Consider the following 62,721-nt stretch of genomic DNA (forward strand, 5'->3'; position numbering starts at 1 on the left):
AAACAATGCCCTCTGCAGGTAAGAACATTATCTGTTTACACACTGGATAAAGATATGATTTATTGGAGGAGACTCTCATATAAATCCCACCTGCACACTACATATACTTCCTTTAACAGCTGTTTGCTTCATTTAACAGCTGGTTGAACCACACCCATCTTCAAAATGAGCCTTTATTTGCACACCTGTTAAGCTTCGTGACTGAATCTTGCATAGTTGTGGCATATAAACCCCTGTCAAAAACCTCAGAGCCACCAGTGTGGTTGTTCCTGCTTTAGTAAGGGGTCTCCAGAACCACACTTGCCATGATGCACACATAATGAAAGCAATACCAACTATGCCACTGCAGGCTTACTTTCCCCACTTCCCCCTTCATCAGATTTTACATCCTCAATTCTTTTCCCTTTTCTTTTCTGCTTGTGCCTTAGTCCCTCCCACCAAATATGCAGTTCTCATTTACCTCATTTGTCCATCTTTGTGTTCTGTGTCCACCATGTTTCTGCCTGCAACCCAGACATCAATCTTATTACAACATACTGAAGGATATCTCGAATTCTGAAATGCATGTCGAAGACAGACTCAGGTATATCTGAGGATGCACAGCTGTATCCTTTGTGGAAGTGTAATTGACATTCTGACATTGTCTTTGGACATGCAGACATTGCTGACAAAGACATGGTTAACTGGTACTTCTAAATTGCCGATAGATGTGAATGGTTGTCTGGCTGAGATTATAAAATACAGCTGTAGTTGAGCTCTAACAGAACAATGCTCTGTGTTAGCCCTGCGTCAGACTGGTGACCTTGTCTCTCATCGTGTGGTAGTTGGGATAGGTTCCAGTGGCCCTGATAAAGATAAGTGTAAGAAGATGTATTAAAGCAAAGATGTGTCATTAAATGCCTACTGTCTCAGCTCCTCTCTGCGTGTGTCTTGCCTCCTCTGCCTCAATCTCTGGTGAATGTGTGGAATGGAGGTAAAAAGAGGATTCAAGGATGTACAAACAGAAATAATACAGGGGGAAGGCGAGATCTTTGGGTTGGAGCGAATTAAAAGCAGTGTGAATTAAATATGAAGAGTGGCACTAATCATATTTAACTGACACTGCTTTCTGTCCATTTTATTCGTTCAGCGATGTGTGATTATTATGACAGTGTGACAACTTAAATATGTACACATCTTTCTTCAAAACTGTGTGTGCCACACCTCTTTCATACAGTCTGGGTAAATAAAATAAGTGAACCTTAAAGATTCTGTAAAGTATAAGATAAGATAAGATAAGATAACTCTTTATTGTCATTGCACAGTCATACATAGTACAGTAGTACAATTAAACTGGAAAACTGTCCTTCGTCGGCACTACATGTAACACAACACGACACGATACGACACATCACAACACATCACAACACAACACAACACAACACAACACAAACAACACAACACAGTATAATAACTTAGTAATAAAAAAGAAGAATAAGTGTATTTGTATTGCACACTGTTATTATTGCACATTAATTATTATTGCACCTTGTTATAAATATAAATATTATTATTATTACTATTTTTACCATTGTTAACCCCCCCCCCCAGGTAGCCAGTCAGGTCAGCTATTTGCATTGATCAGGGCTATTGCCCTGTTGTAAAAGCTGTCCTTGAGTCTATTTGTTCGGGACCTCAGCAGCCTGAACCTCCTGCCAGATGGCAGCAGCTTAAACACCCCGTGTCCTGGGTGTGTGCAGTCCCGTAGGATGCTGCGTGCCCTCTTGAGACAGCGAGTGATGTACAGGTCCTTCAGGGAGGGAAGAGGATGTCCAATGATTTTTTGGGCCATATTGATGACCCTCTGGTGTGCCTTTCTGTGTGCTGTGGTGCAGCTGGAGAACCAAACACCGATGCAATATGTCAGCACACTTTCAATGGAGCAGCGGTAGAAGACGTCAGCAGCTCCTTCTTCAGGTCCATTTTTCTGAGGATTCTCAGAAAGTGGACACGCGGTTGGGCCTTCTTCAAAACCGCAGAGGTGTTAGAGCTCCATTGGAGGTCTGTGTCTATGTGCACACCCAGAAACTTGAAACTGGAGACCCTTTCCACACACTCCCCGTTGATGCTGACAGGCTGCAGCTCAGACTTCCTCCTTCTGAAATCAACTACCAGTTCTTTTGTTTTGGTGGTATTGAGGTCCAGGTTGTTATCTACACACCAATCTGACAGCCTCTGAACTTCAGCTCTGTACGCCGTCTCATCTCCCCCAGAGATGAGCCCCACCACGGTGGTATCATCTGCAAACGTGATGACTGTCTGGGTGGGAACTAACACAGTCATGTGTGTACAGAGTGTACAGTAGGGGACTCAGTACACAGCCTTGTGGAGAGCCGGTGTTAAGGCTGAGGGCTGAGGAAAGATGAGGCCCCACTCTAACTCTCTGTACACAGTCTGAGAGGAAGTCTCTGATCCAGCGGCAGGTGGTAGAAGGAAGTCCAATTTCCAGCAGTTTAACTATTAGTCTGTCCGGGAGTATCGTATTGAAAGCAGAGCTAAAGTCAACAAAGAGCAGCCTGGCGTAACGGCCCTGCACTTCCAGGTGAGAGATGGTGGTGTGGAGCGTTGTAGCAATGGCATCTTCAGTTGATCTGTTAGCTCTGTATGCAAACTGGAGCGGGTCGAGGTTGGGTGGCAAGCAGGACATGATGTGACGTCGGACCAGTTTCTCAAAGCACTTCATTATAACAGGTGTTAGAGCAACTGGTCGGTAGTCGTTGAGGCTGCTAATGTTAGTACACTTTGGCAGTGGGACAATTGTGGCTGACTTTAGGCACGGCGGGATGCAGGACTGGGACAGTGAAGTGTTGAAGATCTTAGTGAAGACCCCAGCCAGCTGGTCTGCACACTCTTTAAGGACCCTTGCGGTTACCCCATCTGGTCCGGCGGCCTTCCTGGGGTTCACTGCCCTCAGTGTGCGCCTCACCTCATATTCCTGCACTATGAGGCTTGGGCTGCTGCTGCGCGATGTTTTTGCTGCTGCTGCCTCTGGTCCCTTCACCTCAAAGCGTGCGAAGAAGTGGTTCAGCTCCTCCGCAAGCGCAGCGTTACCCTCAGTCAACGTGGTATTGCAAGGTTTGTAGTTGGTTAAGTGCTGAACTCCCTGCCATATCTGTCGTGAGTTGTTGGTGTTGAAGTGGTCTTCGATCCTTCTCTTGTACGCTGCCTTGGCTTCTCTGATTGCCTCTTTTCAACTCAGATCTGGCTGCACTGTAATGCATACCATCACCGGATCTAAAAGCAGCGTCACGTTGCTTCAGCAGGACCTGGACCTCTTTAGTCATCCAGGATTTCTGGTTGGAATACACCCAGAGACGTTTGTCCACAGTGACACTGTTGACACAGAAGTTAATATATGAGAGCACTGATGTTGTGTGCTCTTCAAGGTCCTGATGTTCGAACACGCTCCAGTCCGTGTTTTCAAAACAGTCCTGCATCTGATGTGATGCACCTTCTGGCCAGGTTTTCACAGTTTTTGTGACTGGGGGGGCTCTTCTCCTAACGGGAGTGCATGCAGGGATCAGCAGCATGGACATGTGGTCTGACAAACCTAGATCTGGTAGAGGGGTTGCTCTTTAACCTTTTTGGATGTTGCTGCAGGCTTTATCCAATGTGTTTTTCCCCCTCGTTGCACATTTAATATGCTGTTCAAATCTGGGGAATACTGACCTTAAATCAGCATGGTTGAAGTCCCCAGCTATAAAGTGCACTGCGTTTGGATGGGAATTCTGCTGATTGCTTATTGTCTTGTGCAGCTCCTCCATGGCCGAGTTAGCATTAGCATCGGGTGGTACATACACGGCCGTTACCATGACAACAGTAAACTCGCGAGGTATGTAGACGGGTCTGCACTTCACAGTCAAATATTCCAAATCCGGGGAACAATGGCTGTCTGCCTGTGTATATCTGTACACTCCTGTTATGTCCTAGCTGAGACACCACAGGCAAGAGGATGGACGGCAGAGAAGACAAGGAAGTCCAGAAAAGAAAAACAAATAAATAAAAAAGAGAAAAGTGGTACCCTGCTGTGTATGTTCTTACTTGGACTCTCAATATGTATCTTGTATTGTATGAGACAGCTTCATCTTGTGGCCAAACGAAGTAACAGCACTAGTCTAACACTTAAAATAGATAATTTTTCTTTTACATTTCTGTTAGTTAGGTCAGTATTTGTGAGTGAAAAGATTTTCAAAGTTCAGAATAGGTATTACTTTTAAAGATTGGCTGTGTGACAGGCAAAAAGTGTCAAATGTAGGAGACTGCAGACAGGATTAAACTAGCAACACAGACACCTCAGTATCAGTAAAAATTCACTAGAACAAAATGTTTTTTCTGAAGTTTTTTTCCCCTTACTTCCCTTAAAAATGTTTTCCTGTTTACTTTAAATGGAATGTAGTTTAGTTTGAAAAGTACACTGTTTTGTTTCAGTTAGTCCTCATCATTCTTCTAGGTTTTTTTTAATTATTATTTTTTAAATGGATGTAAATTAGTTAGTGATGTAACACATTTTGATGATTTTCTGTGATCTCATATTGTAACATTCTAAAACTCACAGGCTCACACTTCCAACTGAAAAAAAAAAACACTTCATAGATTTATTTTACTAAGCTGACCTGGTTACCAATAGACATGTCGAAGAAGACAGAACAGGGAAAAACTTGCACAGACTTAAATTTTCACAGAAGAGAAATGGAGAAAAAGATGAGCGACTCGGTATGCACAGCCCTGAACAAATTCCATCTGGATGGAAAACTGTGTGATGTGGTGCTCGTAGTGGACAATGTTATGTTTGACGCCCACAAGATCATCCTCAGTAGCTGCAGCTCATACTTTTGGTGAGTAGGTTATCTCAGCAGGAACAAAGTATCAGCAAGAAACTCCGTGAGTAACCAAATTCAAAGGTACATAATGTCTCTGATTGTGAAAACTAATACAAAATACAGTTTAAGTCATAATTTTCAAGTCCTTCTTTCTATTTAGAAGAGGGGTCTCAAACTTAAATGAGCTGTGGGCACTGTCACCTCCCTGGATGGCTGCTTCCGTAGTGCAAAAAGTAGTGCAAAAAAACAAACAAGAAAAAACCCACAAATATTTCCAAAAATGTAGTGTTTTGTTTGTTTTTTTAAATTTGAAATATTGTGTAACAAAAAAAACACCTAAAAACGTGAACTGAAATGTTTTTCTCTCACTCTTAATTAACTAAAGTCTTTCATTAAACTACCAAATAAACAAATTGGTACTCTCTTTCTGGCCAGACATGTGGCAGGACTTCTGCAATAGTTTTGTTCGTGTTTAACAAAATAAAAATGCAGACATAAGCATTCACATTAGCTTTTAACTGCTAGTGAAGATTGTTTTCTTTACAAAAACTCTCTCACTGAACTAACACAGCCAATCCCTCAACATGTATCTATTCTCTGCTCATATTGCCTTCATATTAAATAATGATTTGCTTTTTAAAGAACTTATTTTAACATTGCACTCAACAACAAACAAATCCTCCCTAACAAAAAAAGTAACTTCAAGGGCCAAACTGCATTATATTTCTTCACATCAATATACGAACCACAAGTAGGGGTGACGTAGGCCGCAAGTGGCCCGCAGGCCACGAGGTTGAGACCCCTGATTTAGAAATTTGTTTTGGTCAGCCTTTCTTGGTTGTTTGACCTTCACTATACCGACTGTGGTATGTGTGACAACATAAGTTCCTCAAGGCTTACGATTAATGGGAGTATTTGTTGTGGTATTACAACATGTGGTATGGGAAAGAATCCTGGTCCAACAGATTACACAGTATGGCATGTTGAAACTTGAAGTCAGCACTGCAAAAAGTCTACCTTAAAACCATGATGGAGACAACTTTTGTCTTGCAGCAAAACGTCTACAAAAATTTGCATGATCATAGAAGTGTTAAATGTCCTTGTAATATCTTTTTAACCAAATTAAATTTCCATTTTATCAAGAAAAAAGTATTTATTCAAAGCATATATATATATATATATATATATATACACTCAACAAAAATATAAACGCAACACCTTTGTTACTGCTCCCATTCCCCATGGGATGGACGTAGAGACCTAAAATTCATTCCAGATACACAATATAACCATCCCTCCCAAACAGTGGTCACAAATCAGTCCAAATGTGTGGTAGTGGGCACATCTGCCATATTGAGATAATCCATCCCACCTCACAGGTGTGCCACATCAGGATGCTGATCTGACATCATGAGTAGTGCACAGGTGTACCTCAGACTGCCCACAACAAAAGGCCACCCTGGAATGTGCAGTTTTGTCTCACAGCAAAATGCCACAGATGCCACAAGCAATGAGGGAGCGTGCAATTGGCATGCTGACAGCAGGAATGTCAACCAGATCTGTCGCCCGTGCATTGAATGTTCATTTCTCAACCATAAGCCGTCTCCACAGGCGTTTCAGAGAATATGGCAGCACATCCAACCGGCCTCACAACCGCAGACCTCGTGTAACCACACCAGCCCAGGACCTCCACATCCAGCAGGTTCACCTCCAAGATCGTCTGAGACCAGCCACCCAGACAGCTGCTGGAACAATTGGTTTGCACAACCAAACAATTTCTGCACAAACTGTCAGAAACCGTCTCAGGGACGCTCAACTGCATGCCCGTCGTCCTCATCGGGGTCTTGACCTGACTCCAGCTCGTCGCCGTAACAGACTTGTGTGGGCAAATGCTCACATTTGATGGCGTCTGGCACGTTGGAGAGGTGTGCGCTTCACGGATGAATCATGGTTCACATTGTTCAGGGCAGATGGCAGCTGAGAATGTCCCAGTTCTTGCATGGCCAGCATACTCACCGGACATGTCACCCATTGAGCATGTTCGGGATGTGCTTGACCGGCGTATACCACAGCGTGTACCAGTTCCCACGAATATCCAACAACCTCGCACAGCCATTGAAGTGGAGTGGACCAACATTCCACAGGCCACAATTGACAATCTGATAGACTCCATGCGACGATGTGTTGCACTGCATGAGGCAAATGGTGGTCACACCAGATACTGACCGGTTCTGGGTGCCCAGACCCCCAATAGCGCAAAAAACTGCACATTCCAGGGTGGCCTTTTGTTGTGGGCAGTCTGAGGTACACCTGTGCACTACTCATGATGTCAGATCAGCATCCTGATGTGGCACACCTGTGAGGTGGGATGGATTATCTCAATATGGCAGATGTGCCCACTACCACACATTTGGACTGATTTGTGACCACTGTTTGGGAGGGATGGTTATATTGTGTATCTGGAATGAATTTTAGGTCTCTACGTCCATCCCATGGGGAATGGGAGCAGTAACAAAGGTGTTGCGTTTATATTTTTGTTGAGTGTATATATATATATATATATATATTTTTTTTTTTGAATATGTATCCAGGAGCACCTGAAATTTTACTCATGCAAAGCCAAAGGGCACTTTTTCCTGTTTATTTGCTTTTAACCCCCAAAACAAACTAAAACCAAACAAACTCGGTTTTTCATTTGTGAATATCTAGGGGTCCTTTGAGATTAAAAACCCCCCCAAAAAACAAAACAAAAAAACCCCACAGTCACATATACGTGTAAAAAGTCTTTTGTGCAGCCACCTTTTTTATTTGTGCACCACTTTGATGTAACCACACCTACAAGAAGAACCACCCTGGAAGTGGCGACACACTCACTGGAGGTTAATTGTGTGCAGATGCATCAGAGTGCAATACCCTAATAGTTCCCAGGATTGGTACATTTTTAACTGTCAGGACCTGTCGTGACCTTTTGCACCTTCTCCTGTTGGTAGGGTTGCAAATCTGTGTATCATTGAAGAACCAGCTAGAAATGGAGTTTGGTCAGAACAATAAATGACCATTAATATATCTGTGGGCACTTGAATTCCATCACATTTCTAAATCTGCTTTTACTCTGACTACAGGATATCTTCACATATTTAAGTAAGTGATAATTCCACTGAGTAAAGAAGAGAAACAAAAGTTTTTGTGTTCAGATATACTTAAGGTACCTAATGTGAAGGTTCTCATATTGCACAAACATAAACATTTTATTATTACACTGAATTTGTCCCTTGGATGAGTGATGAAATATTTCTCCCACTGAAAACGTTACGTCCAGATGAACAGAATCAACTTTTTTGGGATTTTCTTACTTGGATGATGCATGCATCAAGACATTATATTAGATTGCAGTTACTAATTCATTAATGTGTACATTAATATTTCAGCTGGAGAAAATGTTATTTACTTAAATGTAAGCTTTATTTTTAATACTAAAGCATAATCTAGTACTAAACTAATTTTATAAAATATACTTCCTGAAAACCTGATGTCCTCTAAATCCCACAGCACTCTCTTCACTGGAGCCTGGGCCACTCCGGAGAAGTGGATGTACACCATCCCCGGCGTGTCATCTGAGATGATGGCCGTCATCATCAATTACGCCTACACCAAATCTGTTCCTCTGACAGAGGATAATGTGGTGCCCATTTTAGCAGCTGCAGACCAGTTCTTGGTCCCGGGGATAATTCAGGCCTGCTGCTTCTTTCTGGAGGAACAGCTGTCTCCGGAGAACTGCATTGGCATCTGGAAGTTGGTGAACTTCTACTACTGCCCTGAACTGAGGAAAAAGGCCTTCTTCTACATCCTGCATCACTTTGAAGAAATCATCGGGACCACAGAGGAGCTGCTTGATTTCTCTGAGCAGCAGCTAGCCGCTGTACTTGAGAGCGATCACCTCAACGTGAAATGTGAAAACAGAGCATTTGAAGTCATCCTCTTGTGGATTGACCATATGCCTGACCAAAGACAAGGAAGTATCTCTGTGCTGCTGCCCAAGGTAACTTAACCACAAATCAACTGTAGCTGTAGTCAGCTTAATAAAACATGTAGTCCAGGCACCATAACTGGCCTGGTGACTTCATGTAATACCAGATAGTACCACATGATCGTAAAGTAAGTCAGCATAAAATGGGGTTACAGTTAAAAAGAAATGTCAAATGTTATAACAGCAGAATATTATATCTGAAAACATATCAACACATATGTTAAATTGCTCCCCACTAGTGGTTTAATTTGAATTACAATCTGTTTAGTCAGCAATTGGATCATTTTGTGTGAAAATCAGTGTGATTCCACAACGCACTTGTATTTTTTTTTACACTTAAAGGAAATTTTTTTTTAGAGGAGTGACTTTTTTTCATTGAGGTCATTATGAGATCACATTAGGCTACATGTGACTTAGTTAAAAATTAGCCTGACACCTTTGCCTTAACTCCTCATTCTTTATTTATCCAGGTACGTCTCACCTTGATGACCTCTGAATACTTCCAAAACAGCGTCATGAACAATGCCATGATAAAGAACAATGCTAAATGCATGTCCATCATCAATGAAGTAGTGGAGGTGTTTCAAGCTCGTGGTCTCAACAGACGTCCACAATTCATTTACAGTAGCTTGCTGAGCCGGCCACGTCTGCCTTCTTCCATCTTATTGGTCACTGGAGGCAAAAATCGCTCCACTGCACGATGCAGCTATGAGGCATATGATTACCGAACCAACAGCTGGGCCACTGTGGCCTGTGACATTCATCGTGCTCACCACGGAGCCGTTACGCTGGACGGCTTTGTCTACTTAATTGGTGGCTGCAACCGTGAAACTAACTTGAAAACTGTGCAAAGACTTGATCTCAGCAGCTCTACATGGCAACTTGTGACACCCATGTACAATGCCCGGTGCTATGTCAGCGTTGTTGTGCTGAATGGATGCATTTACGCCATGGGAGGCTTCAACGGACAAATTTCCCTGAGCAGTGTTGAGTGCTACAAGCCTGAGACTGACCAGTGGACCTTCGTGGCAAGAATGAATGCAAAGCGAGCTGCAGCCAGTGCCGCAGTTCTGCATGGAAAGGTAGGTGCAAGGAGACATGACTGAAAGCAGTGACCAAACTATGTTGTTTTCACTTCATTGTTCAGTCTAACAACATGTTTCTTTAAGCCAGACTATAGGAACAATTTAATGACTTTTCAGGCTCAGTGAATGGTGTAATATCATCCCAGAAGCAACCACTCCCATCAGAATAGAGATTTTTCTTTCATTTAGAGTACCATTCTATTGATTTGACACTTCTCTCCAAGGTGGACCCAAACAAAGCCACTATTAAAGAGATAACATACGCCCTTAAACTGTTTTCCAATTATTTTTCCTTGAATTTGTAACCTCTCTCTGTATGTCCTGTAAAAATGCAGTAATTGTTGATATTCCATTTCGTTTTCCGCTATTAGATAATATATCTTTATTCCTGAACCTGCCTACCAAACTCTGACTAGCTCTTCATGGATAATTAGCTACTTTCCCTTTCAGATGCTTCCTTTTACCGCAGGTTAATTTCTCTTAATCCTTTCTACAGGTTTATATCTGTGGGGGTTTCTATCAAACTTATAGCCTCCCTACAGCTGAATGCTACAATCCAGACACCAACGTGTGGACCACAATTGCTCCCATGATGTGCAGCCGAAGAGGCCTAGGAGTTATTGCTTACAAAAACCAGATATATGCAGTAAGTGTACCACAGTAATTTTATTGTACTCTAGAGTAACTTTGCAAGATTCACAGTTTAAAATAATTGTTATTTCTCTTAAACTGAGCCTCGGCACAGCTCCCAGTGCATTGCTTAGTAGTTAATGTAGATTGCATACATAAAATCATGAACTGTGCATAGCCAAACACTTACACAAGCTGAAAGAAACATACCACCATGAATCCGACTTTAGCATTATAGGGCATAGATTGCATGACATAAATCATCCACAGTCCCCCCACGGTAGTTGTCAAATCTAAAAACTATCCTGGTGCTTTGTTGTCTGTTGCATGTCTTCTTCTTCCTTTACTTCATGTTCCTTTCTCAGGAGCTTCATTTAGACTCTGGTCACTGGGGTTATGTCATTTAAAGTGCTGAAGGTTAGAACGTGAATACAGAGAAGTCATTCAGACTTACTAACAAATTTTTCCTAGTGGCCACTAGCAGCATTGCAGTGAGGAAAAAAATGTCCGAAAGAGTTGTATTTCATAGTTTTTTTTTTATTCAGTGGTACTTCTTTCTTCTGAAACTATGAACTCATGCCACTCTCCCACTCCCAGGTTGGTGGCACCATTAATGGGTACACCCCACTGCGTATTGTTGAGGCCTACAACACTATCACCAACAGATGGCGCGTCCTGCCATTTATGCATCACCCTCGCAGCCACTTTGGAATTGAAGTTGTGAATGACCAGCTCTTTGTGGTCGGAGGATATAATGGCTATCACCCTACGTGTTCTGTGGAGCGCTACGATGGGGAGGCTGGTTGGTGGTACAGGACCTCGGACTTTGCGGAGTCCCGCAGTGGCCTGAGCTGCTGCGTGCTACATGGATTCTACAGCTTGGCGGAGAATTTGTTCCCTCGTGGTCCCCTAATGCTGCCTAATGTGGATGAGGAAGGTGGAACCTTCTGACTTCAGCTTGCCTGTTATCATAGTAGCATTTTAATTAATTAATAATAAAAGTTTTTTTTTCATTATTATTACTTTATCTCTATATTTTTATGTTTTATGTGTATTGTATTATAGTATGATTTTGGTCAGATTTATATTAATATCATGGATAAGTATACATACATACAGTATATATATAAGGAGAAAGTGGGATAGTGAGGGAGCTGAAGAAAGTAGGCAGGACTACTGGGAGGCTGGTTATACAGCAAAAAGAGAAATAGCAAATGCACCTCTACCTCTAAAGCAGGGGTCTCAAACTTAAATGAGCTGTGGGCCAATGCTGGCACTGTCATCTCATTGGAGGGCCACTTTAGTACAAAAGAAACAAACAAGAAAATACCCACAAATATTTCCAAAAATGTAGTGTTTTGTTTGTTTGTTTTATATTTCAAATATTGTATAACAAGACAAAAATACAAACATGAGCAAAATTTTTTTTTCCTCACTCTTAACTAACTGAAGCCTTTCATTGAACTACCAAATAAACAAATTGCTACTCTCTTTCCTCTTTGCTATAATTTTGTTTGCATATAACAAAATAAAAATGCAGACATAAGTGTACACATTAGTTTTTGGCTACTAGTTAAAATTGTTTAACTCTCTCACTGAACTAACACAGCCAATCCCTCAACATGTTTGTACTCTCTGCTCATATTGCCTTTATATTAAATAATTATTTGCTTTCTAAATAACTTATTTTAACATGCCAATCAAAACACTAAAACAAATCCTCCCTAACAAAAAAGTTACTTCAAGGGCCAAACTGCATTATATTTCTTCACTTCAATATATGGGCTGCAAATAGAGGTGACGTGGGACACAAGTGGTGACACCCCTGCTCTAAAGGTTTATAGTAAGTGAAATCTGAGGCTGGACACTGAGGAAGGAGAAATAACTTGTATTGATTGGCTAGGAAGTGAAATCAAGCTGGAAAGGATTAATCAAGAATAGAATGGAAATGTACTACAAGTGAAGAGAATGTGTTGAGAGGATGGAAGGAGTACTCTGAGGACCTGATAAATGAAGAAAACGAGAGGGAGGAGAGGACGTGTTGGCTGAAAGTTAGTGGATCGGGAATTGCAGAGGATTAGTGAGGAGGTGAGGAGCTATGAAGAGAATGAAGAGTGCAAAGATTGGTCCAGATGACTGCTGAGGTAGCGTGATGTCTAGCTCTGAGGCCACTGATGTTTGCAATGGTGATCACAGTGGTCAACAGAAGATGTAGGTAGGAGTCTCCCTGGACTATGAGGTTTGCAGATGTCATTCTGAGAGTATGGAGAGGTTGGAAGAGAGCCTGGAGCAGTGGAGGTGTAAAAATTAAAGTCGGCAGAAACAAGACAGACTACATGAGTATGAATGAGAGGGAGAAAGGTTTAACAGTGAGGCCACAAGGACCAGAAGTAGTGAAGTTGGATAAGTCTAAATATCTGGGGTCAACTGTCCATAGTACGGAGACTGCACATAAGAGGTGAAGAAGACAAGCATGGAGTAGGTGGAGACAAGTGTCTGGGGTGATTTGTGGCAGAAAGATAGCATCAAAAGTGAATGGTTTGAAGGTAATAAGACCTGCGATGATGTACGGTTTGGAGATGGTGGCACTGACAAAAAAACAGGAGGAGGACCTGCAGGTGTTAAGATTTTCATTGGGGGTGAACAGGATGGACATGCTTAGGAATGAGTATTGTATGAGAGGGACAACGCAGAGTGTTTTGGAAACAAAGTTAGAGATGCAAGGCTAAGAGAGTTTTGATATGTGCAGCGGAGGGACAGTGGATATATTGGACAAAGGATGTTGAATACAGAGGTGCCAGGCTGGAGGAAAGGAGAAGGAGCACAGAGAAGATTCATGGATGTAGTTATGGAGGACCTGCAGAAGGTTGAAGATGTCCAGGATAGGATCAGATGGAGGCAGATGATCCACAGTAGCAACCGCTAAAAAAAAGCAGCTAAAAGAAGATTTATTATTCTGCTCATCATCATTATCATCATCATCATCATCATTTCTCAACAAACAATTATATTTGTAAACATGGTCATTTTATATGGTTTGTGGTAATAATTTTGGAAAGTTGAACATTTCAAAATTTAAATATCTGTTACAAAAATACTATTCGTAAAAAACGCGTTTTTAAAATATTGTACAAAATGTGGCGTCAGTAAATTTCTGAATAAGATTAAAAAATATTTCAACAGGAAACTCGCCGAAGTAGTTGCCATTACGGCTCTAACGTGTACGCGCTATCCCTGTATCACTGAACTGATGGTTAGAGCCAAAATGGCGAATATTCCTTTAAAAAATAAGCCAATCACATTGGCTTCATTTTCTTCTATCCAATCCAAAACCCCGTAGAGGGCGTGGCATGTGGAACCGGGAGGAGCTGTTTTGGGGTGTTGTGAATCCGTGTAGCCCAGAAATCCTGAGTGGGAGTTGTCGGACCGATTTGTTGTGTGTTTGTCTTGCGTTTCTCAGAGATTATCAACACGCCTGCAGCAGCTATGCCCGGGATAGAGAAGCTACCGATAGAGGAGACGCTGGAGGACAGCCCGCAGGTAACAGCTCTACTCCCCGAGGGCTTCAGCTAAAAGCTAATTCTAGCCACGTCTATAGCTAGGCTAACTGTCTTTGTAGACTGTTTGCCAACATCCATCGGAATGGTGCTAATCGCTAACGGCACAGCTAACCACAGCTTCTCAAGCGGGATACTTCAGCTATGCAGTGGGATCATAAACTGACTGCTTTATGGATCAGGTGATGGAAGCTTTCGCCAAGCTGCCAGATCCTAAAATGTCAGAGTTAGTGCTGGTTTGCACATAAATTAACGGTTAACCTGCAACTTCCGTAGCCACTAAGCTAATCATTCCTCCCTCTTCCCCAGTAATGGTTATCTGGTCAAACACCAGTGTTGTATTTCTGTTGGTGTCACACCGTGCCCAAAGCTTCAACCGCACTGCTGCAGATGGACAGAAAAACAACTCGAGCAGTGATGTTGTTTCCTGAAAATTTTAGGAATAACACCTGCTGTGACATCACGGATTGAGGTGTGGTCAAAGTGTATAAACTTACTTGGTTTGAAGCTGCACATACCCAGGATTTACTTACGTTAACTGTCAGAATAATCTGGGTATCAGCTCTCAAAGCACAGGGACATTCTTGCTGCTCTCAAGCACAAAAATCATTTGCAAGAGCGAAAAGAATTTGCATAACCGTTTTTTCAACCCTGAAAATGTAATGTGGCTATCTCATGTTTCTAAGAAATTATAAGAGCATTAAAATAAGGGAAACTAATTTTGACAAATGCCTGTACTCTGATGGACTGAAACTCAGACATATTCATAATACGAAGATAAAGTTTTGCATGACCTTATTAGATATGTTAAAGTTATAGAGTAGAAAAAAATCAGCTGACTCTATCAGGGTCGGGTGGGAACTTTTCAAGCTGGTATGACTCTGGAGTCTTTGCAAAATCTTTTAGTCTATATAACTAATGATTTATGCTTCATCCACTCCAGTCTCTTATTAACTCTCTCGGTGTACATTAGGCGTCAGCTCTGTTATATTTGTAATTTAACAGTGGGAGCTGGAGAGAAACCAGGTTACCGCAGCAGTAAAATCTGATTTACAGCAAGGTGAAATACATTCAGGATAATCACACAACAGGTTGCAACCATTCAGCTTTCAGGAAAACAGCCTGAGAGTGTGATTTATTTCTCACAGTGAGTAATGCCTTGAAAAAGACAGGGACCAGCAGGATGTTAAGACACACCTTGAGAGCAGCAGTAGTGCGTGCAGGTGTTTGATTTGCAGAAATGTATGCGGGTGAAGTTTTTGGCACTCGCATAGGAAATTTTCTGGGGGCAAGTAAGCTGAGTATGGTTTCACAAACGGATCATGTAGTTAAATCAGCTGCATGATGTTTGTTTGTTTTTGATGGTTTTTGTTTGCAGACACGGTCTCTGCTGGGAGTTTTTGAGGAGGACACTGCAGCCATCTCCAACTACTGCACACAACTGTATCAGGCCATGCAGAGGATTTATGATGCACAGGTACACACACATACACTCACTCACAAAAACACAAAATCAATAATGTGCTGCTGTTTGGATAGTGTGTGTCCAGCTCTTAGTGCTGCGGATTTGTCTTCCAGAATGAGCTGAGTGCTGCAACACACCTGACCTCCAGACTGCTGAAAGAATATGACAAACAGGTAGGAAATGCCATATTTGTCCCAACCACAGCACAAGTGTACACACTCAAACACTAGATTATTTTATTATTTTTATTATTATTACAAAGAAGTGCTGGACACTAAATATCTGAAAGCTTCACAAATGAATCACCCTTGAACCAACTGAGATCTCTCTGTGGACATTAAGCTTAGGATCAGGATTTTTTCATAGCCAGCCGGCAATATATAAATGACTAACTTTGTGTTGTGCATGGATTGTTTCACACATTCCCTTGGGGGAAGTTTGACTTGGCTGAGATACCTCACTATTAACTTCTAACTTGGCTAAACTTCATCAATCCTGTTTTATAATAATACATTTTATTTGTGAGCGCCTTTTTAAAACCCAAACTCACCATACAAAGCATAGAAGACAACTGGTAGTAAGGATAAAAATCAGCATTAGACAATAATTGGAGTTAGGGCTGTTCGATATAACGATATATATCGGATGACGATAAAAAAACGTCTATCGTTTCATTTCGTGGTGTCACAAAATAAACTGTTTAAGGCAATATTTTTTCATCGTTTTGATGGTCACTGTAGTGGCAATATTAATTTCTTAAAGTTCTCTCTTTCTCTTATATTTAATATAACCACACTACGGACGGACAAGCGCCTGTTTTTATGCGTTGTCGTTAGCAACAATGACGGTAACAGCATCGCGTGTCCGCTTGTTTATGTTCCACATAAACCTTTCACAATAAAGCTCAAGATCCTGTTGAGACTTTTCAAAATAAACTGAATCACGTGAAAGAGCAGATTATTTACGGATGAGAAGTAAAAAAGAGCCACCAGGTGCTAAAAAATAAACCTTAGACTCAAACGTCAGAACAGGCTTTTCCCCGCAGCACGCCGTGTAATAAATACTCACAAAGAAAACGGCGGCCTTTACAACTTATGTCTAAAAATGTATCGTTTCATGCATCGGTTAAAACACTCGACTCCAGCTACATGATGCGCAGCTGGAAACACTTCCCGCAAGACGAGCTGCCCGAGATTCACAGAATTTACAGAAAATGTTACATTTTTGTGATTTATATCGTTATCGGGACGATAGAATTCTTATTTCGGGATATGAGATTTTGGTCACATTGCACAGCCCTAATTGGAGTCACTTCTCTGGAGAATCGTTTGGGAGTTGAAAGAATTTGGACTGTTTTTAGTTCCCAGCGGTGCCTCACTATTTGACTGATTTTTGGAAATTAAGGAGGATTCATGCAATTCAAAATACTCCAGAAGCTGTCTGGCCCACTGCTACAGGCCATTCGATCCTTATACAACCGTTGCAAGAGCTTGGTCCGCATAGCCAGCAATAAGTCAGACTCATTCCTGGTGGGCGTTGGACTCTGCCAGGGCTACCCTTTGTCACTGATTCTTTTCATAATTTTTATGGACAGAATTTCTAGGTTGTAGGCAAGTGGCGAAAGGCTTCCACTTGGGCGGTCTCAGAATCTCGTCTCTTGAGTTGAGTTGAGTTTTCTAAAAGTTTTCTTAATTCTGCCATAGTTTCACTTGTGAGATTTCTTTTAAGCTACCCCCATTTCCCTAAGAATGCTCTGCTTTTTTGGAAGTCACTGTTCTGAAAAACATTTTTGGAGCCAGCTTTAAGTGGTCAATTGGGAGAACTGCAGGTTTTGGCACTGCTTGGTGTGGCTTCCCAGTCTTATCACACAAGCCACAGGCCTTGCTGTTATAACAGCCTATCTTCGTTATACCAATAGACCCTTAAAAAAGGGCAATAAAATACTAAATGTCAGCCTTGTAATACCATCCATTATACTTATCACCCTAACCGTAATACTGTAACAACGAGCCTCTTATCTGTTACTTCACACACATCTGCCTTTACCACACCTCTGTGAAATTTAGTCTGGCCATTCCTGTCTTCTAGAAACAGCTTTGGATCAGCATTATTCAGATTTTTTCTTTACCATAATAGAAAATATTAGCGGTTTTAATAACATCCAGAAATCTATGTGTTAATCTCAGCTGTGTAATGTTTCCTTATTGTTGCTGTTGTTTGCAGCGTTTTCCTCTCGGGGGTGATGATGAGGTGATGAGTTCTACTCTGCAACAGTTTGCAAAAGTCATAGATGAAGTGAGTTAGGTTTGCATGTTTTGATGTCCCAAACAGGCAAATTTGGTGCAAAATAAAAAGAATAAGAAAAACTTGTGTTATATTTGTGTTTGTTCATCTGATTCATGGTTAGGATTTTAACTTCCTCCTTCTCTTCCTCTTTCTAGCTCAGCTCCTGTCATGCTGTCTTGTCCACACAACTTGCTGATGCCATGATGTTCCCCATCACTCAGTTTAAAGAGCGAGACCTGAAGGGTAGAAAACACTTTAAGCTCTTTCACCCAGTTTTGAAACTGTTTTAGAGACGTTAATAATGTATAATGACAATTTTCAGTTTACTAGTTTGCCATCAACAGTGACACATAATGTAAACTAGAAAAATTTGCATTTCCTGCGAAAATGCAGTGTGGATGCTTAAAGCTGAAGCTGTATGCAAAAAGTAGCTGAAAAAGCTGAAAAGTTGCAGAAATTGTAAAAACTTTGCAGAAGCAAAAGAAGTTTGCTAAAATGGAATAACTTAGCAGAACTGCAATATCTTAGAGGAAACATAATACTTGGCAGAAATACAATAGCATAGCAGAATTTAGCAGAAATATTGTAACTTACCAGAAACATGATAACTTCTCAAAAATACAAGAATTTAGGAGAAATAGTATAAGATAACAGAAAGAATATATTTAGCCAAAAATACTTAAACATTACAGAAACACTATGATTTACAAAAATAGTACAACAGAGCAGAAATATTGTGATTTACCAGAGACACTGTGATGAACTATGAATATTGTAATTTTAAATTGAGACTATGTTTTAGCACAAATATTATAATTTGGCAGAAATACTATAATTTAGCAGAAATACTATATTAAGCACAAATCCTATAAAAAGCAGAAATGGTATGATTAAGCACAAATACTACATTTAGTAGAAATACTTTGTTTTAGCACAAATCCCATAAAAAGCAGAAATACTGTACTATGATTTAGTAGAAAAACTATAATTAATCAGAAATACTAAATTTAGCAGAAATACTATATTAAGCACAAATACTATAAAAAGCAGAAATAGTATGATTAAGCATAAATACTACATTTAGCAGAAATACTATATTAAGCACAAATCCTATAAAAGCAGAAATAGTATATTAAGCACAAATCTTATAAAATAGCAGAAATAGTATGATTTAGCACAATAGTAATAAGTTAAACAGAAAAATTGGAAAAGCAAAATGGACAGCTGAAAAAATGCTGAACATGCTGAGAGTCCCTCAAATATACTTGTTAAATGACAAAAATCTGCAAAAAAATTTATTACAGCCACACAATCACAAATATGTACACATGAGGAAACACACATGCACAGAGAGACCCACACACAAGATCCAATTCAGTCAACCAGTCTAAATATATTGAATTTAAATCTTAGAATGAGATCATCCCATTAAAAGCCTTTCTCTCTCTCTCTCTCTCTCTCTCTCTCTGACACACACACACACACACACACACACACACACACACACACACACACACACACACACACACACACAGGGAGAGAGAAGTAAGTTTCTAGGTCAGCCTGGGAGCTGGTGAATTTGAATCCACCAATCAGAGAGGCTGTGCACTTTTCCCCACCAAAACAGGTGCATCTGTTTACACACGCAGCAGCACAGAGAGACACAGGATTTTTGCAGTCTATTTCTCATAGTGACGACTCCCCTCAAACAAATGACCGTAATTTCCTAACCGTAGGGGCTAGAACGGTCATTCTTACACCGTTTTGTTCAGAAGAGATGGGGGAATCTTCAAGTGTTGACAATTTAATATTAAAATATGAATTTTTAGAGATATATGACATGGATGACTTGTTGACTTAGAAGCCACGAATTCCCCAATATGCAAATTTGAATGCCTGAGACCACATATGTGATTGGCTGGCTGGGAAGCCGTGCAGGCCCTGATTTGTGGATTTGAATTCCTCAGCCCTCAGATATGATTGGCTGGCTTAGAAGCCACGAAGGCCCCAATATGCAAATTTGAATGCCTCAGGACACTTATTTGATTGGCTGGGAAACTGTGCAGGCCCTGATTTGAAAATTTGAATGTCTCAGTCCTCACAGAGGATTGGCTGCCTGGGGACCTGGCAGAAATATATAGAAATACTATTATTAAGCATAAATATTACATTTAGTAGAAATACTATGTTTTAGCACAAATACTATAAAAAGAAGAAAAACTATAATTTAGCAGAAATACTATATTAAGCACAAATCCTATAAAAAGCAGGAATACTATAATTTAGAACAAATAGTATAAAAAGCAGAAATACTATAATTTAGCAGAAATACTATGTTAGGCACAAATCCTATAAAAAGCAGAAATACTATAATTTAGCAGAAATACTATGTTAGGCACAAATCCTATAAAAAGCAGAAATACTATAATTTAGCAGAAATACTATATTAGGCATAAATCCTATGAAAAGCAGAAATAGTATGATTTAGCAGAAATACTGTATTTAGCACAAGTACCGAAAAGTACCAGAAATACTATGATTTAGCAGAATAGTAATAACTTATTGAAACACAAATGCACAGAGGGACACACAAACACAGGCTCTAATCCAGTCAACCAGTCTAACTATGTTCAATTTAAATCCTACAATGACATGCTGCCAAATAAGGGCAGGGTCCTCTCTCTCCCACTAAACACACACACACACACACACACACACACACACACACACACACACACAGAGGGAGAGAGCTGCCGAATTTAAATCCACCAATCAGAGTGGCTGTTTACGTTTTCCCGCCAAAACAGGTGCATCTTTTTACACACGCAGCAGCACAGAGAGGCACAGGATTATTGCAGCCTATTTCTCATAGTGAGGACTCCCCTCAAACAAATGACCATAATTTCCTAACCGTAGGGGCTAGAGCGGTCATTCTTACACCGTTTTGTTCAGAAGAGATGGGGGAATCTTCCAGTGTTAACAATTTATCATTAAAATGTGAATTTTTAGAGATATACGACATGGATGACTTGTTGACTTAGAAGCCACGAATTCCCCCAATATGCAAATTTGAATGCCTGGGGCCACATATATGATTGGCTGCCTGGGAAGCCGTGCAGGCCCTGATTTGTGGATTTGAATTCCTCAGCCCTCAGATATGATTGGCTGGCTTAGAAGCCATGAAGGCCCCAATATGCAAATTTGAATGCCTCAGGACACATATATGATTGGCTGGGAAACCGTGCAGGCCCTGATTTGAAAATTTGAATGTCTAAGTCCTCACAGAGGATTGGCTGCCTGGGGACCTGGCAGAAATATATAGAAATACTATGATTAAGCATAAATACTACATTTAGTAGAAATACTATGTTTTAGCACAAATACTATAAAAAGCAGAAATACTATAATTTAGCAGAAATACTATATTAAGCACAAATCCTATAAAAAGCAGAAATAGGATGATTAAGCATAAACACTACATTTAGTAGAAATACTATGTTTGAGCAAAAATCCTATAAAAAGCAGAAATACTATATTAGGCACAAATCCCATAAAAAGCAGAAATAGTATGATTAAGCATAAATACTACATTTAGTAGAAATACTATGTTTTAGCACAAATAGTATAAAAAGCAGAAATATTGTAATTTAGCAGAAATACTATATTAGGCACAAATCTTATAAAATAGCAGAAATAGTATTATTTAGCACAATAGTAATAAGTTAAACAGAAAAATTGGAAAAGCAAAATGGACAGCTGAAAAAATGCTGAACATGCTGAGGGTCCCTCAAATATACTTGTTAAATGAAAAAATCAGCAAAAAAATGCACAGGGAGAGAGAAGTAAGTTTCTAGGTCAGCCTGGGAGCTGCTGAATTTGAATCCACCAATCAGAGAGCCTGTGTACTTTTTCCCGCCAAAACATGTGCCTCTTTTTACACACGCAGCACAGAGAGGCGCAGGATTGTTGCAGCCTATTTCTCATAGTGAGGACTCCCCTCAAACAAATGACCATAATTTCCAAACCGTAGGGGCTAGAGCGGTCATTCTTACACCGTTTTGTTCAGAAGAGATGGGGGAATCTTCCAGTGTTTACAATTTATCATTAAAATATGAATTATTAAAGATATTTGACTTGTAATGCACCATAACTGAGTAGAGCGAAGCAAAAACTGCCTTGACTTGCCCTCAAACAACGCTTTCTAACTCGAAATCTATTTGGAGTATCGATATCATTCTTTCACCGTAAGAGACAGCAGGCTTTGGTGAACAATCATGGAAATTTTCAGGTCTCTGTGGAAATCCAACAAAAAGTTATGACGAGAGAAAAAAGTGGTTCATTTCCACAGTTTGAAATCTGAAGAAATCTGAGCGAAGGACGAATTTCCTACCCTCAAACAAGTCCAACTCATTTCAGAACGGTAATAGGTGAGAAAGAAATTCTTGAATTGTGAGCGTCAGGGGTGTCTGAAGATATTCGGGGACAAGCCTCATGTCTTAACTTTGCTTCGTTAAGGAGATATGACGATTCAAATATGCCTCTCATTACAGAAATCCAGCGATGATTTTGAACAAGCTCTCCATTGACTTTCTATGCAGAGTTTTGAGAGTTTGTGTTGGTCTGAGGAGATTTGCCAAAATTCTATAAATCCCACAACAATGATAGTGACATTTCCTGAAAGCCAGCAAAAATACCTACGTTTTGATGTATAATTTGTGGAAGTTGAGTGAAAATTGAGCAAGTAGCAAACAGTTGTTCGGACATGAAGAGAAGACTGCAAAAGCTTCAGTGGCACACTGGAAGCCAAGAGCATAGCAACCATAACAACGCATGTATTTTGTGAAAAATCACAATTGTGCAACTCAAAACTTTAAGAGGCATAAAAGTAAAACGGTAAAAGATTTGAAAAAGCTGAATCACACATGAATAGCCCAATAATTTGTGAACATTTTAAAGTTTGAATGGTTGTTCTACGTGAAAATATGAGGAAGTAGTTAAGTTTCAGAAACAAGCAAATTTTAGCAGAATTGCAGAAGTTTCCCATTCATTTCAATGGGACAAATTAAGCTTAATATTTTAAAAAGTATAATAGTGAAAAATACCAAAAGACATAGCACACATTAGTAGAAATAGCAGAATAGTTTAAAATTTGAACGGTGAAAATCGGCTGAAAATTGCGGAAGTAGTTAAGTGCCAAAAAGTGTACGGAAGTCCCAAGAGGAACTCAATAGTGTGGATGCTTAAAGCATCCACACAATAAAGAGAAACAGGAAAACAATAGTGTGGATGCTTAAAGCATCCACACAACTAGAAAAATTTGCATTTCCTGCGAAAATGCAGTGTGGATGCTTAAAGCTGAAGCTGTATGCAAAAAGTAGCTGAAAAAGCTGAAAAGTTGCAGAAATTGTAAAAACTTTGCAGAAGCAAAACAACTTTGCTAAAATGGAATAACTTAGCAGAACTGCAATATCTTAGAGGAAACATAATACTTGGCAGAAATACAATAGCATAGCAGAATTTAGCAGAAATATTGTAACTTACCAGAAACATGATAACTTCTCAAAAATACAAGAATTTAGGAGAAATAGTATAAGATAACAGAAAGAATATATTTAGCCAAAAATACTTAAACATTACAGAAACACTATGATTTAGAAAAATAGTACAACAGAGCAGAAATATTGTGATTTACCAGAGACACTGTGATGAACTATGAATATTGTAATTTTAAATTGAGACTATGTTTTAGCACAAATATTATAATTTGGCAGAAATACTATAATTTAGCAGAAATACTATATTAAGCACAAATCCTATAAAAAGCAGAAATGGTATGATTAAGCACAAATACTACATTTAGTAGAAATACTTTGTTTTAGCACAAATCCCATAAAAAGCAGAAATACTGTACTATGATTTAGTAGAAAAACTATAATTAATCAGAAATACTAAATTTAGCAGAAATACTATATTAAGCACAAATACTATAAAAAGCAGAAATAGTATGATTAAGCATAAATACTACATTTAGCAGAAATACTATATTAAGCACAAATCCTATAAAAGCAGAAATAGTATATTAAGCACAAATCTTATAAAATAGCAGAAATAGTATGATTTAGCACAATAGTAATAAGTTAAACAGAAAAATTGGAAAAGCAAAATGGACAGCTGAAAAAATGCTGAACATGCTGAGGGTCCCTCAAATATACTTGTTAAATGACAAAAATCTGCAAAAAAATTTATTACAGCCACACAATCACAAATATGTACACATGAGGAAACACACATGCACAGAGAGACCCACACACAAGATCCAATTCAGTCAACCAGTCTAAATATATTGAATTTAAATCTTAGAATGAGATCATCCCATTAAAAGCCTCTCTCTCTCTCTCTCTCTCTCTCTGTCACACACACACACACACACACACACACACACACACACACACACACACACAGGGAGAGAGAAGTAAGTTTCTAGGTCAGCCTGGGAGCTGGTGAATTTGAATCCACCAATCAGAGAGGCTGTGCACTTTTCCCCACCAAAACAGGTGCAGCAGCACAGAGAGACACAGGATTTTTGCAGTCTATTTCTCATAGTGACGACTCCCCTCAAACAAATGACCGTAATTTCCTAACCGTAGGGGCTAGAACGGTCATTCTTACACCGTTTTGTTCAGAAGAGATGGGGGAATCTTCAAGTGTTGACAATTTAATATTAAAATATGAATTTTTAGAGATATATGACATGGATGACTTGTTGACTTAGAAGCCACGAATTCCCCAATATGCAAATTTGAATGCCTGAGACCACATATGTGATTGGCTGGCTGGGAAGCCGTGCAGGCCCTGATTTGTGGATTTGAATTCCTCAGCCCTCAGATATGATTGGCTGGCTTAGAAGCCACGAAGGCCCCAATATGCAAATTTGAATGCCTCAGGACACTTATTTGATTGGCTGGGAAACTGTGCAGGCCCTGATTTGAAAATTTGAATGTCTCAGTCCTCACAGAGGATTGGCTGCCTGGGGACCTGGCAGAAATATATAGAAATACTATTATTAAGCATAAATACTACATTTAGTAGAAATACTATGTTTTAGCACAAATACTATAAAAAGCAGAAATACTATATTAAGCACAAATCCTATAAAAAGCAGAAATACTATATTAAGCACAAATTCTATAAAAAGCAGAAATACTATATTAAGCACAAATTCTATAAAAAGCAGAAATACTATATTAAGCACAAATCCTATTAAAAGCAGAAATACTATATTAAGCACAAATCTTATAAAATAGCAGAAACAGTATGATTTAGCACAATAGTAATAAGTTAAACAGAAAAATTGGAAAAGCAAAATGGACAGCTGAAAAAATGCTGAACATGCTGAGGGTCCCTCAAATATACTTGTTAAATGAAAAAATCAGCAAAAAAATGCACAGGGAGAGAGAAGTAAGTTTCTAGGTCAGCCTGGGAGCTGCTGAATTTGAATCCACCAATCAGAGAGCCTGTGTACTTTTTCCCGCCAAAACATGTGCCTCTTTTTACACACGCAGCACAGAGAGGCACAGGATTATTGCAGCCTATTTCTCATAGTGAGGACTCCCCTCAAACAAATGACCATAATTTCCAAACCGTAGGGGCTAGAGCGGTCATTCTTACACCGTTTTGTTCAGAAGAGATGGGGGAATCTTCCAGTGTTTACAATTTATCATTAAAATATGAATTATTAAAGATATTTGACTTCTAATGCACCATAACTGAGTAGAGCGAAGCAAAAACTGCCTTGACTTGCCCTCAAACAACGCTTTGTGACTTGAAATCTATTTGGAGTATCGATATCATTCTTTCACCGTAAGAGACAGCAGGCTTTGGTGAACAATCATGGAAATTTTCAGGTCTCTGTGGAAATCCAACAAAAAGTTATGACGAGAGAAAAAAGTGGTTCATTTCCACAGTTTGAAATCTGAAGAAATCTGAGCGAAGGACGAATTTCCTACCCTCAAACAAGTCCAACTCATTTCAGAACGGTAATAGGTGAGAAAGAAATTCTTGAATTGTGAGCGTCAGGGGTGTCTGAAGATATTCGGGGACAAGCCTCATGTCTTAACTTTGCTTCGTTAAGGAGATATGACGATTCGAATATGCCTCTCATTACAGAAATCCAGCGGTGATTTTGAACAAGCTCTCCATTCACTTTATATGGAGAGTTTTCTGACATTGTGTTGGTCTGAGGAGATTTGCGAAAATTCTATAAATCCCACAACAATGATGGTGACATTTTCTGAAAGCCAGCAAAAATACCTACGTTTTGATGTATAATTTGTGGAAGTTGAGTGAAAATTGAGCAAGTAGCAGGAAGTTGTTCGGACATGAAGAGAAGACTGCAAAACCTTCAGTGACACACTGGAAGCCAAGAGCATAGCAACCATAACAACGCATGTATTTTGTGAAAAATCACAATTTTGCAACTCAAAACTTTAAGAGGCATAAAAGTAAAACAGTAAAAGATTTCAAAAAGCTGAATCATACCTGAATAGCCCAATAATTTGTGAACATTTTAAAATTTGAATGGTTGTTCTAGGTGAAAATATGAGGAAGTAGTTAAGTTTCAAAAACAAGCAAATTTTAGCAGAATTGCAGAAGTTTCCCATTCATTTCAATGGGACAAATTAAAGGAAAAAAGCTTAATATTTTAAAAAGTATAATAGTTAAAAATAGCAAAAATCATAGCAGGAATTAGCAAAAATAGCTGAATAGTTTAAAATTTGAATGGTGAAAATCGGCTGAAAATTGTGGAAGTAGTTTAACGGCGAAAAGTGTACGGAAGCAACTAGAATAATAACTAGAAAAATTTGCATTTCCTGCGAAAATGCATTGTGGATGCTTAAAGCTGAAGCTGTATGCAAAAACTAGCTGAAAAAGCTGAAAAGTTGCAGAAATTGTAAAAACTTTGCAGAAGCAAAAGAAGTTTGCTAAAATGGAATAACTTAGCAGAACTGCAATATCTTAGAGGAAACATAATACTTGGCAGAGATACAATAGCATAGCAGAATTTAGCAGAAATATTGTAACTTACCAGAAACATGATAACTTCTCAAAAATACAAGAATTTAGGAGAAATAGTATAAGATAACAGAAAGAATATATTTAGCCAAAAATACTTAAACATTACAGAAACACTATGATTTAGAAAAATAGTACAACAGAGCAGAAATATTGTGATTTACCAGAGACACTGTGATGAACTATGAATATTGTAATTTTAAATTAAGACTATGTTTTAGCACAAATATTATAATTTGGCAGAAATACTATAATTTAGCAGAAATACTATATTAAGCACAAATCCTATAAAAAGCAGAAATGGTATGATTAAGCATAAATACTACATTTAGTAGAAATACTTTGTTTTAGCACAAATCCCATAAAAAGCAGAAATACTGTACTATGATTTAGTAGAAAAACTATAATTAATCAGAAATACTAAATTTAGCAGAAATACTATATTAAGCACAAATCCTATGAAAAGCAGAAATAATATGATTAAGCATAAATACTACATTTAGCAGAAATACTATATTAAGCACAAATCTTATAAAAAGCAGAAATACTATATTAAGCACAAATCCTATAAAAGCAGAAATAGTATATTAAGCACAAATCTTATAAAATAGCAGAAATAGTATGATTTAGCACAATAGTAATAAGTTAAACAGAAAAATTGGAAAAGCAAAATGGACAGCTGAAAAAATGCTGAACATGCTGAGGGTCCCTCAAATATACTTGTTAAATGACAAAAATCTGAAAAAAAATTTATGACAGCCACACAATTACAAATATGTACACATGAGGAAACACACATGCACAGAGAGACACACACACAAGATCCAATTCAGTCAACCAGTCTAACTATATTCAATTTAAATCCTACAATGACATGCTGCTAAATAAGGGCAGGGTCCTCTCTCTCCCACTAAACACACACACACACACACGCACACACAAACACACAGAGGGAGAGAGCTGCTGAATTTGAATCCACCAATCAGAGTGGCTGTGTACTTTTTCCTGCCAAAACAGGTGCATCTTTTTACACACGCAGCACAGAGAGACACAGGATTATTGCAGTCTATTTCTCATAGTGACGACTCCCCTCAAACAAATGACCATAATTTCCTAACTGTAGGGGCTAGAGCGGTCATTCTTACACCGTTTTGTTCAGAAGTGATTGGGGAATCTTCAAGTGTTGACAAGTTATCATTAAAATATGAATTTTTAGAGATATATGACATGGATGACTTATTGACTTAGAAGCCACGAATTCCCCAATATGCAAATTTGAATGGCTGAGGCCACATATATGATTGGCTGGCTGGGAAGCCGTGCAGGCCCTGATTTGTGGATTTGAATTCCTCAGCCCTGATATGATTGGCTGGCTTAGAAGCCATGAAGGCCCCAATATGCAAATTTGAATGCCTCAGGACACATATATGATTGGCTGGGAAGCCGTGCAGGCCCTGATTTGAAAATTTGAATGTCTCAGTCCTCAGAGAGGATTGGCTGCCTGGGGACCTGGCAGATATATATATAGAAATACTATGATTAAGCATAAATACTACATTTAGTAGAAATACTATGTTTTCGCACAAATACTATAAAAAGCAGAAATACTATAATTTAGCAGAAATACTATATTAGGCACAAATAGTATAAAAAGCAGAAATACTATATTAGGTACAAATCCTATAAAAAGCAGAAATACTATATTAGGCACAAATCCTATAAAAAGCAGAAATGCTATATTAGGCACAAATAGTATAAAAAGCAGAAATACTATAATTTAGCAGAATAGTAATAACTTACAAAATTACAAATATGGAGGCATATTGAAACACAAATGCACAGAGGGACACACAAACACAGGCTCTAATCCAGTCAACCAGTCTAACTATATTCAATTTAAATCCTACAATGACATGCTGCCAAATAAGGGCAGGGTCCTCTCTCTCCCACTAAACACACACACACACACACACACACACACACACACACACACACACACACACACACACACACACACACACACACACACAGACAGACACACACAGACAGACACAGAGGGAGAGAGCTGCCGAATTTGAATCCACCAATCAGAGATCCTGTGCACTTTTTCCCGCCAAAACAGGTGCATCTATTTACACACGCAGCACAGAGAGGCAGAGGATTATTGCAGCCTATTTCTCATAGTGAGGACTCCCCTCAAACAAATGACCATAATTTCCTAACCGTAGGGGCTAGAGCGGTCATTCTTACACCGTTTTGTTCAGAAGAGATGGGGGAATCTTCCAGTGTTAACAATTTATCATTAAAATATGAATTATTAAAGATATTTGACTTCTAATGCACCATAACTGAGTAGAGCGAAGCAAAAACTGCCTTGACTTGCCCTCAAACAACGCTTTGTAACTCTAAATCTATTTGGAGTATCGATATCATTCTTTCACCGTAAGAGACAGCAGGCTTTGGTGAACAGTCATGGAAATTTTCAGGTCTCTGTGGAAATCCAACAAAAAGTTATGACGAGAGAAAAAGGTGGTTCATTTCCACAGTTTGAAATCTGAAGAAATCTGAGCGAAGGACAAATTTCCTACCCTCAAACAAGTCCAACTCATTTCAGAACGGTAATAGGTGAGAAAGAAATTCTTGAATTGTGAGCGTCACGAGTGTCTGAAGATATACCGGGACAAGCCTCATGTCTTAAAGTCGCTTCGTTAAGGAGATATGACGATTCGAATATGCCTCTCATTACAGAAATCCAGCGATGATTTTGAACAAGCTCTCCATTGACTTTATATGGAGAGTTTTGAGACCTTGTGTTGGTCTGAGGAGATTTGCAAAAATTCTATAAATCCCACAACAATGATGGTGACATTTTCTGAAAGCCAGCAAAAATACCTACGTTTTGATGTATAATTTGTGGAAGTTGAGTGAAAATTGAGCAAGTAGCAAACAGTTGTTCGGACATGAAGCGAAAATTGCAAAACCTTCAGTGGCACACTGGAAGCCAAGAGCATAGCAACCATAACAACACATGTATTTTGTGAAAAATCACAATTTTGCAACTCAAAACTTTAAGAGGCATAAAAGTAAAACAGTAAAAGATTTGAAAAAGCTGAATCATACCTGAATAGCCCAATAATTTGTGAACATTTTAAAATTTGAATGGTTGTTCTAGGTGAAAGTATGAGGAAGTAGTTAAGTTTCAAAAACAAGCAAATTTTAGCAGAATTGCTGAAGTTTCCCATTCATTTCAATGGGACAAATTAAAGGAAAAAAGTGGAATATTTTAAAAAGTATAATAGTTAAAAATACCAAAAGTCATAGCCGGCATTAGCAAAAATAGTTGAATAGTTTAAAATTTGAACGGTGAAAATCGGCTGAAAATTGTGGAAGTAGTTCTACGGCGAAAAGTGTACGGAAACACCCGGAATAATAATAATAAAGAATAAAGAGAAACAGGAACTCAATAGTGTGGATGCTTAAGCATCCACACAACTAGAAAAATTTGCATTTCCTGCGAAAATGCAGTGTGGATGCTTAAAGCTGAAGCTGTATGCAAAAAGTAGCTGAAAAAGCTGAAAAGTTGCAGAAATTGTAAAAACTTTGCAGAAGCAAAAGAAGTTTGCTAAAATGGAATAACTTAGCAGAACTGCAATATCTTAGAGGAAACATAATACTTGGCAGAAATACAATAGCATAGCAGAATTTAGCAGAAATATTGTAACTTACCAGAAACATGATAACTTCTCAAAAATACAAGAATTTAGGAGAAATAGTATAAGATAACAGAAAGAATATATTTAGCCAAAAATACTTAAACATTACAGAAACACTATGATTTAGAAAAATAGTACAACAGAGCAGAAATATTGTGATTTACCAGAGACACTGTGATGAACTATGAATATTGTAATTTTAAATTAAGACTATGTTTTAGCACAAATATTTTAATTTGGCAGAAATACTATAATTTAGCAGAAATACTATATTAAGCACAAATCCTATAAAAAGCAGAAATGGTATGATTAAGCACAAATACTACATTTAGTAGAAATACTTTGTTTTAGCACAAATCCCATAAAAAGCAGAAATACTGTACTATGATTTAGTAGAAAAACTATAATTAATCAGAAATACTAAATTTAGCAGAAATACTATATTAAGCACAAATACTATGAAAAGCAGAAATAGTATGATTAAGCATAAATACTACATTTAGCAGAAATACTATATTAAGCACAAATCTTATAAAATAGCAGAAATAGTATGATTTAGCACAATAGTAATAAGTTAAACAGAAAAATTGGAAAAGCAAAATGGACAGCTGAAAAAATGCTGAACATGCTGAGGGTCCCTCAAATATACTTGTTAAATGACAAAAATCTGCAAAAAAATTTATTACAGCCACACAATCACAAATATGTACACATGAGGAAACACACATGCACAGAGAGACCCACACACAAGATCCAATTCAGTCAACCAGTCTAAATATATTGAATTTAAATCTTAGAATGAGATCATCCCATAAAAAGCCTTTCTCTCTCTCTCTCTCTCTCTCTCTCTCTCTCTCTCTGTCACACACACACACACACACACACACACACACACACACAGGGAGAGAGAAGTAAGTTTCTAGGTCAGCCTGGGAGCTGGTGAATTTGAATCCACCAATCAGAGAGGCTGTGCACTTTTCCCCACCAAAACAGGTGCATCTGTTTACACACGCAGCAGCACAGAGAGACACAGGATTTTTGCAGTCTATTTCTCATAGTGACGACTCCCCTCAAACAAATGACCGTAATTTCCTAACCGTAGGGGCTAGAACGGTCATTCTTACACCGTTTTGTTCAGAAGAGATGGGGGAATCTTCAAGTGTTGACAGTTTAATATTAAAATATGAATTTTTAGAGATATATGACATGGATGACTTGTTGACTTAGAAGCCACGAATTCCCCAATATGCAAATTTGAATGCCTGAGACCACATATGTGATTGGCTGGCTGGGAAGCCGTGCAGGCCCTGATTTGTGGATTTGAATTCCTCAGCCCTCAGATATGATTGGCTGGCTTAGAAGCCACGAAGGCCCCAATATGCAAATTTGAATGCCTCAGGACACTTATTTGATTGGCTGGGAAACTGTGCAGGCCCTGATTTGAAAATTTGAATGTCTCAGTCCTCACAGAGGATTGGCTGCCTGGGGACCTGGCAGAAATATATAGAAATACTATTATTAAGCATAAATACTACATTTAGTAGAAATACTATGTTTTAGCACAAATATTATAAAAAGAAGAAAAACTATAATTTAGCAGAAATACTATATTAAGCACAAATCCTATAAAAAGCAGAAATATTATAATTTAGCAGAAATACTATGTTAGGCACAAATCCTATAAAAAGCAGAAATACTATAATTTAGCAGAAATACTATATTAGGCATAAATCCTATGAAAAGCAGAAATAGTATGATTTAGTAGAAATACTGTATTTAGCACAAGTACCGAAAAGTACCAGAAATACTATGATTTAGCAGAATAGTAATAACTTATTGAAACACAAATGCACAGAGGGACACACAAACACAGGCTCTAATCCAGTCAACCAGTCTAACTATGTTCAATTTAAATCCTACAATGACATGCTGTCAAATAAGGGCAGGGTCCTCTCTCTCCCACTAAACACACACACACACACACACACACACACACACACACACACACACACACACACACACACACACACACACACACACACACACACACAGGGAGAGAGGACTAAGTTTCTAGGTCAGCCTGGGAGCTGCTGAATTTGAATCCACCAATCAGAGAGGCTGTTTACGTTTTCCCGCCAAAACAGGTGCATCTTTTTACACACGCAGCACAGAGACATAGACCTGCTTCTTTCAGTTTATTTCACATAGTGAGGATTCCCCTCAAACAAATGACCATAATTTCCTAACCATAGGGGCTAGAGCGGTCATTCTTACACCGTTTTGTTCAGAAGAGATGGGGGAATCTTCAAGTGTTGACAATTTATCATTAAAATATGAATTTTTAGAGATATATGACATGGATGACTTGTTGACTTAGAAGCCACGAATTCCCCAATATGCAAATTTGAATACCTGGAGCCCACATACATGATTGGCTGGCTGGGAAGCTGTGCAGGCCCTGATTTGTGGATTTGAATTCCTCAGCCCTCAGATATGATTGGCTGGCTTAGAAGCCATGAAGGCCCCAATATGCAAATTTGAATGCCTCAGGACACATATATGATTGGCTGGGAAGCCGTGCAGGCCCTGATTTGAAAATTTGAATTTCTCAGTCCTCAAAGAGGATTGGCTGCCTGGGGACCTGGCAGAAATATATAGAAATACTATGATTAAGCATAAATACTACATTTAGTAGAAATACTATGTTTTAGCACAAATACTATAAAAAGCAGAAATACTATAATTTAGCAGAAATACTATATTAAGCACAAATCCTATAAAAAGCAGAAATAGGATGATTAAGCATAAACACTACATTTAGTAGAAATACTATGTTTGAGCAAAAATCCTATAAAAAGCAGAAATACTATATTAGGCACAAATCCCATAAAAAGCAGAAATAGTATGATTAAGCATAAATACTACATTTAGTAGAAATACTATGTTTTAGCACAAATAGTATAAAAAGCAGAAATATTGTAATTTAGCAGAAATACTATATTAGGCACAAATCTTATAAAATAGCAGAAATAGTATTATTTAGCACAATAGTAATAAGTTAAACAGAAAAATTGGAAAAGCAAAATGGACAGCTGAAAAAATGCTGAACATGCTGAGGGTCCCTCAAATATACTTGTTAAATGAAAAAATCAGCAAAAAAATGCACAGGGAGAGAGAAGTAAGTTTCTAGGTCAGCCTGGGAGCTGCTGAATTTGAATCCACCAATCAGAGAGCCTGTGTACTTTTTCCCGCCAAAACATGTGCCTCTTTTTACACACGCAGCACAGAGAGGCACAGGATTATTGCAGCCTATTTCTCATAGTGAGGACTCCCCTCAAACAAATGACCATAATTTCCAAACCGTAGGGGCTAGAGCGGTCATTCTTACACCGTTTTGTTCAGAAGAGATGGGGGAATCTTCCAGTGTTTACAATTTATCATTAAAATATGAATTATTAAAGATATTTGACTTGTAATGCACCATAACTGAGTAGAGCGAAGCAAAAACTGCCTTGACTTGCCCTCAAACAACGCTTTCTAACTCGAAATCTATTTGGAGTATCGATATCATTCTTTCACCGTAAGAGACAGCAGGCTTTGGTGAACAATCATGGAAATTTTCAGGTCTCTGTGGAAATCCAACAAAAAGTTATGACGAGAGAAAAAAGTGGTTCATTTCCACAGTTTGAAATCTGAAGAAATCTGAGCGAAGGACGAATTTCCTACCCTCAAACAAGTCCAACTCATTTCAGAACGGTAATAGGTGAGAAAGAAATTCTTGAATTGTGAGCGTCAGGGGTGTCTGAAGATATTCGGGGACAAGCCTCATGTCTTAACTTTGCTTCGTTAAGGAGATATGACGATTCGAATATGCCTCTCATTACAGAAATCCAGCGGTGATTTTGAACAAGCTCTCCATTCACTTTATATGGAGAGTTTTCTGACCTTGTGTTAGTCTGAGGAGATTTGCCAAAATTCTATAAATCCCACAACAATGATGGTGACATTTTCTGAAAGCCAGCAAAAATACCTACGTTTTGATGTATAATTTGTGGAAGTTGAGTGAAAATTGAGCAAGTAGCAGGAAGTTGTTCGGACATGAAGTGAAAATTGCAAAACCTTCAGTGGCACACTGGAAGCCAAGAGCATAGCAACCATAACAACACATGTATTTTGTGAAAAATCACAATTTTGCAACTCAAAACTTTAAGAGGCATAAAAGTAAAACAGTAAAAGATTTGAAAAAGCTGAATCATACCTGAATAGCCCAATAATTTGTGAACATTTTAAAGTTTGAATGGTTGTTCTAGGTGAAAATATGAGGAAGTAGTTAAGTTTCAAAAACAAGCAAAATTTAGCAGAATTTTGGAAGTTTCCCATTCATTTCAATGGGACAAATTAAAGGAAAAAAGTGGAATATTTTAAAAAGTATAATAGTTAAAAATAGCAAAAATCATAGCAGGAAAGAGCAAAAATAGCTGAATAGTTTAAAATTTGAACGGTGAAAATCGGCTGAAAATTGTGGAAGTAGTTTAACGGCGAAAAGTGTACGGAAACACCCGGAATAATAATAATAAAGATAAAGAATAAAGAGAAACAGGAACTCAATAGTGTGGATGCTTAAAGCATCCACACAATAAAGAATAAAGAGAAACAGGAAAACAATAGTGTGGATGCTTAAAGCATCCACACAATTATTTTCTGCATTGCTATGTTAGTTGTTTACTTTCAATATTAATATTTAATATTTATGGTAGTAGAATTAATCTGAAGCAGCAGCTCTTGCTACATAAACAGATGCACTTTGCTCTCTAATGTGAGTTTTTTTTGTCTCTCCAGAGATCCTTACTCTTAAAGAAGTCTTCCAAATAGCCAGTGATGGTAAGCTGTACCTCATAAACTACAGTCAGTGCACTTTATTGCCTACACATTACGCTTGCATTGCACCTCCAGTCATGAAAGCCCTTCCCATGAAGCCTCTGGCAGTTTTTGTGCTGATATTAATAACAAAGACGTTTGGGATCTCTGCAGAGTGATGGGGACTTTTACGTGCTCTACCTTTTAGCACATGCCGACCTCGCTCTGTAACTTTATGTGGTCTGCCACATTGTGACGAATTTGCTGTGGTTTAAACACTTCCTGTTTGTAATAATACCACTTACAGCTGATAATAGCATATCTAGGACGGAAGAAATTTCATAAATTGACTTGTTGCCAAGATGGCTCCTATTAAACTGCTATGCTCAAATGCAGTGAGCTCTTTAGAATGACCCATTCTTTCACGAATGTTTATAAAGACAGTTTGATTTTATACATCTGTGGAAATTGGACAGAAAATTCCTGAATTCAAACATTTAGAGGTGTGGTTCAGTACTTTTATACTACATATACTTTATGTCTAGATAAATCACACATGTGCAATATAAAGCCATCTGTTTCTGACCCGCGGTGTTTGAAAATTAGCGTAAGAGGCAGTATAATTCTTGGGCAGTCACTGTAGTGAGACTTTACTGCTGTTTAATTCAGGCAATGCAGCAGTTCATATCATACAGTTAACAAGACTTATATAAATGTTCATTTAACATTTAGTACTTTCATTTAACCTTTAACCATGTTTCCATTTGATCTTGGCAGCATGGCCCTCTGGAGGGGAAAAAAGTTGAACTCTGTATATCACAGTGCTTTCATCTCAGCTTTCATTTAAATCTTTTGTGATCTAGTAAATACTTAACTTTAGATCTTAAATTTTAGGCCCATATATAAAAGAAAAATTATTGAAATGGTAGAAATAGAAGCTAAATTACTTGCAATTGTGAAATTTAGTTTGTTTAGGTATTTTTAGTGTGCATTTCAGGCAGTTTCAAGTTTTCTAACTATTAAGAGGGCAAGATATATTTTACTATTAAAAATCTTTTCTGTGTCTCTGTGTGCAGATCATGACGTGGCGATTAACAGATACAGTCGCTTATCCAAAAGGAGGGAGAACGACAAGGTAACAGCTTTTAGGTTTACCATTCATGACTTCATACCTCAAACTATACATTGACTTTCGTGGTAATGGTTTTATTTTACATGTCCGTAAATGGTAAATCATAGTCTGGAAAGTTTTCTATTTAACTGTAAAAACATCCACAGTTAGATGGATAGAAGTTTAGCAGCTTTGTTTAGATTGGTTGGCTGAGCTGATAAGAAGAAGCTGCTTTTATGATTTAAATACAGCTGCAGGAGTCTGTGGATAATTTTCATATTTTGCATGTTCAGCACACTCATTGTGCTTTGTCAAAAAGACATATTAGTATGAACTTGGAACTGAAAGACCTAAATGCTTCCTCTGTTTTCCCTCAAACTTCCAAATCACTGAAGTTTATTCATTAAATTAGTAATTTTTGGTCATACCAGCAAATCTGTCATTTTTGGTCTCTATTTTGGTTTCTATAAAAATAATTTTACAGAATCTGCTATATTTAAAAAAATAACAGCAAAAACTCCTCAGTAGTATTTTTTTAATTAAAGTTACAGGAAGTGATGACTGTGTGGAAATGCAGCTGCAATGATAGATGGGGTTGGGTTGTTTTAAAAAGTCTCTCATCAAGTTTCACATTCCTCAAAGCAGCAGCTTCCTAGATGATTATCAAGACCAAATGATATTATGCGAGTGGATAATGTTATCTGGCTTTTTACTGAAATAAGAGTCTCGTGTGTTGCAGTTACGGGCGGAGGTGGTGGAGGATGTCTACACCTCCCGCAAGAAACAACACCAGACAATGATGCACTACTTCTGCTCACTGAACACTCTGCAGTACAAGAAGAAGACAGCTCTGCTGGAGCCACTGCTGGGATACATGCAGGCACAGGTGTGCACGCCTTTACTGCAGAGTAATTCAGTTCACATATATAAACTTCAGGAAAATCAGGCTCAGGAAGGGGCAGCCATCTGCTGCAACCGGTTGTGGGTGATGAGAGAGAGATGGGACTAGTGCACCTCAAAAATCCAACATTAGGTCTTAACCAAACGTTAACTGGATTCCATATCTGACTCAGGTCCGAAATTCTTTTCCCCCACGAAAAGCCAGAACAGTGTGAAATACACATCAAATCTTTAACTTGGCAAAATGTTAATCCCCCTGCTTGATTCTGGGAATTTTGGAAACAGCTTTGAAATTCTTTGGTAATCCTGCAAAACAATTCTGACAGACATTTTAAGCCTGACTGCTGAACTTTTATGTGAAGAAATGAAGTTTGATTTCATTGAAGTTTTTGCACTATCAGTGCAGGCACACAGTTTCATGTCAGGTGATATTCACACACACATGCGCATTAGTGGTGACACATTGTAATCAGGCTTGAATAGGGGAGGACCTGTAGCAACAAAGGTCAAGTAGTCTAAGACACGTGGGAAGCATCCAAGAATAGTTTATAACAAGAAAGAAACTCGATGGAAAACGCTGTGAGCTCAAAGAAGGATATGAAGGAAAATTTAAAGAAAAGGAAAAGATTGTGGTGCTCTTAGAGTCAGACTTTTTAATCTGATGGTGGATGTTGTTGATGTGGGTCTTAAACTAAAATGCCCCAAATATGGACTAAAAGAAAGTGCATTTTACGTGTGGTATAGGTACTCATTTTGTTTCCTTAACTTTCACGAAGAATGGTTCAGTGTATCCTTTGCTAAAGGAGGTAACAAAGGAAGCACTAAGGAGTGAGCTCTTATTGTGACGACCACACACACACTTCCAGGTAACTTCACTCAGTTAGGAATTCTGAAAACTGATGTCATCCACAGCCAGTGAATGAGGGCAAGAACAAACATGGTTTGCCTTTACTGCCAGAAGGGGGAGACAGAGTTTCTGCAAAGGAGATTTAATACCAAAACAGTGTGAAATCACATTTATTTGAAGTCAGCTCTGAAGTGACCAACCTGTTTTTGTTCTCCTCAGATCAGTTTCTTTAAGCTGGGGTCAGAAAATCTCACCCAGCAGTGGGAAGAGTTCCTGGGAACTATAGGAACCAGTGTCCAGAAGTAAGAACTCCTTCATCCCCAAACTGTTAATTAATTGTGGAGACAGGAAGATTTTAGCAATGAGTGACAATGAACATGTGAATGTATGTATAGTGTACGCCGGGAAATGGAGGAGGAGGTGGGGCAGATGCAACAGACCATCCAGGAGATGGAGAGGGCTTGTGACGCCCTTTATGCACCATGTGACCCCGACCCCGCCCACTCACCTGTGAGTCGCAACCTGACCAGGAAGCAGGGCTACCTGTACATCCGGAAGTAAGCCACAGGACGACTTCAGTGTTTTATTTCTTAGTGAGCTTTAATCCTGTTTCACCCACAGACCCAGAACAGTTTTTACATTGTGCATCTCTTATTGGGGTGACTGTAGCTCAGGAGGTAGAGGGGGTCATCTGCTAATTGGAAGGTTGGTGGTTTGATCCCTGACTGTAAACACTGTGAAATCCTTTTTGTGTCTTTGCTGTCTCACAGTAAGACTGGGCTAGTGTCATCATCCTGGGAGCGACAGTACTTCTTTACACAGGGTGGAAACCTGATGCAACAGGGCCGGGGAGAGGTGGCGGGCGGGCTGGTCACAGACCTTGACAACTCCTCCGTCATGGCAGTTGACTGTGATGACCGCCGATTCTGCTTTCAGGTCACTTCCTTTGATGGGAAAAAGTGAGAGGTCCTTTTTTATAGTTCTCTTCTCATATGTGCTCCGCCCCGCCCCTTTTTTTGTAATTCTTAGGTCAAAATAAAAATCATTTTCTTCTCTTTATTATGTCAGAGTGGTGACGCTGCAGGCGGAGAGCAGGAAGGAATGCGAGGAGGTAAAATACTCTAACTTTATGAAGCCTCCTTTGAGTTTGCTGCTGTTTTCTGATGTTGTCTCTCTCCACTAGTGGATCTCCACCATCAACAACATCTCAAGGAGGATCTACCTGAGTGAAAATGCAGAGGTTTGTGTCTGCTTCCTTCTTCTATCGACCTTCATGTTGCTTACCGTTCACTGTTGTATACCTTTGGCAGCTATTTTAGTTGTAGTCTAGCCAGGGAAGTATGTGTTGTAAAATATCAGCATCAATATTGTGAGATGGTGCAGAAGACCTTAAACTCTTTGCATGGGAAATTATAGATTTTCTGAGGAAACTACTTTGATTTGACTATTTGGCACAAGGTACTGGTAATGAAGATCTGATCTAATATCTGTCTTCCCACAAGGTTTTTGTAATTGTGCGACAGTACGCCAGTGCACAATTTCTAGACTTCAAGCAGGCTTCAGTAATAAATCACAGCAGCTTGGCACGTACAGAAGCAAAAACCTCTCTATTAGAAACCAGATGATCTCAGTAATTCCTAGTTACTTCTTGTTGGCAGGAGCTTGCAGCCAGAGTGAACCAATCCGCTCTTGAAGCCGTGACACCATCACCGTCCTTTCAGCAGAGACACGAGAGCATGAGACCAACCAGGTAGGAGTGTGTGTGGGTGCGTTGTCAAACTAGTTTGAGTTTTAGACTGGGTATTTCTACCTGTCCTCTCTGTTTGGGGGTTCCGATTTTTTCAAAATTAGGTTTAGGTGAGAGTAATGATTACCAACACCCTCACAACCTGCTGTCGGCTTCCATTATTTATTGAAGTAGGGCCGCAGGTGGTCCAGATTTCATTATGGAGCCCTGTCATCATCCTCTTTCTCTCCCTCTCTCGCTCTCTCTCTCTTTGTCTCCCATCCAGTAAGGGGCGAACGGGTCGAGCGAGCAGCATCAGCTCTGTGGGCTCCGAGCCATCGCCCGCTCTTTCTGTGCTCTCACTGGATGCACTGGTTGCCCCAGAAACACCCATCCAGTTTGACATAATTTCCCCCGTCAGTGAGGAGAACTCAGGACAAAGCAAAACAGCACCGCAGTCCAGCAGGTACGTGTCTGTCAGGGAAAATGATGAATCACTGTTTAAATTTCCAGCATGTGTTTCACAAACTAGCCGGCATCATAACGAGGCGATACCGCCTGACTGCGCAGCACCATCTGCTCAGATTTGAAGGTTCTGTGCTGCATGTGCTGCAGACAGTGCTTGTGAACATTAGAGTTCAAGCAGCTCTGCCTATATCTACTGTTTACATGGTCTGTGAAGCATGCAATGACAGAACAAAAAGCAAGCTAACTAAACTAATAATGTGAAGACAGATATATCTGAAGCTATGAAAATATGACTGTTTTGTGTGTTTATGTGCTTCTCTGCAGGAGAAGTAATCCATTTGGGGAGTCAGGAGAGAGCACAGCAGAAGACAGTGAAGGTACTCGTGTCTGTCTGTCTCGACTATTTTATCAATGTTTATTTATTTATTTACGTACGTCTTTATCTTCTAAATGACATTTATGACTATGCAGAGGTCATGTTAATGTTATAACTGGGATTCTGGATAATAACTCATGTAGAAAAAAGGTTTAAACTGCGTATTTATTTAGATTATAATGGGTTTTATTATTTCCATTATTATCCATAATTACAACCAGTTTAAAATAATTTAAAGTGATTTAATTATTAAAAAAGTACATTTAAACCACCAAAGAATCAGCTTTTACACAACTCGAGTGGAACCACAGCCATACATGAAGTATGTTTTGTTTTTTCTGGTTTTTGTGCTGCGTAGACTCGATCCTCCACCAGCTCTTTATCGTTCGCTTCCTGGGCTCCATGGAGGTGAAGACTGCCGAGTCAGTGGATGTCATCTCTGAGACCATGAGGCAGATCCTGGCTGCCAGAGCCATCCACAACATCTTCAGGATGACCGAGTCCCACCTGCTGGTCACCTGCGACTGCCTCAAGTAGGAACTGCAGTGATCATTATGAGCGTGTTGGATGAAGCCGATGTTTGTTGTGTGACTAACTTCTTTTTGCAAAGCAAGCATGAGCCACGGGAACCACATTCAAGAAAAGATAAAATAAAATGCCAGCTTGAAAAAAATTGCAATTATCCTCTTATATTAAAATAGGTCTTTTATTTTTCAGGCTAATTGATCCTCAGACACAAGTGACGCGACTCAGGGTACGGTGACCGCAGTTTCTCCAGTTTTGTCTTGTTTCTAAGATTTGAGTTGTGTCACTTTTGTCTTTGCTAACTGGCATCCTGCTGTGTCTCGCTGCAGTTCCCTCTCTCCACTGTGGTGCAGTGTTTGTCCCATCAGGACAACAAGAGGCTGTTTGGTTTTGTTCTGCAGTCGGCAAGCGGGCGGAGCGACAGCCGAGCCATGTGCTACATCTTTGAATCCAACAACGATGGAGAGAAGGTTGTGTGTCCGTTTATCTGTTTGGCTGGCGGTGTAACACATCCTTCTTACTGTCTGATCGTCTGTCTTCTTCATGCTTTTCAGATCTGTGACAGCATCGGTCTGGCCAAGCAGATCGCCTTGCACTCGGAGATGGTAAAGACTGTAACCGGGGGTCATTCATGTGTTGCTGTGGATGTTTACGCTTGTTTTCTTATTGTTGCTCTTGTGATGCAGGACCGTAAAGCGGTGGAGAAGAAAAAGGAGGAGGATAAGGCCAAAGAGAAACAGAAGGAGGAACTGAGCAAGCAAAGACAGATCGAGAAGGTGATTTTTTTTACCTTTCAACACAAACCTTGCACTATTCCCGTGTTATAACGAATGTGCAGAGTATGCCGAGCAGCCAGGGGGTGTTTTTAGTCTGTAATACAATGTAAACATGGCCTATGACCCCATCATCACCACTTTAATTGAATAGTCTGTGAGTTTGTTGGACTTTGGGGTTCATCACTTAAAGACATTTTTGCTTTGTCTGACTTAAATGAATGAAAACATTATGTTTTACACTGCTGTGCAAAAATCTCAGCCACCATTTTTTTTCTTTTGTAGTTTGCATCCATGGAGCCAATTTTAACTCTTTACCCCTCGGTGTTACCCTTCAAGTGGTTCTTTTGTATTGGTCGTCAAACCACATAAATTTGTCATTAAGGGTACTGTGGCGGTTGTCAGATGTCATCTTTATAGTTCACTGTGCTTTTTTTGAAGGTCTTTCAAGTCTTTTTCCACACATTCTTAGTCCAGGTCTTACACTCGCCCCATTAAAAGCTCCATCTGCCACCAAATGCTGAAAACAACACCACGCGCAAGAAAAAGTTCACTCTTCTTCTCTTGACTGACTTTCAGGATCTGGAGGAGCAGAGCCGCTTGATCGCTGCATCAAGTCGCCCGGCCAACCCGCCTGGCTCTGACGGACAGTTCCTAGTGCTTAGCAACAGCCAGTCAGAGGACAGTGACGCTGGAGAGGAGGGGAAGAAGAAGGGTGAGTCTGAAGCTTAACGACACTCAGAGGATGCATGTTTTACCTCCCAGGCGAGTCCCAGCTGGTAAAATCGAGACCACAGCTCAGGAATCAGAGGAGGGGAACACCACTCGCCCACCTATCCGCCCGCCCGGACTGCCTGGAACTGAAAAACATGTGCTTCCTCTGTGCAGGACTCTGAAGCTTGTGATGGAGGCCTGTCACTCTAAAATGGAGGATATATCTAACGCACCCTCACTGTAAAAGGGAGGGAAGTAGGTGAGGAAACGCCTCATCCAGGACTCGTGTTTTATTCTGTGTTTAAAAAAACAAAAACAAACAAAGGAAAAAAAAATGCTGCTTTTATACCGGCTCCACTTTCAAGAAGAGACATGAATATAGATTAACCTCTAAGTTTCTGTTTTTATGTTTATTTTATAAGAAGAGCTAACAAAAATATGGAAGACGTAAAACAAAATGTGAGAAGAATATTGAACCTGGGTCTGTCGGTACCGGCTCTTGCATGAGTGCACTTTGAGAGGAAGTGATGGTTTTTTTACCCGTGATGAAGGTCCCAGAGGGCAACAGGACACCTCATCCACTTTCTCCATCAGTGTTGTTGATTTAAAAAAAAAAAAAGAAAAAAAGAAAGAGGTCAGCTGATGATCTGAAACACAAACAGAAGATAGAAAGAGAGCCTGAGTCTTATTTTGAAAAGGTCATTTAAGGATTCCTTCCTTCCTTCCTTCCTTCCTTCCTTCCTTCCACTGGCTTCATTTCAGCACATCACAGTAGGTCTTCACTGATTAGTCAATTAATTGATAAATAGAAAATTAATTTTTAGTAACTGCTAACCAGCTGTTTTTCCAACACCGTGTTCAATTTATTAATATTGTTAGATGTTATTTAGCTGCAGAAAAATGTGGCTCGATTGTTCAGACACTGTTTAGACCAGGGGTGGAAAACGTATATTCTTTATAACGTTAAGTATATTTTTCTTTTTATGGAAACAGACATATGTAAACAACAGTTAGACCCTTAATGCTAATCAATTGACAGTAATGTTAATATAACTGTTAAGTAAAGTTTAAATCAACCCATTAAAGGGACATCTTACAGTCCACTGCAGCTCCATGTTTTTAATCTTGGACTTGAGTTGTGATTCACGGTTCAGAATCATCTTTATTTCTCTTATGCTGGACCTGGATTAAGCGTTTCACTGTAGCTATTGGTTTCTTTTTCTGGCATGCCTCACCTATAGATATATTCAAAGCTACACTTTAATGAGAATAATGGTCAGTTTTGGTCTGTTTTGGGGTTTTTTGGTGTATTTTTCCCACAAATATCACTTTAATCTTACTTAGTTACCTTGCATATTCCTCCTACAGTGGTTTAATCCTCCACTGACAGGGCCTGCCTCACTCTTTCAGAAACCATTAACAAAAGCCAGCTTTCTTCTGATTGGCTGCACTTTGGAAACAGAAAGTTTGAATAGCAGATAATAGATAATAATTATAATAGATTAACTTTAGAGATGCGGAACTCAAAACCTCCCGATTAAAAATTCAAATTTCGTAAGCCATCCAGTGGGCCGATTCAGCCCCTTAGATTATATGTTTGACACCCCTGGTATAGACCAAATGCAAAAATGAAAAATATTTGGCCTTAAGTGTGCTTGAGCTTTTACTGATAGTACCTGAAAGCAGCAGCTGAATGAAAGGTTCAAAGGGAAAAATTCATCCTGTAAGTTTTCAGACTTTCTTGTCTTTGCATGATTTGGTCTTTGCTCACTGACAGTGAAGATTGCTGCTTTGAGCACCACAAAGTGAGTTCACATTAGTTACATTATAGTCAAGAAATGACGGATTATACACCAAAATGATCTATTTGATAAATGGCACTACAGGATAGAAGAAAAACGTGTACGTTTGACTTGACCACTGCCTTTAAAGATAAAAAGTCAGCATACGTTCAACTACCTGCACTCACTTTGTGCTTATATTTGATGGTTGAAAGTTTGAAGGATAGTGGGTTTTGTTTGATTTGTTTTGCTTTTTTAGTTTTTGTATTCAGACACCTTTGGATTTGACTCCCTGACATTAGAGACCTATGTTGTGATTGTTACCTGCTGAGAAAATTTAGACCACTTAAATTACACCTGTCGTTTTACTTATCATGAATACAACTTAACTTTTGTTCCTTTTGGTTCAAAGCTGAGCTCCAGATGGATCTAAGGTCCACTTCATCGACTTTCAGGTGCCAATATTAAAGGAAAAATCCACCTTTATTTTTATTTTCAAGTCTTGGTCTTGGACTAATTAAAGAAGCCACAAATTTCAGTTTACTTAAAGAGTCTGTAAGATTCTGTAAGGGTCTGTAGAACGAAGGTAAAAATTTTCATGGCTTCATTAAATATGAAGAAGTTATTTTAACTTAAAAAAAAATCAGCTGAGTGTGAGGAAGTCAGCTGGGAGCTAAGTTTACATGGTGACTCGTGATGACGTTAACACGGCCACATGAACTCATCGTACTGGTTACTAAAGGTATCTGCTTAAGATAGAGGAAGTGCTAAATCCACAGTCCTCAACAGCATGAATAAATTTGTTTTGTGCACTAAAAAGACTTCATCTTTGGAGGATGCCCATTTGAATCTTAACATGCAGGAGCCTCGTATTTGCTCGTGTTAAATATTGGAGTGTACTTTTGTACAGATTTTACAGCAAAAACACAACCAGTATGAACATAAATATGAAAATTTGATTTAAACCAGAAAAAAAAATTCTATTTAAAACAGACTTGGAAAAATTCTGAATTTAGATTTTTTTTTTTTTCTTGGGTATTTATTAGTGAAGCCATAATCATGCCATAATCAGTCCAGTATTCCAGCATTTCAAGCTGTTCGTATGCAGTGTTTGTATGTGTGTGTTAGCGTGCTGTAAGGGTCGGAGCCCATGTAAATGAAAGCAGAGTTTGCATGACAGTAACACTTGTTAATGAGCTCTCGTACCAATTAACCGTGAAGATTTAAGGCCACGTCAGTGAGCCAAAGATGCTTTTCTCTCCTCTCTCGGGGCTGTTCCGGGTGTGAATTGCTGGTCTGACATTTGCAAAGTTGGAGGTCTGTTAAAATAAATAAATAAATAAATAAATAAAAGGGAGAAAAGCACAAATTTCCCTCAAGTTCCCTCAAACTGAAAGGAGAACATGGCTTTCTGTGTTCATAAAAGAAAAACACTAGACTTTAAGCTCCTCTGATACAGTGTTGAAAAACCAATAACCACCTGTGTGTCATAAAAAACAGACTCCATCTTCTTTCACATTGCCTGCTGAGTCCGTTTCTTCTAATGTCTTAATATTTACCAGGCATGCATACGTGGGTCGTTGTTTGGGGCCTTTTATGTTCATCGCACATTTATTCATTAACTTGCATTTCATTTCCAGAGTGATTCACGATGATTATTTGTGGGGGGTTTTAAGTTTCATGTTCTTCATGTAGGGATGAAAGAGGCCACAGACACACCTCTCCGTTTGTGGGAGGTTAAAGTAGTGGAGATGTTTCTAAAAAGCCGAAATCAACAGTTACTGAAGATGATTTTATTTTTATTTTAGTTTTTTGGGACACGTGGGGGTGAGATATTGCTTTCTTGTTTTTGCTGTAACCAAGTGAAAGGCTCGTGTTGACAGAGCTGCACTTTACAGACGAAGTAAACACGAAAGGATCGCTGATGTTGAGCTGTAAATATGTTTCAGTGATTGATGTTCCCATGTCATGATTAAAAAAGGCTTTACGGTGATAATAAAGCACTAACTCCATCCGCCTGACTCAGTCTGCTCTTGTTTTTCACTTCAAGCAAAACTTCACCAGCAGCACGAGCTTCAGACAAACATAGAGTGAAAGGAACATTTAGACAAAGATTAAAAGGATTTGTCAGTTTTATTTATGTTTGTGCCGGCTATGACACAGTGGTGGTGCGGTGAGCTATACCGCTAGACCAAATGTATTTAATCTGTATTTTATTTGTGTAATGGCCAGCAGGGGGCAGCTGTTCTACAGGTCTATGAGCTGGCTTATTGGCAGTTTCCTGAAGAATTATGGGCTCAATAACTTCATTCAAGTCCTAGTTAATAAAACATGAAGCTCATTTAGTAAATTTTAGTCATTATATTGGTATACCTTTTTAACAAAACAAAACCATTATCTCTACGTAAGGTGGATCTGCAAATTGTTTTGCATTTTCATATGAAAAAATAGTTTTATACTAGTGATGATATTTAATGATGATAGTTTTCTGTCACATGATTTACATATTATTGTAGAAAATGATACTTTATGTAATACTGCAGTGTAAAAAAGCTTAATATATAAATAAAGCTACTTTTTTCCAATTTGGAAAAAAGTAGCTGTGTTAAATGAAAATATCACACTCTGAAATGGGTTGGAGCACAGTAAAATAAAATTATGTGAAATGCAAATTAAAATAAAAGAGCAGTGGAAAGTGGACAGATGATTTTTTTTTTAATTCTTAATTAAAATGTCATATAATGATTGATAAAGGACAGAAGTATCTTTGTAAATAATAGGATTCAGGTGATTTGATTAAGTCAGACTTATTGTTTGACAAAGTGTGTACTGCTTAATTGCTATAATAACCTGAACTAAAAAGTTGAAACTGTGGGCATATACACCACGTTGCACATTCAAACCAACAATAGCTAAAGTGCTTTAAAGACGAGGAAATTTATTTTCCTCGTCTAAAAAGAAACAAATACAAGAAAAGCTGGACGGTATGTTTTTACTGTTTGTTTTTTTTACTGTGATTTTTACTTTTGTCCTATGAACAAAAGTAAAAATCACAGACATTTTATGATCATTAAAATGTGTTTTATTTAGGAAAGTGATGATGATTTGCAAACTGATCAGTGGATAAAAATCCACTGATTTTAACCTACTTTATAGGTTTAAAGTATCTGTATTGGTATCGGCAATCACGGCCGTGTATTTACTTGGTATTGGACTGATACCAAAGTTTGCAATATCACACAGCATCACTAGATGAGTCACCTCATCATCAACTTAAAACAGCTTCTTGCATAGGGATGATCCACATATGCAGTATGTTTTCACCATAATTAAAAATGATCAAAAACACCTTTTTAAAAAATAAATAAATAAATAAATAAATTATTTGTTATGTATGAAAAACATTTATTTTCACACATTACATACAACAAATGATCTATTCAATAATGATAAGTTTTATATTTTGTTTGTCAATTTAGAAAACAACAAAAACACTCAGTTTGCCCTACAGATACATGCAAATGTATCATAGATTTCTTTGCACATGTACAAATTAACGAGAGCAACATCTGTAATGAGGCAGCTCTGCTGATGTCTTCATTAAGTTAACATCATAAACTGGAAGACAAAAACATATAAAGGCATCAATACGAATATGAATTGTTATCAATGTATTTCGAATCCAGATTTAAACCCACTTGAATATGAAAGACTATAAATGTTTGAGTTCACAGAACTTGGCACTTGCTCCAAAAACACACCAACCATTAAGTCGAAGTCCAGCATGGAGCGGCTGAGTGAATGTGGTCTGCACTCTGTGGAGGAGGGTCATGGTTTCAGAGATGCTGTAGAAAGACAGAATACCTGCACAGTGGTCCAGGTACACTCCTATTCTGGAGGACTGAGGACCTGAGATGGGGGTTTGGATGTTGTTGTGCCAAAATGTATAACTGTTTTGGGAACATTTCAATGCCCAAGATCTTGCATTTCCTCCAAATCCACATTCATTCCCCATCCCCGCTCTGTTGATATTCTTGTATGCAACTGCTACATGAACTCCTCCTCTCCATTCAACTTCCCAGTAACAACGTCCAGTCAGTCTATCGGTGCTCAGAACCTGCCAGTAATCAGTGAATCTGTCTGGATGATCAGAATAGGGCTGTTGATTATTCATTGCTGTCGTTTTTCTGTTCCTCTCTGATAATAGCAGCCATGTGTTCGCTGTGTTTGGATCCAGTGTGATTTCATGTGATAATTTTAAGAATCCAGCTCTCCTCTTTGGCTCTGCTTGTGGATCTGAGAGTAAAACATCCACTTCAGTGACTATCAGTGAGATGTCTGTGCATTTCTCTCTCAGAATGTGCTGCAGACTATCTCTGACCTCTGACACAGCTGTTGTCACCACTTCAAAGTACCCCAGAGGACGGATATTGATACTGGATGATTCTGTTGACTCAGTGAGTGCTGACAGTGAGAGATAATTTTGTAGAAATTGGTTGTGATCCTCTGTGTTTAAGAGCGCTTTCAGCTCAGTGTCTTTCCTCTTCAGCTCAGTGATCTCCACCTCCAGCTTCTCCTGAAGCTCTTTGACTCGACTCACTTCAGTTTCCTGCTGGGATCTGATCTGCTGCTTCACATCAGAGCAGCTTTTCTGGATGAGGCAGATCAGCTCAGTGAAGAGCTTCTCACTGTCCTCCACTGCTTTATCAGCAGACTGACTGATGGCCTCCACCTCGTGTTGAAGGAGTTTCACATCTTTTTCTCTGTCCTGGATTCTCTGCTGGATATTTTCTTGACTCACCTCGAGCTCCTTCTGCCTCTCAGTCCTTTCTGCTGCAGCTGAGATCGTGTTGTGGCCTTTATGTTCATCCATTGAGCAGAGATAACAGATGCTCTGATGATCAGTACGGCAATAAATCTTCATCACCTCATCATGACGAGAGCAGATGTTGTCCTGGAGCTTCTTGGACGGCTCCACCAGCTTGTGTTTCTTGAATGTAAGCGAATCATAGTGTGGCTGGAGGTGTTTCTCACAGTAAGACGCCAGACAGATTAAACAAGACTTCATGGCTTTCAGTTTTACTCCAGTGCAGAAATCACAGGCCACATCTTCAGGTTCAGCATAACTGTGATCAGAAGGAGCAGCTTGGAGCCCAATCTTCTTCAGCTCAGCCACTAAATCTGCTAACATGGTGCTCTTCACCAGCGAAGGCCTTGGTGTGAAAGTCTGCCTACACTGGGGGCAGCTGTGGATTTGCTTTGTATCCTCCGAATCCCATTGAGTTTTAATACAGTTCATGCAGTAGCTGTGTCCACAGGGAATGGTCACCGGATCCGTCAGTAAATCCAAGCAGATTGAACAGCAGAATTTTTCCTTGTCCATTAGATTTTTGTGCTGTGCCATTTCACTCTCTCAGTGACTCTCGTTTAGTTTCGCTTTGTCTGAACAGAAACAAACTCTGTTCTCTGAAGGGAACAGATCTCTGCTCTCAACCACCTCCCACAGGAAATGAGGCTGAACTGCAACTGCTCTTGGCAGCATGTCGTTTAAATCCATCCTTAAAAATAGAGATCAGTAAAGAGGAAGTGCCATAGAAATATCGCGATAGAGCTACAAAAAGCTGTTATGAGATGCAGATTATGCTTTGCATGCAAGCATGACATGCTGTGACATGTAGCAGCTTAGAAATCATTTAATATTTTTCCTCATGTTTTGGAAAATTAGTTATCAAACTTTACATTTTGAATCTAATCTTAGTTTAATTCAATTCCGTTTTATTTATACAGCACCAAATCACATCTTTTCCATCTCTGAAAGTGAAGCTTTAACATCTTTTTTTATTTTTTTACCTTTACCTGGCAGAACAAGCCACGGTGGAGCCACCAAGTGCACTACTCGGACTGGTTCAAGAAAACAGAGGTGCACAGAGGTGGACTACATCTTACACAGAGGAAGCAATCTGGAAAGGATAGAAGACCTAAGGTGTTGTTAGGGGAGAATGTTAAGAAGAGGAAGTAAATGAAGGCAGAGGCAAGGATTAAGTGGTGGAAGGTGAAGAAGGAGGAATGTTGCACAAAGTTCAGCAAGGGGTTAAGACAGGCACTGCGTAGTAGAGAAGACATTTCACTAGGAAAAGTACAGCACTAGCTGTTTGGTGTATCCACTGAACAGAGTCAAGAGGACAAGGAGACTTGATGGTGAAATGAAGGAGGACAGGAAAGTATTTACTTTTAATTCTTATTCTTATTTTTATTTTCATGTCTATTTAAGCGTAATTTATGACAGTATGTTTGCACTGAAGCACCGCAGCAATTTCCTAATGTTGTAAACCTGCTCAACATTTGGCAATAAAACCCTTTCTGATTCTGATTAAAGAAAGAGTTTAGCAAGGAAAATGTGGGCTAGTCAGGGAGATGAAGAAAATAGACAGTAGAATTGGGAGGCAAGCATACACAAAGGAAAAGGCTTACAGTGAGTTATATGTGAGGCTGGACTGTGGGAAAGAGACAACAATCAATGAGCAGCACTGTGGTTTCACAAGAAAGAACATCACAGATGCTTTGTTTAAGAGTGTTTTTGAGAAGTTCTTTCTCTTTGTGGAAACTACATACGATAGGGTATCAAGAAAGGAGCTGTGGTACTGCATGAGAAAGTTGAAAGTGGGAGAGATGTGTGGCAGATGGGCCCAAGGTGCAGCAATGATGTGTCCATGTGTCCATTAAAAAAGCAAAACAGAGACAAAAGAGAGTTGAAGAATAGAGTTCAGGCATAGTGGAGTAGGTGAAGGTGAGAAGGAAACACTTTTGCAAAGGTCGACCTACTTTACTTTATCTATATCATGGCAGTGAACATTTAGTGCATGTTACTTTATTTTATTGTGAACTCCCTCTGGAAATTCCAACAGTGTGTATTAAAATAACACAAAGATACACAACCTCTCCACCATGACAACTTTATTATACAATAATGACAAAGTGAATCTGGAAAAATAAACATGTTTAGAAAGATTTACGTAATTCATGTGAAAAATAACAATAGCCACAATGCTACAGAAACATCTTAATAGAAACATTCACCCAGAATTTTACCTCATACACCAAGTTTAAACATCACAGTCATGTTTCATAAATAACCACTAAATCATGTGTTTCTGCTACAATGACAAACGACTCCAACAGTTCTTTGGTGAAATAAATGAAATCAATTAGAAGAAATAACCTGAGATAAAAAGTGCAGTTAATTGTTTTTTTTTTTTTACAATAATGAAAGTTATAAGGAAGCTGAGAGGGACCATCAGAGTCTTCTGTTGATCAAATAAAGTGCACGATTTAGAATTTTCTTTAAAAAAAATCCTAAACTTCTGATTAATTTCACCTCCTTGTGCCTTTAATTTTTTTAAAGAAAACACTCAGAGATAGAAAATCCTTCTTCAATTAAACTAAAGGCAAGTCATGTCTACATTAAGGCCATAGCTTGTAAATGGGGAACAAATCACAAATGAGGACTGTTCAACAGTTAAAATCATTATAACTGAGTGAATTTAACCACGTTTTACATGGTTTGGTTTGGTGGTCTTTTCTAAAATTTCCCATCAGCATTTTGAATGTCTTTTGTCCTCCACGTGCCAACCCTTATGAAAAATGGTGGCTTCACTGAACAGTGACGCCCTCAGTTTTTAAGTAAATGTAGAAGCCACCAGGGGGCGAAACCTGTGGCTGCAAAAAGACTGATTGTCCTAAAAATCTATGCAAAAACATCCCTCTGCCCTGACCCCACTAAACACTTTCATGATGTCTGGTTTCGGGTCATACTCAATAAGACAGTCATTAATTTACTTAATTATGGTCATTTTAAGAGCCAGGCTATCATTGTGATTGACAAGATATTATCCAATGAGCTGATTGTTTCAAAACAACAATTTGGTGATGGTGAAAAAAAACAAAAAACAAACAAATCTTGAGGCTTTACAGTAATATTTCATTAAGCAGTGGGTGATGTCCATCTATGCTGTGTCTATCAGAGATATAACAGTAGATATACAATTCTTTTATATCTTTGGTCTCATTCGTCCATATTTACAATCACTATTTGGAGTGCGCAGCTGGGTTCACATGACTGGCTGCATCAGAGGGACTGCTAAACAACTTTCATTGTGATGATGGTGCCAGCTAGCTAAGAAAGAGCAGCACTGAGGTTTTTTTTGCAGGTAAAAACAACATAACACATGTTAGGGCGTTATTTGGCACGTGTAGTGAATTTAACGATCAAAGGCACAACTTCTGGCAGCTGTTCATAAAATGTGGTTTAAACATTTCAAACGTCATTTGTGGTAAGGATAAAACTCATCGTGGTCCACTTGAGACAATGCTAACCTTCGATAACTTACGTACTACATTAGTAAGTAAAGTAAGTCTGATAGATGAGAAAAATTAAAACACCGTTCTGGTGTGTCCTGTGGAGGCAGTTTTAAAGCAGCTTGTGTTGTCTCAGAAAGTTTGAACAAAAGTGATTAAAAAAATGAAAAGTTAATAAAAATTCATGGAAATTAGCCCCGTTTAGACTTTTATCTCCTGTTTTTGAGTCTCTTCTAGAACTCTTGAGTGACAGCATTTCCCGTCAAATGTCCTTGTGATGAGGCTGATTTAACAGTTGCAAAGTCGCTGCTTCTGAATTCACCTCTCACCTCAGTTCATAGAAGACAGAAGACTCAACAAACAAAGTAAAGCAGAACTCCTCGTCACCCCAACATCTGCTACCGTTTCAGGATCTCATTAGAGAGCCAGACCTTCAACCAGACCGGTGCCGCTGACGGCGCAGGACGGCTGGACCGACCACTGCACAGACACAGAAGGATGAAAATATTAACAAGACACAGAACACAGCCGAAACCGTTTATGACTGCAGCTAACAAACCAAGTCACTTTAATCACACTGCTAACCACATGTGGAAGACAGAAAACTCTGGAGCCAAACTTCTCCCATGCTCAGCAGAAGCTGGGGACACCTACCGGCTGTGACACTCCTTTTAAACTCAGGGCCTCGATGATGTCACTGACCGACATGGCTCTGGGTAAATCCTGCTTGTTAGCAAAGACCAGCACGGCCACGCCCTTCAGCTCATCCTCCTGCAACTGCAACAGGACAGTAAAACTAACTTTAACACGAGTCTGATGATGGTCTATTTCAAACTCAGACCTCTGACTGGTACTGTGTGGATTAAAAGCTGAATGAAGCAGTGTCGAAGTACCAAAGTCGTTAAAAGTTAACTAAAACGAAACTAAACTACAAGTAAAAATAAAAACATTCTAGTTAACTAAAGTAAAAGCTAAATCAATGAAAACTGATGAAAAACAAAACTATGGATAAGTTTAAATCTTTTTACCAGTGTGTGCAGCTCCTCAGATGCCTCTTTGATCCTCTCCGGGTCGTTGCTGTCGACCACAAATATCAAACCCTGAAGACAAACAGACAATATTTAAAAGCTCCTCACTGCAGCTGCTTCATAAAACACAAACACAGACTCCTGGGTTAAACGCCTGTGTTTACAGCAGCAGTCTCACCTGTGTGTTAACGTAGTAATGTCTCCACAGCGGCCTGATGATCGTCTGACCACCAACATCCCAAACTGTGAAGCTGATGTTCTTATACTCCACAGTCTCCACATTAAACCCTGCACACGCACACACACACGGAAACATGTTTATTATTATTTAACTCTTTTATATTTCTCTCTCATAACAAGATGGAGGTTAAAAATGCTGACCAATAGTTGGGATCGTGGTCACGACCTCGCCCAGCTTCAGTTTGTACAGCAGGGTGGTTTTACCTGCAGCATCCAGACCCACTGCAGAAACACAAACACACACACATGTTACTGTTGAAAACACAACACATATTCAGCTGTCAAGTATGAGTTTAGGGGCAAAGGATGCAGACATGTTACTTAAGTGAGGGCAATACATAAAATATCCACTTAGAACAACTAAACAAAGTTGACAAAAACCACATACGATCTTAATATTGCTCAGTTTTTTTGTTTTTAGCTTGCTTTTTTGTTCTTAATGGGTTTTTTTTTATTTAATTAATGGATTGATTTTTCTTTCTTTGTTCAGGCCACACAAATAGTAATTAGTAATAATAACACTTAGAATATGTAAAGAAAATGTCTTCACACTGCAGAGGAAGTTCTCGCATATTTTACATACTATAGGTGAATTATAAATATAAAGATCATTACTGTTAATGTTATTTTCACTTTGTAAATAAGAAGTAAGCAAAAACTGAGGCGAAAAATGGCAAAAACTGCAGAGACAATAAGAACCAATAATCCTGAAAGCTTAGATAATTAAACTACACGAGACTCATGTCAGTTTAAATTACATCACAATGTGTCAGAAAGAATAAAATTGCATGTTGTTGTCATAACAAGTATTAACTCACCCATCAAAATCCTGACGGGATGCTTGGAGAAGAGCCTGGAGAAAATGTGTGAGATGATGACGCCCATGGTTCAGGTAAGCCTCAGGTAGAAAGTGTCTCTCAGGTAGAAAGCCTCTCCGCTCGCTGTGCCTCTTTGTGTCTTTGCATGTGTGTGTCGGTGTTTTATAGCGCTGCATTGTGTTGTTTTGCTCTGTGTATGTGTTATCCATGGTGTCATCAAGACTGCTGTCAAATCTGGACACGGTGGAACTAGCAACAACACCGGAAAACACTGGAAAACTCAACTTCCGCTAATCCAGCTTTCAATTTAAGAGCGCTTTCGAGCCGTTGGAATTGTTGGAAAACAGAATCAGAGATATCAGAAGTTAGAACAATAAACTCAGGAACAAGATTACTGTTACACAGCACCGCAACATTTTTACTTAAATTATGTCATGGAAATGCAACAAAACCTGATTGAACAATTTAAAGATTGTTTTATTCATATGCAAAACAAATTTAATTGTTCTGCGCATTAAATTGCAAAACATTTCTTTAACAAAATGGGAACAGAGGAACAAAAACACTGTAATACATCTTCCATTTTTACCTTGTTTGCTAAAGTTAAAACTCTAAAGTTTTGTAAAGGCAACTATATGTGAAATGAAAAATTGTGCTCTTGATCCTCAGTTACCACTTTTTGATAAGCAAGTGTTTATTTTCTTAATGTGAGTAGATTGTATGTGTTAGTTATGATCTCCAGTCAGGTTTCAAAAGTCATTTTATTGCTTAGTTGGTTCCAAATAATAATAATGATAAGAAGAAGAAAACGAAACAATTCCAACGGCTCGAAAGCGTTCTTAGTTTGAAAGCTGGATTAGCGGAAGTTGAGTTTTCCAGTGTTTTCCGGTGGTGTTACTAGTTCCACCGTGTCCAGATTTGACAGGAGTCTTGATGACACCATGGGTAACACATACACAGAGCAAAACAACACAATGCAGCGCTATAAAACACCGACACACACATGCAAAGACACACAGAGGCACAGCGGAGACGCTTTCTACCTGAGAGACACTTTCTACCTGAGGCTTACCTGAACCATGGGCGTCATCATCTCACACATTTTCTCCAGACTCTTCTCCAAGCATCCCGTCAGGATTTTGATGGGTAAGTTAATACTTGTTAGCTTAATTATCAGAGCTTCCAGTATGCCGAGTTCTTACTGATATCGCTGTAGTTGTAGTCCCGTACAAGCAAAGTCTGCAGTTTTGTTAAGTTTTCTCCTCACTTTTTGGTTGTTTTCTACTTACAAAGAGCAAATAAGTTTAAAAGTTATGGTTCTTATCTTTATCACCTACAGTATATATCTATAACATCTGTAATTATCTGTATAGTGCATCTGTTTGAGGGGTTTCTTTGTGGTGACTGATTCAAACGATTTTCACTCAAAGGAGACTATAAAGTCATTTTATCTTATCTCAGTTTAGGATAAGCTTTATTAGATAGTTAAGGTTGACCTTGAATATATTTGACTTTTAATTATTAATTAATCGTTTCAGACTTATATTTTTCTTTACTTATTAAAAAAAATATTACTATGACAATCAAGCGCAAGCAAACAAAAAACAACAACATGTCATTAACAACGTAAAGAAACTTTTTCTTATACTGAGCAACTTCAGAAGAAAGCTGTTGTGCAGTTTTTGCAAACTTGAGCCTCAGCTTTGATTCATTCAAATTTCTTCTAATGAAAAAATCTTTCTGGGACTCTATGATGCCCACAGTTTGCATTGCAAATGAATATTTTTACATAGCCTGCCCTTATTTGCTGTTGCCATATTACATAATACACTGAATACACTGGAATGTGAAGAATAATAAGTACTACAGTATGTGTGGCTAGGTATAAGTATTATGTACTTTTATTTGTATTACAGGTACTTAACTGATGATGGATTACATACAGAACCTGTGTTCATCTTATAAAATATGACTTGTTATGTTAAGTGATGGTAATCAGCTGCAAGCTATATAACTAAAATACTACTTTACGTTAATGCATCAGCAGCCATAGAATATAATTGATATTACTGATGTGTAGCATAACAATACACAAGGGAATGTTCTTGTTTTTGTTCTTAGACTCTGCTAGAGCAGCTTTGCATGATTGACAGTTCCAAATAATCCTTATTTGTTTAATACTGGGCCTTGGTGCAGCCAGGTTCATCCTCTGTCTGAGGCAAGATGTTGTAGTTCCTCCCCGTCTTCTTCCTGTTCTAGCTCTGTTCTAGGATGCCCTCTGGACCCAGTGGAGGTGGTGAGTGACAGGAGAACGGCGGCTAAGCTGTCATCCCTGATGGACAACATCTCCCACCCCATGCAGCAGACTGTGACAGCACTGAGCAGCTCCTTCAGTGGGAGACTGCGGCACCCACGGTGTGGGACGGAGAGATTTCGCAGGTCTTTCCTCCCCACTGCTGTCAGACTCCATAATAAAGACTTTAACTGATCAAGCACACACATCCATACATATGCAATAATACTAAGTGCAATAATCCTTTCTGTCATCGTTGTATTTTTACTCAGTTGTATATAGTATTTGTATTTGTATTCTATTTTTATCTTATTGTATATTTATTTTATTTTATTCTACTGTATATAGTATTTTATTTTATTCTATTCTGTACAGTTGTGTACTGTATTTATTCTTATTGTATTCTAATTTTTGCCTCATAACTTTTGCACTGTCCACTTCCTGCTGTGACAAAACAAATTTCCCAAGTGTGGGACTAATAAAGGTTATCTTAATCTTATCTTATCTTATTGGCTGCCCCTCAGAAACTAGGGGTTCTCAAATGAAAGTTGTTCTAAGTGGATATTTTATGTATTGCCTTTACTTAAGTAAAATGTCTGCATCCTTTGCCTCCAAACTCATATTTGACAGCTGAATATGTGTTGTATTTTCAACAGTAACACTTGTGTGTGTCTGTTTGTGTTTCTGCAGTGGGTCTGGATGCTGCAGGTAAAACCACCCTGCTGTACAAACTGAAGCTGGGCGAGGTCGTGACCACGATCCCAACTATTGGTCAGCATTTTTAACCTCCATCTTGTTATGAGAGAGAAATATAAAAGAGTTAAATAATAATAAACATGTTTCCGTGTGTGTGTGCGTGTGCAGGGTTTAATGTGGAGACTGTGGAGTATAAGAACATCAGCTTCACAGTTTGGGATGTTGGTGGTCAGACGATCATCAGGCCGCTGTGGAGACATTACTACGTTAACACACAGGTGAGACTGCTGCTGTAAACACAGGCGTTTAACCCAGGAGTCTGTGTTTGTGTTTTATGAAGCAGCTGCAGTGAGGAGCTTTTAAATATTGTCTGTTTGTCTTCAGGGTTTGATATTTGTGGTCGACAGCAACGACCCGGAGAGGATCAAAGAGGCATCTGAGGAGCTGCACACACTGGTAAAAAGATTTAAACTTATCCATAGTTTTGTTTTTCATCAGTTTTCATTAATTTAGCTTTTACTTTAGTTAACTAGAATGTTTTTATTTTTACTTGTAGTTTAGTTTCGTTTTAGTTAACTTTTAACGACTTTGGTACTTCGACACTGCTTCATTCAGCTTTTAATCCACACAGTACCAGTCAGAGGTCTGAGTTTGAAATAGACCATCATCAGACTCGTGTTAAAGTTAGTTTTACTGTCCTGTTGCAGTTGCAGGAGGATGAGCTGAAGGGCGTGGCCGTGCTGGTCTTTGCTAACAAGCAGGATTTACCCAGAGCCATGTCGGTCAGTGACATCATCGAGGCCCTGAGTTTAAAAGGAGTGTCACAGCCGGTAGGTGTCCCCAGCTTCTGCTGAGCATGGGAGAAGTTTGGCTCCAGAGTTTTCTGTCTTCCACATGTGGTTAGCAGTGTGATTAAAGTGACTTGGTTTGCATAAACTGTGCAGGGGGCAACACACAGACTTGCTGATTAGTGCTGAGAAACAGATTAATAACATACAAGAAGAACAAGACAGGTATTATCTGTGTTGGCACACCTGTCAGTCAAAGCAGCCATGCCCCAAACTGAACCCGCAGTTATTATGAAAGAGTAATTAGCTAAAACGATTCATTACAAGTTGAAGACGTTGATGAATGCTGTTTGTAGCCCTATTGTTTCTGTGTCTTGTTAATATTTTCATCCTTCTGTGTCTGTGCAGTGGTCAGTCCAGCCGTCCTGCGCCGTCAGCGGCACCGGTCTGGTTGAAGGTCTGGACTGGCTCTCTAATGAGATCCTGAAACAGTAGCAGATGTTGGGGTGACGAGGAGTTCTGCTTTACTTTCTATGAGCGAACAGTGAATCCAGAAGGAGCGTGTAGGATCCTTTGCAACTGTTAAATCTGCCTCATCACAAAGACATTTGACAGCAAATGTAGCGCTTCATGCAGCTGTCATGTGAACCCAGCTGTGCACTTTTAAATATGGACGAATGAGATTTCAGACACGATTGTGGTTAAATCCTCAGCAGGAGGGACCAAAGATGGAGTATTTTATATCTGCTGTTATATCTCTGATAGAGACACCATAAGATGGACGTCACGCGTTGGTTAATGAACTACTGCTGTGAAGCCTCGAGTTCAGTTCAGTTTTTTTTCTTTTTTTCACCATCACCAATGAGCTGATTGTTTTGAAACAATCAGCTCATTGGATAATGTCTTGTCAATCACAAGGATAGCCGGGCTCTTAAAATGACCATAATGAACTAAATGGACTGACGGTTTTATTCAATATGACCTGAGTGTTTAGTGGGGTCAGGGCAGAGGGATGTTTTTGCATAGAATCTGTAGGACAAGCAGTCTTTTTGCAGCCACAGGTATCGCCCCTGGTGGCCATTACAATGCACTTACAAACTGTGAGGACTTCACTGTTCAGACCCAAAAACTATATTTGTCTTTCATATTGCCCATGTTCCTACAGCAGACATTTAGTGTTTTGAGTCAGCTAAAATGTCTCCATTTTTTTTTAATGGGTTGGCATGAGGAGGACAAAAGACATTCAGAATACTAATAGGAAATTTTAGAAAAGACTACCAAACCAAACCATGTAAAAAGTGGTTAAATTCAATCAGTTATAATGATTTTAACTGTGAACAGACGTCATTTGTGATTTGTTCCCCATTTACAAGCTGTGGCCTTAATGTAGACACGAGTTGCCTTTAGTTTAAATGATGTAGGATTTTCCACCTCTGAGTGTTTTATTTAAATGATTTAAAGGCACAAGGAGGTGAAATTAATCAGAACTTTAAAAATGTAAAATTTTAAAAGCTAAAGAAAATTCAAAATCGTGCACTTTGCACTCCCTCTCGGCTTCCTTATAACCTTCATTTTCGTAAAATCAAAATTTAACTCCACTTTTTATCTTCATCATTTTTATTTGAGGTTATTTCTTCTAACTGATTTCATTTATTTCACAAATGAACTGTTGGAGTCGTTTGTCATTGTAGTAGAAACACATGATTTAGTGGTTATTTATGAAACATGACTGATGTTGAAACTTGGTGTATGAAGTAAAATTAAAGAGGACGTAATATGCTGCTGCTTTTGTTGGGTGAATGTTTCTGTTAAGGTGTTTCTGTAGCATTGTGGCTATTGTTATTTTTCACATGTATTACATAAATCTTTCTTACCTTGTTTATCTTTTCAGAGTCCCTTTGATTGTATTTATTGTATAATAAAGTTGTCATGGTGGAGAGGTTGTGTATCTTTGTGTTATTTTGATAAACACTGGGCTTTTACTCGCTCTGCTCTTTGATAATATGGAAATTACTGTTTGAATAAAACAATAAAATAAAATTCACAGTAAAATAAAAGAAACATGCGCTAAATGGGGGAATAGTTAGGATTACAGTAGGACATTAAAAACATTGTACGATGGCCACAGATCAAATACAGGCAGAAAGATAAACGAGGGGACAAAACAGGAAGTAAACAGGAGAGCAGTTTATAGCATGCAAAAGAGTCACGTAAAATCATTTAAGACACTGGCCAAGAAAAAAAAAAACACCATCACAGTCTGTTTTATTTTGGTAAGGATCTAACTTCCTGTCCTTTTCTAAAGGTTAAATATTCGTTGTTAGCAGAATTTCTGTCAGTGTTTAATTAAAAGAACAATCAGGTTTAAACCACAATTCAAATAATTCATGAAGGACATAAAAACAATCAGTTGTCTTCTATAAAAATATAAGATGACATTTTAAGATGTTTTCAAGGAATTGTTTTTTAATACCACATTTAGTTAATACTCTTCTGCTCAGCAGTTTGGGGTCTTTTAGAAAAGAAAAGCACAAAATTAATTGATGTAAAATTCTGTATACTCCAATTAATGAATCATTAATAATGAACTATTAGCATAATATCTCGATATGTTTTAATAAAGTTTGACTCGAACTGCTGCTAAATGTAAAGAACCTCAAAACTGTAAAACCCCAAATCTAAAAAAGTTGTTTTTGCAGTGCAGTAAAAATCACATAAGGGTAACTTGAAAAGTGTTTACTCTGATTACACAAACCTTATGCAGAAGTAGATGATGGACAATAGGTACTGATTTGTAAATGACTGTATATTTCTAACTAACTAGGGAGCTCATTCTGTTTCTCTTGACAATACTTGCTTGAAAAAAGGCAGATGCGAAATGTAAATGTGAGGTCAGAGGTCAAATGTGACATCATGTTTTAAACCTTTATATGGTATTTTCTATTATGTTGACAATCTACATCACACTTGGTTACAAGGATTTTTGTCAATTTTCAACCAATAAACCTTGACCTTGAAGACCTTGGTGGATGTCAGCCAAATTCTAACCAAAGTAGGAGCACTGGTTAAAATCTAGTGTCTCAGATGGTGCATCAGTATCTATGAAAGGTACATGCAGGTCTTAGACCAACGTAACATCCCATCCACATGATTTAAGGGAAGGTGCTGCATCAGGACAGTTATTTACTGATGCAAATCTCACATAACAGCACAGCCTCTTATTACTGCCTTCAAATTCAAAAGGAGCTAATACTTTTCTTAAAATGTTAAATTCACTCAGTTGAAACACTTGACATGTTTTCCATGTTCTATTGTGAGTAAAATACACGTTTATGAATCGTCGTAAATTCTGTTTTATTTACATTTTACACAGTTCACCAACTTTTTTGGAATCGGGGTTGTTCAGTCGTTGGAAAAGCAGTGGAAACAATGAGCTGATCTTTGTAAGAATAATATGTGTTTTTCCGCAGCCTGGGATAAAGACTGTGACAAATAAAGGGATACAATAAGATATGGTAACTAAAATGTCAGAATTTATTAACAAAGAAAAAAATGAACAGAACGTGTATTCATCCACCAGTCTGTAAAGTGACGATGTAGATCAGGAGTCTCAAACTTAAACGAGCTGTGGGCCACTGTTGGCACCGTCATCTGGAGGGCCACTTTATTGTTTAAGTAGTACAAACAAACAAATAGGACAACACCCACAAATATTTTAAAAATGTAGTGTT

At 38.7% G+C, this 62,721-nt stretch overlaps 4 protein-coding genes and 1 pseudogene across 7 annotated transcripts; 3 read left to right on the plus strand and 2 right to left on the minus strand.

Moving 5' to 3' along the window:
• Positions 1-4,728: 4,728 nt before the first annotated feature.
• LOC146670215 (kelch-like protein 10) lies at positions 4,729-11,557 on the plus strand. The gene is made up of 5 exons (XM_085407977.1): positions 4,729-4,874; positions 8,409-8,898; positions 9,357-9,968; positions 10,468-10,617; positions 11,199-11,557. Exons 1-5 carry the CDS (start codon positions 4,729-4,731, stop codon positions 11,550-11,552), a joined length of 1,752 nt encoding a protein of 583 aa, XP_085264103.1. The 3' UTR covers positions 11,553-11,557.
• Positions 11,558-13,961: 2,404 nt separating this feature from the next.
• appl1 (adaptor protein, phosphotyrosine interaction, PH domain and leucine zipper containing 1) lies at positions 13,962-45,145 on the plus strand. 3 transcript variants are annotated; one of them, XM_085407044.1, is made up of 23 exons: positions 13,962-14,141; positions 15,537-15,635; positions 15,737-15,796; positions 17,847-17,918; positions 18,065-18,152; positions 35,534-35,575; positions 36,628-36,686; positions 37,402-37,548; positions 38,629-38,711; positions 38,805-38,966; positions 39,180-39,368; positions 39,478-39,520; positions 39,593-39,649; positions 40,068-40,159; positions 40,422-40,601; positions 40,928-40,980; positions 41,338-41,512; positions 41,697-41,733; positions 41,834-41,974; positions 42,059-42,109; positions 42,191-42,280; positions 42,857-42,992; positions 43,166-45,145. In XM_085407044.1, exons 1-23 carry the CDS (start codon positions 14,088-14,090, stop codon positions 43,171-43,173), a joined length of 2,118 nt encoding a protein of 705 aa, XP_085263170.1. In that variant the 5' UTR covers positions 13,962-14,087; the 3' UTR covers positions 43,174-45,145. The 3 variants fall into 3 exon arrangements, with proteins under 3 accessions (XP_085263170.1, XP_085263168.1, XP_085263171.1); XM_085407042.1 differs by having other exon boundaries at positions 42,857-45,145; XM_085407045.1 differs by lacking the exon at positions 17,847-17,918 and having other exon boundaries at positions 42,857-45,145.
• A 3,198-nt stretch (positions 45,146-48,343) lies between these two features.
• Positions 48,344-50,176, minus strand: LOC146670217 (tripartite motif-containing protein 16-like). Its single transcript, XM_085407979.1, has one exon. The coding sequence runs from the start codon at positions 50,174-50,176 to the stop codon at positions 48,485-48,487; it is 1,692 nt and encodes a 563-aa protein (XP_085264105.1). The 3' UTR covers positions 48,344-48,484.
• A 1,585-nt stretch (positions 50,177-51,761) lies between these two features.
• Positions 51,762-55,461, minus strand: LOC146670218 (ADP-ribosylation factor 4-like; annotated as a pseudogene). Its single transcript, XR_014911872.1, has 6 exons — positions 55,214-55,461; positions 54,537-54,617; positions 54,334-54,443; positions 54,156-54,227; positions 53,782-53,904; positions 51,762-53,607 (listed from the first exon to the last, which is right to left on the minus strand). The product of XR_014911872.1 is annotated as an ADP-ribosylation factor 4-like (transcript).
• A 671-nt stretch (positions 55,462-56,132) lies between these two features.
• Positions 56,133-60,716, plus strand: LOC146670219 (ADP-ribosylation factor 4-like). The gene is made up of 6 exons (XM_085407046.1): positions 56,133-56,359; positions 58,197-58,277; positions 58,371-58,480; positions 58,587-58,658; positions 58,910-59,032; positions 59,399-60,716. The coding sequence occupies exons 1-6, from the start codon at positions 56,293-56,295 to the stop codon at positions 59,483-59,485; spliced, it is 540 nt and encodes a 179-aa protein (XP_085263172.1). The 5' UTR covers positions 56,133-56,292; the 3' UTR covers positions 59,486-60,716.
• Positions 60,717-62,721: the final 2,005 nt, after the last annotated feature.

This window comes from Rhamphochromis longiceps, linkage group LG5 (genome assembly GCF_057381845.1).
Source record: "Rhamphochromis longiceps isolate RC_006_pf linkage group LG5, R_longiceps_female_GT1.1, whole genome shotgun sequence".
Taxonomy (NCBI): Eukaryota; Metazoa; Chordata; class Actinopteri; order Cichliformes; family Cichlidae; genus Rhamphochromis; species Rhamphochromis longiceps.

What these genes read in the sequence shown, in the direction of transcription:
- LOC146670217 (XM_085407979.1), bottom strand. Translation starts at nt 50,176, where the DNA reads ATGGCACAGCACAAAAATCTAATGGACAAGGAAAAATTCTGCTGTTCA.
- LOC146670215 (XM_085407977.1), top strand. Translation starts at nt 4,729, where the DNA reads ATGGAGAAAAAGATGAGCGACTCGGTATGCACAGCCCTGAACAAATTC. An exon ending in CCGCAGTTCTGCATGGAAAG is followed by an intron (nt 9,969 to 10,467) that starts GTAGGTGCAAGG and finishes TCCTTTCTACAG; the next exon opens with GTTTATATCTGTGGGGGTTT. An exon ending in ACAAAAACCAGATATATGCA is followed by an intron (nt 10,618 to 11,198) that starts GTAAGTGTACCA and finishes TCCCACTCCCAG; the next exon opens with GTTGGTGGCACCATTAATGG.
- LOC146670219 (XM_085407046.1), top strand. Translation starts at nt 56,293, where the DNA reads ATGGGCGTCATCATCTCACACATTTTCTCCAGACTCTTCTCCAAGCAT. An exon ending in GACCACGATCCCAACTATTG is followed by an intron (nt 58,278 to 58,370) that starts GTCAGCATTTTT and finishes GTGCGTGTGCAG; the next exon opens with GGTTTAATGTGGAGACTGTG. An exon ending in ATTACTACGTTAACACACAG is followed by an intron (nt 58,481 to 58,586) that starts GTGAGACTGCTG and finishes GTTTGTCTTCAG; the next exon opens with GGTTTGATATTTGTGGTCGA.
- appl1 (XM_085407042.1), top strand. Translation starts at nt 14,088, where the DNA reads ATGCCCGGGATAGAGAAGCTACCGATAGAGGAGACGCTGGAGGACAGC. An exon ending in TTGCAAAAGTCATAGATGAA is followed by an intron (nt 17,919 to 18,064) that starts GTGAGTTAGGTT and finishes TCCTCTTTCTAG; the next exon opens with CTCAGCTCCTGTCATGCTGT. An exon ending in GCAGGAAGGAATGCGAGGAG is followed by an intron (nt 39,521 to 39,592) that starts GTAAAATACTCT and finishes TCTCTCCACTAG; the next exon opens with TGGATCTCCACCATCAACAA.